The sequence below is a fragment of the Aristolochia californica genome, unplaced genomic scaffold, assembly GCF_029961685.1.
Source record: "Aristolochia californica isolate CCGP_79_NKW_82.1479 unplaced genomic scaffold, dmAriCali1.0.hap1 SCAF_15, whole genome shotgun sequence".
Taxonomy (NCBI): domain Eukaryota; kingdom Viridiplantae; phylum Streptophyta; class Magnoliopsida; order Piperales; family Aristolochiaceae; genus Aristolochia; species Aristolochia californica.
The window spans coordinates 3,090,814-3,162,608 of NW_027181826.1; the positions used below are offsets into that span (position 1 = coordinate 3,090,814).

Here is a 71,795-nt window from a genome sequence, read left to right on the forward strand (position 1 = left end):
GGAGAAGGGTTGAAATCTACTTGTGGCTTTTCTTTTATTTTTTTAAAAAAAGGGGAAATGGAGTAGAGAAGATTTTTTTAGGAAAAAAATTTATTTTTATTTGAGACAGTAGAATAGAGGAGGTATTCCATGTCTAGTCATAAAGTGAGAAGATGCAAGTGAAGCAAAAGTTCACATGCCTCTATTTGGAGAGAAGGAAGTGGGGGTTCGTCCATGGATTCTTTCTCTCCGTGACATCAACCCCAACTCGACAAAACTCAAGTTCAACTCATTTTAACCAAGGATCTTGGCTCAAAATTTGGTGAGAACTAAGACAAGGCCAACCTTACATTGAATTGAGTCCTAGCAACTGGCGAGTTGGTTTACCTTGGTGGTACCTCTTGAGGCCATCTACCTGAGAAGGAGAGAGAAAGAGCAGTAGTACTGACCAGCAAATAGAAAGCAAAAGCAAAAAAGAAAGAATGGAAAAACTTTCAGAACTCATCCATACGGCCCCCAATCAACAACTTGTTTATGACCAGTCTCTTGAAAGTTTCAAGTGAGCCATTGTTCCTGATTCCCGAGGTCCCCCAGTAGAACTTCCTCGCACAATGCTTGAAAATGTCATCCTAGTGAACGAATTTGATAAAAAAAACCACCACACTTGAAGGTGGTGAGATGATTTATTTATAGCCTTTACATAATCAATTATCACCGTATACAAAAGATTACAAATAAGAGGTAATTACAATGGAAACGGAAAGTTTACAAATGAGGAGCCTTAAGCAAGGCTGATTATCCTCAACAATATCTTTAAAAAAGAGAAGCCTTTGATCGAGGCGAAGGATCTTCAACCCCCCGCAAGCTAAGCGTCGAATTGGAACGAACGTGAAGCGTGGATTGGAAAAATTCAAAAAGAGGTTGAGGAACACTTTTGGTGAAGATATTGGCAACCTGTAGGTGGGATGGCACATACTGGGTGCAAAGTTTGCCAGTGACAACGAGTTCCCAAAGAAAATGGTAATCTAATTCAACATGCTTAGCCCGCTTGTGGGAAACAGGATTGGAGCTTAAGAAGATAGCATTTTTGTTGTCGCATAAGAGCAGGGGTTGCTGTGGAATGGGAACCTTGAAATCATGCAGAAGATGCATAAGCCAAAGAAGTTCAGCAACAGTCATTGCTAGTGTACAATACTCAGATTCACAGCTGAAGCGTGAGACAGTAGGTTGCTTCTTTGTACTCCAAGAAATGAGATTGTTACCAAGATAAATGGAGTAGCCTGATGTGGAACGACGAGGATCGGGGCAGCCAGCCCACTCAGCATCCAAATAAGCGACTAGAGCACTGGGAACAGTGGATGGACGAAAAATAAGGGCCAAAAGGGAGGGTGCCCTTAACATAGCGAAGAATACGCTTAACAGCAAGAAAACAGTCTTCAGTAGGGGCGTGCCAAAATTGGCTGACAGAATTGACAGCATGATCAATATTTGGGTGCAAAATGGTCAAATACTGAAGGGCACCAACTAAAGACCGATAGAGAGTAGGATCAGAGACAGGAGAACCATCAACAGACAAGTGTTGGGAAATAACCATGGGAGTGTGAACAGGTTTGCTGTCGAGCAACTGAGCGCGAGTGAGAATATCCCGAGCATATTTTAACTGACTGATAAATAGACCATCAAGAGTGGGCAAAGCTTCTAGACCAAGAAAGTAACTGAGGTGGGTTGTTGTCGGTAAAAATAATGTCATCAACATAAAAAAGCAAATATATAAGGCTAGACCGTTGATGAAAGACAAAGAGAGAGGTATCATCGTGGCTGCAAGAAAACCCAAGTGTGAGAAGAAAGGAGCTAAAACGCTGAAACCAGGCACAAGGAGCTTGCTTGAGGCCATAGAGAGCTTTCTTTAATAGACAAACATGAGTGGGAAAGTGAGGATCAATATATCCAGGAGCATGTTCCATATAAATATGTTCAGTAAGGTTGCCATTGAGGAAGACATTCTTGACATCAAGTTGCCGAAGAGGCCATTTATTGGTAACAGCAACAGAAAACACAACATGGACAATGGTAGCTTTGACAACCGAACTGAAAGTATCAGTGTGGTCGAGACCAGGGACTTGAGTATAACCTTTAGCAACAAGGCGAGATTTGAGACGCTCGATAGAACCATCCAGCAAATATTTAGTGCGAAACACCCATTTAGAGCCCACGATGTTGGTGTTGACAGGACGAGGAACCAAAGTCCAAGTGCCATTTTGTTGTAAAGCTTGAATTTCTTCATCCATGACAGCAAGCCAAGCAGGATTCTTAGCAACAAATTTGAATCCTTTTGGCTCAGTGGAAGTAAGAAGAGCCGAAATAAGTCCAGATGAGCCAAAGACACTAAGATGCGCTGGATGACGAGGCTTGAAAATACCAGCTTTAGCTCGGATGATCATAGGATGAGATCCCAAGGGAGAAGTAGGAGGAGCAACGATCTCAATAGAAGGCGGACTAGAGGCCGAGGGTGGCAAAGAAGCACCTGCAAGAGGATTATCAACCTGCACAGATTCATCCAAAGGGTTAGAACAAATATTACAAGGGGAGGAGCTGGATTGATGAATGTGCAGGGAATGGGGAGGAGAGGAAGGGGTGTGTGGCTCAATATGGTGAAGACACGGTTCAAAGAAATTGAAAATGTGAAGAGAAGAGAGAGGTTGGGGTTGTAGGAAAGTGAGTTTCATCAAATTGAGTATGACAGGTGATATACAACCTAGTGGTGAGAGGATCTAGACAACGAAACCCTTTGTGAGAGGGACTATAACCTCAGAAAATGCAAGGAATGTTGCGAGGAGAAAGTTTGTAAGGCATATGATCAAGTAAGCAAGGATAAACACGACAACCGAAAAAGATGAAAATTTTCATAATGCGGAGAGTAGTCGTATAAAAGTTCAAAGGGTGACTTACCTCCAAGAAGCGGAGTGGGCAACCGGTTGATGATATACGCTACAGTGCTGAAAGCGTCAACCCAAAAGTGAGAAGAAAGATGAAAGTGGAAGAGAAGTGCAAGGCTAGTCTCAGGCACATGACGATGTTTTCTTTCGGCATGACCATTTGGAGCAAGTGTATATGGGCAAGAGAGTTGATGATGAATGCCAGCAGAACATAGATGGGCTTTGAAGCAATTGCTAGTAAATTCGGCACCACCTTCACTTTGAAAAATCTTGATACGAGTGGAATATTGGGTTTCCACAAATTTTTGAAATTGAAGAAAAATATAAAAGAAATCATATTTAAATTTCAAAGGGTAAAGCCAGGTGAATCGGGAATAATCATCAATAAAAATGACATAATAGAGAAAACCCGAATTTGATTTGATAGGGGAAAGACTCCAAAAATCGCAATGAATGAGATCTAACACATGAGACGACTTGCGTTCATTTCGAGAATAAGGCAAACAATGATTTTTAACAAGTTGGCAGGTGCTACATAGTTTGGGAGATGGCAATAAAGATGTAAGAGAAAGATGTCCTATTTTATTTAAAAATGAAATAACAGAGTGATTCACATGACCAAGACAAACATGCCATAAATCATATGAAGCACGTAGAGATTTATTTCTAAGAATAGAAAGAAAATCAAAGTTGCCACGCTCCAGCACATAAAGCCCTCCATCTCTTTTATCGGTTGCCACCACCCTTCTTGTTTGACGATTCTGGATATTGAAAAGAGTATTAGTAAATGTAACGGAGAGAGGGAAATTAGAAGTTAATATACTAATTGAAAGGAGGATTTTAGTGAGATGAAGGACAACCATGACATCTAATAAGGGAAGATTGGGAACTGGAGAAAAAGTACCAGTGTGGGTAATGGGTAGAGATGCACCGTTTCCTACAATCACACAGTCCTTACCCGTGTAGATGGATCAGTGGTCATATGGGTCGAAGCCCCAATGTCCAAAAACTAGTCAACAGCCTTAGATCCAGAGAGAGAACAAGATGTGTTGAAGGCTTCATCAAGATGAGCTAATGGAATCAGTCCGAGTATACCGTTGATTGCAGTGGTCAGCATAATGGCCTTCCATGTGACAAATTTGGCAGCGGGGTGGACGACTACCTTGACTAGAGTGGGTGCGTCCTCGGTTGGAAGAGTTGTTGCCATGGGAATGAGAACGACCTCGTTGATTACCACGAGAAGTAGAGGAAGTTCCATGGGTATTGTTACGGCCGTGATGAGTGGCTGTGAACGCCGTAGTGGTGGTTGAAGGCTCAAGAGACCGCTGGAACAACTCAAAACTGTTTGCTTTAGAGACTAAATCTGCAAAACTGGGGAGAGAGGTGAGAGCCATCTGAGTTGTGGAAAAGCTGAAAAATTCAGCACCAAGACCACGAAAGAACCAATGCAATTTGTCAATATCCTCGACGGGTCTCCCAATGGCATGAAGTTGGTCACAAAGAGCTTTGAAGGTATGAGGGTACTCAATAATTGGTTTTGTGCCACGTTTTATCAACTGCAAATTATCATTGAGTCGCAATTCATGAGCTTTCGAATGATGGCTGAATGTATTCTCCAATGCGACCCAGACGTCGCGGGAAGTGGAGAGGCCAACAACGACAACCATGGCTTCCTCAGTGAGAGAAGAGAGTAGTAAATTGTGAAGCCGTTGATTAGCTGATTTCCATGCCAGAAATTTGGGGTTGAGTGTGGTAGAGGAAGCTGGTTCAAAATGGGATGACGAGACAAGAGTTCCATTGACATGGGCCAATAGTTCTTGACTCTCAAGGAGAGGTAGAAATTGGCATTTCCAGAGAAGATAATTGGAGGAGGACAACTTGATGGTGATCATGTGGATGAGAGTATTAAAAGGAAGAAGATGAGAAGAGAAATCGGAAGCCATGGGAAGAAAGGCTAACGATTTTTTTTTTACACTCTAGCGTTAGACCTACGCATGTGTGTCGACTTGTGCATGTGTGTCGCTCTCTGCTTTAGAGCGATTTGCGTCTTTCTGCTCGATGGAGCAGAGAATTCTCCAAGATGGTCTGCGGAAGACGACGGTGAATGACGACAACGAGATGAGACGGCGGCGTTGGCACCGGCAGGCTGGGGCTGATCGGCACTGTGACCGGAGGGCAAACGGCAAGCTCGAAGAGCCTGGCGTGAAATGGAAACGCAACGGCGTATCGGCTTCAGATTTCCGTCGGACGCAATCTCCGACAGGTAGCTGTCAATTAATTTTTTGATGAGGGTGACCTGATTCACCGTCGGCAAGCAGCTATAGTAGACGGCAAGTGATGTAGCGAATAACACCAGAGAAAAGAAAGGAAAAAAAAGAGCAGAGAAGATCGGTGAAACGACTAGAAAATTCTCTAAATTTTTTTTAGAGAAATCTAGAGTCATGCGACAAAAACAGGGTAGACCACCCGCTCTGATACCATGAAAGGATTTGATAAAAAACCACCACACTTTGAAGATAGTGAGATGATTTATTTATAGCCTTTACAGAATCAATTATCACCGTATACAGAAGATTACAAATCAGAGGTAATTACAGTGGAAACAGAAAGTTTGCAAACGAGGAGCCTTAATCAAGGCTGATTATCCTAAACAATATCTTTACAAAAGAGAAGCTTTTGATAAGGCGAAGGATCTTCAACGACACCTAGTTGGTCTGCTGTGATGATCAAAGTTGGTGACAGGATGATTCGATTTAATTGCAAGTGATTAGTTAGACTCTCACAAAGAAAAGAACCCAACTCAGCCCATTTTTTTTTAAAAATCGATCCATTCCCCGCCGCTGGAATTGAAGTGATAGTACCGACCACGTTTTCGTACACAAAAAAATCTCCTTGCTTTGAGCACGATGGACTAACCTTCGCTTGAAGCCCGGCCGAAAATGCTCAAAGAAGCCTCTTTTTCCATTAGTTTCTCTTTAATGTAGGAGTTAACATGACATTTATGTTTCCAGAAAATAAGTCCTCTGATGCAAACTCTGCAATTAAAACGGCATTGACCTTCCAAAGAAAATATGTCATCAGTCGATTAAAGCCGTTAATGTATTGTAGACCACTGTAGAAGTCAAAACAGGTTTGACTGATTTTTGAGCTTCTTATGGGGGCTGCATGGTGAGAATGTCTCGTGGGATCGGTTACTAGAGTCTACCGAGTATCTCGTCTCAGTCTGCCCTTCAATTTCATCTCCAAAAGCGAAAAACAGGGTGAGGACTGAGGAGAAGAAGACGGTTCGTGTCCGAAAACCAGGCAAGGCTGGAGGTGGGACCCGCGGAGACCCAACCGCAATCAGCTGCGATCGTTGTTTCTCCCTCCTTTCACTCCATACTCGCAGAGTCTTTGATTCAAAGTAACCCCTCGCCAACCCTTCACCAACCTCGACCCATCTCTGTTTTTCTTGATTAAAGCCTCCAAAATATAGGAAGCGGAAGGAACCCAGAAGCTCAGAGAGAGAGAGAGAGAGAGAGAGAGAGAGAGAAGAGGAAATAAGAGCTCTTGCTTTCTTGCTTTTATTCTCCTCCCTTTCGTGGAAGCGAGTAGAGGGAGGAGATGAAGCTGTCTTCGTTGCAGCAGAACTGCAACACTCGCCGGACGAACAGCTTTAGAGCGGGGGCGGGGTTGGAGCCCACTGTTGATGGCGTCTTTAAGTCACCGGCTGCCTTGTTCTGGCTGATCCTTCACGGGCTTTGCTGCTTAATCAGTCTTATCCTGGGTTTCAGATTCTCTCGCTTGATTTTGTTTCTCTTCGTCTCTACCTCTTCCACTACCACCAGTACTGTCAGCAATCTCTACTCCAATACATTCACGCACACCCTGACCTTCCAATCGCCTCCGCTGCCACCGATCTCCCACCTCGACCGGCCCAACCGGACCGCCAGCCGCGTCGTCGTGGGCCGCCATGGGATCCGGATCCGGCCGTTGCCTCACCCCAACCCGGTCGAGGTGATGAAGGCGCATCGACTGATTGAGAGAGTGCAGAGGGAGCAGCGAGCTCAGTTCGGCGTGAAGAACCCGAGGTCGTTGATTGTGGTCACACCTACCTATGTTCGGACGTTCCAGACCCTCCATCTCACTGGTCTGTCCCACACGCTCATGCTCGTGCCCTACGATCTCACCTGGATTGTCGTTGAAGCCGGCGGGCCGACAAATGAGACTGCTTCGCTCCTGTCGAAGTCTGATTTGCGTACAATCCATCTCCCCTTCGATGGGCTCATGCCTGTCTCGTGGCACGATCGCCATAAGATGGAGGCACGGATGCGGATCCGTGCTTTGAGGTAAGATTTCTTGCAGTCTCCTGCAACTGGTGTTAATCAAGTTGATTTGAAATATTTTTTGTTCATCATAAAACAGCAACTGTATCTGAAATTAGTAGTAAATTGATGTTGTAACGGCTTTTCATGGATAGAGTTGTGAGAGAAAAGAAAATGGACGGAGTAGTGATGTTTGCCGATGATAGTAACATGCACAGCATGGAATTGTTTGATGAGATTCAGTCTGTAAAATGGGTTGGAGCTGTTTCCGTTGGTATTCTTGCACATTCTAGTAATGCTGATTCCACTTTATCATCATTGCAAGAGAAAGAGATTTTTCCACTGCCGGTACAAGGCCCAGCTTGTAACTCTTCAGGGCAGTTGGCTGGTTGGCACACTTTCAATTCTCTGCCTTATGTTGAGAAAAGTGCTACCTACATTGGCGATGGGGCCTCCGTTCTACCCAGAAAATTAGAATGGGCAGGGTTTGTTTTCAACTCTAGATTGGTGTGGAAGGATGCAGCAGACAAGCCAGAATGGGCCTTGGATCTTGATAATTTGGCTGAGGATGGGGATGGGGTTGAGAGTCCTTTAGGTCTTTTGAAGGATGCTTCATTTGTCGAGCCACTGGGAAAGTGTGGACGCAAGATCTTGCTCTGGTGGTTTCGTGTGGAAGCTCGGGCAGACAGCAAGTTTCCTCCAAGGTAAGTTCTTTTATGGACTACGTTTATCTTGCTTATTTCCAGTGATTAGTTATGGTTGTTATTCTGTAAGTTGAATAGACTTTTTGGTGTGATTTTTGCTTTCTATATTTATATGTATATATTTAATCTCCAAACTATCTCATTTGGTGCAAGCAATCTGGACCTCTAGAAAATTTCTAGCATTAACTGTGGTTAGGCTTTACTCATAATAGAATTCTGGATGGGAGTTAGCTGGTATTATTTTTTTGAATAAGAGTTAGCTGCTATTATTGGAACCAAATTTCAACACTGACAGATAATGTAGTTCAACTTAAACTTTGCAACTAAGCATGAGACCAAAGTTTCAATCAATACCAATAGAAACAAGGGTTTTCTTACAAAACTGATCTGAAACTAGTACCCTGTGGTTAACAAGGGTTTTCTTACAAGCTTTGTTGGGAATCTAACTTCTTTTATCTCTTTATGATTGTCAGTGTGCACATAGTATAGAAAAATCCATATTTAGAAGATTATTGTTGCATGACTTAATTGCATTTCGCTTTAGAACAAGTTAAGGGTTTTGTTAGAACCAAAGATAAATTTTCAATTTTTAACTATGAAGCATTCTGGGCATCTGTGGACATGATTTCTGTATGCACCACAATGAAGGATGCAACATATGTACTCTGTAGGAAGCTGTGGTAGAATGTAATACATCAGTAATAGGGTTTGGGAACTCTAGCCTAGGTTTCTAGTATCAGGATCAATTGGGTGATAAACGTGATTTCACTTGATGACTACAACATGAATTCGTTGTAGAAAAGAGTTCCATTGCACGAGGATTTTAAGATTCTAAATTAAAGATTGATGTATTTGAAATGCTGAGCTACTAATCATTTTCATGCCTGTAAAAGTAAACAAGGGTCCTGATATGATACTTTTTCTGTTTGATTGGGAACTGATTATTTCTGATATGGTTATCGGGAACTTATTAGCATAGGTAGGATCTGGGTCCTTGTCTTTGTATTGCTTAAGCTCAAATCCTTATTTGAAGTTGGACTTTTTTGTGCATCTCAAGTTAAATTGTCAACTCCTGATTGTCTAAATTAAATGTGGCAGTTGATGGAATTGAGCTTCAGTTTTAGAGTTGGTAGGTGCAGCCTTTTTTCTAAGAGAAGAAAAGGTGGGTGCAGCCAATGCAGATAGTGAGTTTGGACAATTATTAGATTGAGTTTCAATGGGACTGCTATAAATGCATCAAAGTTGCAGTGTATGGCAAATGAGTTGTGAAGCACAATTAGAATTGGAAGCTAAGATGTTACTGGAGCAGCTTTTAGACAAAGTAAGCACATAACTCGTATGTCTTAGACAAGTTCACATCTGTGGGAGCCATTGTTGGTTAATACTAAACACAATATGGGACAGCATATGCAACATGGTTGTGTGGAGTAAATCAGATCTTGAAAGAAACTGTTAGGCAGCATTTAAAAAAAAAAATGTATGATTAGACATTTTGGTGTGTCACAAGCAATATTATAAAACTGATCTGGGGAGACGACCTGGTCCAGTCCAGCCCGGTGCAACTGAGTTTTGGCAGCCAGTTGAACCAGTGCTGACATCATAATGACATCAGCTGACTTTTGAAAAAATAAAATAAAATGCTGATGATACTTTTTTCCCTGAACTTCAATTTACAGAGGGAGATGGGGGAGCAGGTGTTACTCAAGGCTGAAAGCTTTTCTGTTTATTTTAGATTAGTGAGGCTGTTATATATAGACAGGTATGAACAGGTTTTGCCCATTCTAAGCTTCCGTTGTGGAGATGACTTGTGGCAACCTGCTGTTCTCGCATAGTGCAATGGTCTTTCCTCTTTTCATGTTCTCCTGGTATCCTAGGTCAACATAGTTTAAACCAGACTTCATCATCCAATTGAACAGGGTTCCATTGCAACAGGAACCTTAGTCGTTATTAAAAAGTTGAAACCAAGATTTTGCAGAAAAATGGTTAAACTGGCCAGTTTACTAGTCCCTCTGTTGAATGGACGTATTTGATCAGTAAATTTCACCACTGTTTAATATTTAAAGAGAAATATGAGACAGAGGATACTCTTTCATCCTTCTGTACATGGCAAGCCAATATCGAGATCTGTTATTTGGACTCTTATACATATGATCCTGTCCTTTGTTTATTGGTTGTTGGTTCCTTTCTGCCTCCAAATACAATTACTTCTTTTCTTCTACCTGGGCAGATATGAGGAGATCGTTAATTTTTATGAGATAGGGAAATTGATGAAGTTAGAAGAAGGCAAAGTGGAAGTGACTTTCTGCTTGTTAATCGAAAGTCTGCATAGAACACCCTGCACATCTGCAGCATTGATGAAACTGTACAATCTGCAATAGATTAAGAAACTGTTCAAAGAGTACACTGTTATTGTATGTCATGACATTCTTGGGGCCTCTCATAGTTAGAACCTTTGTTTTCCTTAGCATTGAAGGCTGGTTTTGAAAATAGTCTCACATTGAGGTATAGATTGATCCACCAACTACTACTGAAACAGGTAAGACTGCTACACTGAGCTTGAACTTTTAAGCTCGATGCCTTTCTTCATGATATCAAAGCTGGTATGATACTTCCAGTGATAGTTGAGCCTCCTCCTAAAATAATCCACATGTTTGAAGTTACAAAGAGGTCCAATACATCTGGGAGAATGCTGAGAATAAGCTCACAATGAATTTATAGTTTTCGACAACCTAGTATATGAACTTGGGTAGGGTCTTTCTACTCTAAGCTTGAGCTTGTGAGTTGGATCCCCTTTTTCAGCAGGATACTGGACATCTTTTAGATAATGTGACCGTTTCAGAATTTATTGTGTACTGTCTTACACCAAAGAGTCATATCAATGTGTGAATGGATTCTACCTTCTTGCCTATAATATTGTTCCCGTTTGATTCTCCATGGTCCATTTGTACTCAGCTGAACCAGAAAGCTGAACAGTCTATCTTACTAGGGCAATATGATTCAGTTTTTAGAAGATCACTGCATTAGCATTACAACAATGTTGTTTACTTTTGCATACTGTTTCACTTCTCTCATTTTCTGATTAAATTTGGTGTATTAGATTTAACTGGCTGGCACAGGTTTTAGTGTGATACATATTATAATTCCTAGTTTATGATTAGTGAGGACTAAATGTTTTTCCTCTTTGTTATAGAGTCTTCATGCTCAGGGTCCCTCCAAGTTATGTTGTTTAAACTTGCTTCTGCTGTCTAACAATAGGTCTATACTATTGTTTGGACAAGTTATCTCAACGACAAAGTTTAGCTATTAGGAACAAGGTGAACGTTGTCATGAGTTTCTCTCCCTGAACCCATGCCCCTAAGCTTGTGCCCATGGCTTTTTGCTTTTTTAATCTTATGAATATATTTGCTGAAAATGTCGTTTTGTCAAAAAATACAATTACTTGCTAAATATGCTAGCTTAGTAATATTTTATTCATTGAGCTGTTTTAACTTGATCCTACTTGAGTCATTTTGAAAACTTGGGTTGCTCAGGTTGGTTAGGTGAAACCCAAGTTATCAAACTTAAGTATACTCTAGAATGCGGGAACCCACCAAAAGAGCAAAAAAGCAAAAGAGTAGGGCATCATTGAACGTGACTGCTTATTGTTTGTGATTTTATTTTAGTGGAATTCTCAAAATAGTAAACAATCACGAACAGCTTCAAACATGCAAAGAAATGAACTTTCGTGAGAGTGGATAATAAGAAGTAGAGAACCTATCAGGAGGTTAAAATTTGGAGTTGCCTTGTCCGTATGAACCCTAAGAAGATGACTGCTTGTTGTTGGCTGTTGTCTTATATGTTCTTCTTGGCTCACTTCATGTTTGGGGTGTTTTCTGGTGGAACTTTCCCTTCATGTTATGCGATCTTAATTTCTGTGCCCTTAGGCTTTGAATTTGAAGTTTGATTGAGAATTTAGAAGAATAAACTCTTTAGAATTTTCTCTTTTTTGTGGGTTAAATAGCAAATGGCATCATATTTAGATCTGCCAATGGTGAATCTGATGCTCTTTCCAAGCTTGGGGTCTTTCGACGTACTGTTGTAGTTGGTAATTCTTTCCCCCCTTGTTGTCTAGCTCGCTTGCCCTGTTCTTTGGGCTTCTTTGTATCCATTATTCTTTAACAGAATCATTACTATTTGAAAAAGAAATAGCTTCATTTTTCATGGTGGTTGGTTTGCATATTGTTCGGATCATGCATTGTATGTTCATTTTCTTCTTTACAGCTTTGTCATACAGTTATAGAGTGTTGGGTTTCCTTTTCTTCAAGAACATGTGGTGGTGGTTTCTTATCTTTGCATTATATGATATCTTAGATATGTAACATGTCTTCAAGCTCTAATACTTAAAATTATGCTACATTAACCCAAGGATTGTGACGTTACACCGCCTTCTATTGTTGCTTCTTACTGTCATACTTACTAATCTATAAATGGCAAAAACATCAGTGTGAAATGTTACAATCTCCTTTAATATTTGTTTTCTTGAGTTGCCATAAACTTTGGCACCAAGCCAAATCACTGCTGTTAGAGTGGGATGTCTACATCATGTCTGTACTGTCAATTGCAATTGAACAGCTAGCATGATGACTTTATGTAATTTGCTTTCCACAACCAGGACATCCATTTAACAACACGATTTGTAACATGTCTTTTCTGCTGAGGTGTTTTATTGGAAGTCTAGAATATGCATGTTTTTGTAGTATAAATGTATCTTATATTGCATGCAGATGGACACAAGATATGATTCTAAGGGTGTATTTGTGTGCCAATAGAAAAATGTAGGTAAAAATGTCATTGGAAAATTTTCCTGTTGATCAAAATTTTCAGCATTTGTGCTATTTTTGGGGATGGAAAATTTTCCTCTCGATTCTTCTTGATTCTTCTTACCTTAAAGAAATGTTAAAAAGGATAGAGATTTTTTTTTTTTTTTTGAGAAAGAAAAGGATAGGAAAATGAGTTTCCTATTGCTGTAATAGGAAACTATATGAAAGATAAATCAATCACTTACTTCTTACTTTAAACCTCAATTTCTTTTTTATAAAAATTAAATTTGTTAAGGAAGAGTCCCACATAGATTAGCGAGTACAAAAATCTTGAGTTTATTAGCTGGGAAAGAGGTTTCCTAAGTTGGCTAGTCATTTTGGGATGGGCCTTGGATCCAACTTCACATGGTATCAGAACAGGTACTCATATGTGGGCCTCCACCTAAATTATCCACATGTAGAACTACAAAAGAGGGCCTACACGTGAGGGGGAGTGTTAAGGAATAGTTTCACATAGATTAGTGAGTACAAAGATCTTGAGTTTATTAGTTGGGAAAAAACCTTCCTAAGTAGGCTAGTCATTTTGGGAAAGGCCTTGGACCTAATTTCACAAAATTATTTTTAGTATAAATACAAACACTATAAGTAATTTTCTTGTTGTTTCCTATGGTGGCACAAATGCAAGAGAACCAGTCAAAAAGGAATTTTTTCCAAAAGGAAAAAATTTCAATGAGAAAATTAGTCAAAGGGAAAATGATTTTCTCTTCATTTTGTTTTTCTATGGCAATAGAAACGGTCCCTTAGGGTTGGTGTGCTATATTTGGTCAATTTTCAAGTCAACCAAACTGCTTTTTATTTTTATTTTTTCATTGGGAGTACCAGAAAATGGTTGCTATATGCTTGCTTCTCTTTCATATGTATTTCCAACACATTGCAATCAATTGGTGGATGCATGAGATAACTAATTTTTTATGGTCTTTATGAGTTCATAAAAAATCATGTCATCTGTAGTCCATGCCTCTTCCACGGTTAATGTGAGAGGTTCTAATCTAACAGAATCTCGTTCAGGGGCCTGGGTTTGGTGCTTAAAGTCACTCACAAATCTCTCTTCAATGGATAGCTGTTCTGCTATCTAAAAATGTTAATGTTGTCTGGACTTCTCTCCCGCTTCCCTGATAATGGGTCTCATGACATGCAGATGGATAATAGATCCTCCATTGGAGATCACTGTCCCAGCAAAACGGACTCCATGGCCTGATGCACCTCCTGAACTTCAGTCTAGTGAAAAGATAATTCGAGTACTGGAAGATCCTCAGCAGAAGCCTCACCCTAGAAAGAGGAGTTCAAGATCAAGACAAAGCTCCCGTAAGAAGAAGCAGGAATCTCATGTGATGGACCCACTTGTAACTGGGAAGCATGCAGAAGAACAGTGAAACCATTCAAAAATGGGTTTTTCGGAATACCTTGGGTACTGGATGTGCCTATTTTCTCAACTAGAGCCATTGAAGATTATGTGAGGCACTAATGTTGTTGTTTCTGTACCAGAGAATGGGCGTATGCAGAAACTGGGGTTTGTCCCTTTTTTTGTTCTGGCCTCAGGCAGGTCCAACAAGAAACCAAAAACAGTATGCACGTTGTTGAATATTAACTTGGTCTTTGCTCAAGTGGGATAAACTCATATTTGGCCCTGCGGAATTGCTTCTAACCTAGTTCAAGGGTTTGGCTTGTAAAGACTAGAGGTGTTAGAAACGACAAGGGAGGTGTTTCTGGGTCAAACGTGAGTTATATGCAAATAAGAACAGAATTTAGGTGAAATGTTTAAGTTCTGTAATTGTTTCCTCGCATATACCAAAGGATGCGTTATGAAGTTTGATTCTTTGTACTCTTTACCTTATTTTGCCAAACAACTCACTCCGAAGTGGTATTTGTAAAAAAGAAATTTAGCTTCAAGCTGTGTCAATCTGGTATCCCGGCTGGGTATTTGGATTCGAATGTTCTTGGTACAGGTTACAGCTGATGCCATTTAGTAATTTGGTTCTGCCAACCCATCTATTGGACTTAAAGAGTGGTTGAGAATCTTCAGTTTTTGGTTTCTTTTCCGTAATCCGGCTTCAAGGATATGCGTAATGCCTAAGCGAACTCTGATGAAACTGATTTTTTCAGCGCATAGAAGCCATGGACAAGCAATCGCGTAAAAGATTGTACAACCCTTTTGATTTGTCAGTGGTGACTGGTAAACTTTAACAATACACTGAAAACGAAATTACAAGGCCATAATTTAAGTGCAGGAGGGACTCTTTAGATCAGAGCTCTGATATATAACCATTTCAGTGCAATACTGAAGTAAAAAACTGAAGTTCTGAGAACCAGCGAATCCAGCTTTCTCAGTTTGTCGCTCCCTCCCTGAGATATCAGCTTCTCCAGTGAGGACATGGAGAAGTGGGCATCCTTATCCCGTGCGCAGTAAGAACCAGTCTAGATAAATCCCGTGGAACCCATAATGTCGCCCAGCTCAGAGTCCTTGATCTCTTGAATCATCTTCAGAATTTGCCAAGTAGTAGGCCTCTGCTCTTGTGAAGCTTGAATGCAAGCAATGGCTATATCGAGAAGCATCAGTAGTCTAGTATCCTCAGAATCGTCTTCTCTCACTGACCGGACCCAATTCGGCAAATCTGCCGCAGTCAAGAATGGTTGCTGAAAGGGAAGCCGGCCCGTCAGCAGCTCCAGCAGAAGCAGCCCAAAACTGAAAACATCTGACTTAGGGGTTGCCCGTTTGCTAGACTTCCGGGTCTCCGGTGCCCGGTAACCAGTCTCGTCGTCGACTTCGATGAGCACACTGACGCAATAGTCGGTGAGGCAAGCCTCGAATTCGGCCCCGAGGAGAACGTTGGAGGATTTGATGTTGCCATGGACGAGTCTTGATGCTTGGTGGATGTAGGCCAGGCCTTGTGCCACATCTTCTGCTATCTTCAGGCATGATGTCCAGTGCAGAGGCTTCGCTCTTGCGGACCTTGAACCTGACAGAAGCAGATGAACAAAAGCATCGCCATTAGAGGAAAGTGGGACTGAGCACCCGTATTGAATCATTCATAACTACAATCATTCATTTGGTGGCTCTGTATCTACAGTGAATGCGTCATGAAGATGAAATAATGGTGAAAACGATTCCTCCGGTCCCCCAATCGCCCCTTTACAACTGACCATGACAGGGAAATCTATCGCCTAAATTGATAGCAGAGAATAAAGATAGTTTGAATTGGGGAAGCATTTCTGGTTTGGACAAAGACTTGTGTTAGCTAATTTTGAACCGTAGCCTCCACCGTGTAGCACATGCAGGAAAACAAGAGCATTTAAGACCGAGTGAAGTAAACTCGGACGAGTTCGGAGAGCGTACCATGTATCAGCGAATACAGACTGCCATTGGGCTGGTAATCGTAGACGAGAATCCTCTCGTCCTTGGCCTGGAAATAAGCCCGGAGAGGCACTAAATTTGGATGCCGGAGATTGCCAACGATTCCCATATGCCGTTCGAATACCTCTTTGCTTAAACCCGACAACAACCCGGCGTCGAGGCGCTTCACGCTGACGATCAACTGGTTATCGAGAACCGCCTTGTATGTAGTCCCAGTCGTGCCCCTACCCAGTAGCTCCGCGGACGCTTTCATGAGCTGCTCCAGTGTGTACACCTGGGATTCTCCCGCACAGAAGATCAGATTTCCACTTTTGGCCATTTGCAGTTTTTCCAGACTTTTGTTGCTAGCTTTCGGGGCGGCTGGTAATGTGGGTTCTTCTTCTTCTTCTATGTGGCGTGGTGCCAAGGCGGACGCGGCGGTAGGGCTGGATATTCGGGTGATTTTCCTCTTGTACGTTTTCTTTATGAGTAGGGAGAAGCCCACCAGGAATGCGGCGACCAACAGAATCCCGGCAGTTAAGCCCACGATGGCGGCAGTCCGTATGTGCTTTTTCTTCGGAGGAGGAGACAACAAAATCCCCTGGTTTTGGGCGTCTAGGCCCTGCGCCGGTTGCGGGACCATGGAGGAAGAAAAGAAGGGGACATGGGTCTCGCAGTGCTTGTGGAGGACCTCACCACAGAGACCGATGTTACCGGCAAAAGCCGAGAGATCGAACCGCAAGAGAGCGGCTGTGGCCGGCACAGCCCCAGTTAGATTGTTACCGGAGACGTTGAATACCCGCAAGAACGACTGGTTGAATGCGGGAATAGTCCCGTTAAACCGGTTGAGCTCCAGCCGCAGGTAGTAAAGCCGGTCGAGTCCGGCGAGCTGGTCCGGAATCGGACCATCAAACGCATTGCGCGAGAGATCAAGCGTTCGGAGACGGTGAAGCGAGACTATCGACAGCGGGAAAGAACCCTCGAACGAGTTATGATCGAGGAAGAGGGATTTGAGATTAAGGAGTGCGGAGAGGTCGGGAACAGGACCAGAGAGGGAGTTATTCTTAAGGGACAAAACCCGCAACTGGTCGAGACGGGTGAGCGTGTTGCCCGCAAATCTCCCCTTGAGACCCGAACTCTCGAGGACGAGATGCACAACTTTCCCTTTAACACACTTCACTCCTTCCCACCAGCAGTAGTCCAAGCTCGCACTCACAGAAAAGTTAAGCCTACGGCCCTCGTCGGCGGATGATTTGAAGGCGATAAGCGCCACCGCGTCGTGGGGCAAAGATAGATCCTCAGAAGGCCGCGGTTTAGTGGCGGGAGTTTGAAGTGGGAGATGAACCAGGACGAGAAAGACTACAGCAGGGAATGAAGAACAAAAATGAGTTTTTACGCCCGGCATTGTTAGACAGATGAAGAGAAAGAAGAAGGGCAAAGAGGGAGGGAGGGGGGAGAGAGAAGCAGACTGTACTGCTCTCTGCCTCTCACTAACCCTTCCTCTGTGTTTCTCTGCGAGTGCGGAGAAGAAAAAAAAGTAAAGCAAGCAAAAGGGTCAAAGTCCGTGGTGCGGACTCGGAGAGGTACTGTCGGTGCACAAGCTCAGAGTCACGTGAAAAGAGGAAACCCAAAGCTTGGATTTCTGAAAAATGCAAAGCAAATTCAAATTCAAACGCAGAGTAAATGCCGCAGTTGGAGAGAAGTGTGTGGCCGAGCTCTCGGCTCAGTTCAGGCTTCAGTGCTCGTCTCTGCTCCCCCTCGCGGGATTTAAATGATATTTACCCTCTCCGTGGAATCGCTCCTTCACCACAATCTTAATTTGTATCTTTATTACACAGTCCTTCCTCCCCCGATGAATCGTGTTACTGGGGACTGCCGATGATATTTAAAGATGAAACAGGCTCTGTTTACAGCACAGACAAGTCTTTGAAAAGAAGGCTTCCTGTAACCTCACATGGAGGGCCTCCTGTGCCACCACGTGGTTGCCGGAGCCGAACAATGTGGGCATTGGACAGTTTAAGTTCGGATTTTGGAAATTTGCGTAACTCTCGGAAACGAATAAGAAAAAGAAAATGAACAGGTTTGATTAGATTAGAATATGGAGGTCTCTGGTTTTCGATATGAACAAAACAGTCTTAGTAGCAGCGGTCATGTCTAGATCGAGTCGATTCAACGTCATGTCGTAAAAATCGTTGGCAATCAAAGCGATACACTTTACATCTCTTCTTTCAGTCCGGCTCCTTCGTCTTCCTTCCTCCTTCCTTCTTTTTATCTCCTTCCTATCCTTGATTTTATTTTATCAATAAATTATTTGTAAATAATTTCTTTTTATCATTGATTTTATTTTTACTATTTTTATAATTTTTATTAGAATATTTTATGGATCAAAATTTAACTTATTTTTAATTATGTGTAATATTTTACTAAATACTTAAATAGTATAAATATTTTAAAAAATAGTAAATTTAATATTTTACAATTTCTTTAATGTATGAGTACATATTATTTTATTTTGAGCAACTATATTTATTATATTATATTAGTGATGATTATTATATAAAATAAAACATTATTTAATTAATTTTTTAGAAAGTTCATAATTATTTATCATTTCTAATTTAATTCATAATCATATAAAGATTGTATTATTATAAAATATTAATAGATTTATAATTAAATTAAATTATTTTATCTTAAATATAGTATATTATAATTATAAATTAATAAACCTGATAAATTTATATTTATGTCATCAAATTAAAAAAAATATAATTTGGAGTGATCAATTAGTACAAAAATACCTCTGTTCTTAGTTATTTCATTCTGAATCTATTTTATTAATGAATTCCTTTGACACTTTCCATGAGGTTACACTAACACAAAAAAAGTACATTTCATTGTACTATAAAAAACGCGATATTCTTTATGGAAAGTAGATGGAATTCATATTAACTTTGTCTTGTGTGTAACTTTGTGAGATAATAACTTAAGGTTATGGTATGAAATACTATTCCATTCGAGGTGGTGTATGCAATCTTTTAGATAATCACCTGTTCTCTTAGGGTTGAATGGAAACATTAGTTGAAGAACTAACTTGAATAAAAACATACAATTAAATCTTAGGATTCCATTAATGAAACTTTAAGAACCTTTTGAGTGAAAGAAAGGAGAAAAGGCAAGAAGAGGAAGAGAGCTCGAAGGAGAGGCGTAAGGAGAGGGTGCTTGAGTGGAGAAAGAGGTGTGAAAGATTAGTTTTTTAAAATAAATCCCTAATCCTCCCCCTTAACCTTTATATTATGATTCAAAGTTGAAATATTACATAAATGTTCTTTAACTTAAAGGGAGAAAATAAGGACTAAAACATAATCCTAATTACAAGTATGCCACTATTGTCTTCTAACACAAATGATGTTGCAGTCCCTCTTAGGATGAAGTTGAAGATAGGATACAACTAAAGCTCATGAATAGACTCCAAGCATATTTACATCATCTACATACATGAACAATTGCTTGTTTAACCGTCCACTAGAATGTAAAAATAAAAAAATCAATAAAAATTATCTAAACATAAACATGAACAATGTCCTCCAAGTTCTCTCCATTCTATACAAGGGCTTTGAACTTGTTGATGAGTGTAGTCATTGTTAGGTTTGAATCACTCCCAACAAGCCTTTGCAGTGATGTGTAGGCTCCAATATGCTCATAAAGTAAATAAATAAGTTATAGCATTTTGACCCTAACATTATCCACATCTTATGGTTTATAGTCTAAGACAGACCTACTGGCTCCAATTAGAGGTATAGTATGAAAATGACTGAATGGAGTTATATCTATTGCTTCCACCATTTAATTGGGTAAGGCAATGTTTAAGAACAACTTGGGGATCCTTGAAGATCCACATTTCGAAGTTACAATTAGCTTCCTCACTTTTGTACATTGCAAACAAACAATCAAATAAAATAATTAATGCAATACAAGTAAACTTGTTCATAGTAAGATCATAATATAAAATAATAGGGTTATCACTTCTCTTGGGGATGGGGAGGGGAGGACACCTCCCCTAATATGGCAGCATGAGTCACTACCTCATCCATAGGGGGATTAAGATTTGGTAAAGCCACATCATCAACGCTTGAAGATGACTTGAGAGGCCTTTGCATGTTCTTTTTTACCAATCCCTTCTTATATTCACTGCAAGAATTGATGAAAATGCAACTATAAAGACTTCAATATCTTGCTATAATATATTAAAAGTTGCTAATCAATACTGCTAATTGGTCAAAAACGTAGTCTAGATATGGAAGAGATTTTCATTGATCGCCTATAAAACAAACAAATACCGTTTTAGAGCAAAACCTAGTCTCATACTATGTTTTATGGTATTAAATTTCAGATGCTTCTGTGTGAGTCGTAAATAAGGTCCTATGAACACATTGTCATTAAGTACTATGTTATGGTTTAATTTTACACTACTACTATGTGACATTGTAATAAAGACAAAGGTGACCCTGGTCAAAATGCAAGTTTTTTCAAATCTTAACTTACAATTCTATCTCATTGGATTAAAGGTTGATGAAAGATTGCTTGTGCATAATAAAAAAGAATAACTTTTTTTTTAAAGAAGAAGGTAAAACATAGTTTTTCTTAACAAAAAAAAAAACAAAAATGTTCTTCACAAACAAATCTTGAACTCTATTATTTATAACAATGCACCAATGATTCTAGGATCAAGTTACAAATCAAATTAAGTGATGTGAAATTTAGTTATATCGGCTTTTATACCTCACAAGCGTACGAATCGTTCATGTAATCTAGCGGGAAGCTAGGGTCATATCCACTGGGAGGACTGAATTTTGTGTATTATTCAGTCAACTAGCCTAACCAAATATGATGAATTAATCTGAACTAAACACTAATTATATCCTAAATTATCAAGCAATAATCTGAATAACTACTTGCACAACAGAAAACATCAACTCTGGATTTTATCGTGATACGTGCCTCTCTCGAGCGCCACGTAACCACGAATCCGGATTCTCAATTCTTGCGTCTAGCCCCTCTCGGGTGCCTAGAGTTAATGACAGAGATCGGATTACAATAGAATGCAGAGAATCAATTTCCTATTATGATGATGCTAAAATTATCAACTCTGGATTTTATCGTGATTCATGCCTCTCTCGAGCGCCACGTAACCATGAATCCGATTTCTCAATCCTTACGTCTATCCCCTCTCGGGCGCATAGAGTGAAAGATAGAAATCAGATTAAAATACCAAAATCCAACCTAGATTACAATCCTACCCTAACTATCTAATTTAATCAAATATCCGGAAAAAAAATATTCGATAAACATTAATTCTCAAATCAAATTTAATAAACATTCAAAACCCAAGTTCAAACTATAGGAAAATTAAATTCCAAAATGACGGATTACTCCCCTTCTCCTTCCTCTCGCTCGGGCAACAGACTCGTTCTCACGGGTGTTGCAATTTCCCGAAATTGATGGCTTCGGGTAGCAAGAGAAAGTGGTCGAAGGTAGAGACAATGCAGACGAAGAAGGATAGAAACCGACGGACGGAGGTGACAACCGGCGAAGAACGGAACAGAGTTGAAGTCCTCTAACCGGCTCTCTCGAGTCTCGGTCGGAGTCGGAATAGCTCTGGAAATGGTCGAAAATGGGTAATCGACGTCGGAGGATGTTCAAAATGTGAAATCGGTGCCGGAGGAGCCCTCTTGGGTCACCTCTCGGCTTGGCGAGTAGAAACTGGCAGTGTTGAACTCGCTGCGACGGAGACTCTCTCGAGCTCTCCTCGGGTCTGTTCTAGGTTGCTGAACGGCGGTGGACGACGGTGGCACGGCGAACGACGGCAGGAAATCCTCTCGGCTCTTCGTTTTTTCGGTCGGCAGCCTCCCCTGTTTCGCTCAACGGTCTCCCTTGTTTCGGTGGACAGTCCTCCCCTTTTCAATACGACTTGCCCTAAAAAATCACTTCCCTTTCATTAATGGCATTTTGGTAAATATCTCCTTCTCCACCAAAATTCCCCTGAAATTCCATAATTGAATCCATAAAAAGCATTTCAGGAAGAAATAAACCCTAAAAGCAATGAAATATAATTCAAAAGAGAAAAATATGCAATATAGACAGTGATTAATGCCAAATTCAATAAATGCACGTTTAATTTGAAAACCGATAAATAACCACCTATAACAAAATTATAAGGGTTATTCTATTATAATTAACCTAGTTCTCATGTCAGAATATGACATCTTATCATTAAGCAGACTATAGACATTTAGAAAAAAAAGTAGAAAGAGAAGAAAAAACACGAAAATACATTCGAGACTTTAAGAACCTACATTGCAATATAATATAAGCACCAAAATTGGAAATGAACCTATCAAAATATTAAATATGAAAACTTGTTCTAGCTTCAAATACAATCCTCCTAATTTCATTTCTCTGACTTGCATTAAGTGGAAAGATATTGTAGAAAAACAAGAAGAATGAAAGAAAAAAAATGTGAATAGAAAGAATAAATGAGAAAATAGTAAAGAAAAAGAAAATTGTGTCTCCACATATGATTCTTCATTGAAATTTGACATAGGTCTTCTATAGATTTCAAATGAGAAGGACAATATTGAGGAAAACACAAGAGAGGAAGATAGAAGAAGATAGAGTTTAGGGCACACATTGTCCGATGTTTCAATAATTCAAACTTTTAGGAGCAATTGGATTGGGGCTTGGGTTTAAGGAAGAAAATACTTTGATATTCATGGCTTGGGTCAAGTTAGAAACCACAAACATTTTTGTCTCAATATCGATATATGATCATTTTATCATCTTTCGTTGAAGAATCGTAATTATTTCATCGTTAATCAGTAAAATTTCCTACATTATATCAACACTTTGTTATAGTGTATCAAATGATACATGAGATATATTACCGGTACACCTACCACTGAACTATTTTTGTGCATGAGGAGTCTGCCCCACGATAACCATGATATAAATTTTAGTCATATTAACTTTTTTATGTTTTTTGTCCATGACATTAAGCAAATCGTTTTTGTCCTAGCATCTCATCATCATCTATGGGTATGTCGTATGTGTGAGAAATGCTTCAACTATTTCATGAAAGTTGTCCCAAACTTGTTCTACTCTAAAAGATGAGTCATGACTGCTCAACCTCAACCCAATGCAACCTCTTAGGGACAGACGGCATAGGAGAATTCCAATGGGATGATATAGTTAGAAGAATAGAGGGACTTATACAAATATTGACTACTCAAAGTGAACTTATGTTTATACTATAACATTAAATAAAAAAAATATTCATAGTATTTTAAGTTATAGATAATTAATACATGATGTGTTAAGACTTTAGGAACAACTTATAAATTAAGCATTTAAAAGTAATTAAGTTTAACACATTATTTATGTAACATATATAGTAACATAATTACATAAGATAAAATAACATAAAATTATTCATTAAAATATTAAAATATATTTTTTAGGACTTTAATTTAAGGATTAAATGGATATAAATGTACAAAGTAATCTTTTAATTAGATAAGAGATAACTAAAAATTAAATTCACAACTAAAATTATTTTTATAAATAAGTTGATAATATTAAAATACTACACATTTTAAATAATATAATCAATTAATCATAATTAAATAAAAATAAAATCATTTTTATTCAAAATTTTTATTAATTATTTATATAAAAACTATGAAGAAAATAATATATTTTAAAAAATAGCTAAAAAAAGAGGCTAGCAAAGACCCTCTCACTATCAACAAAGGGAGGGTATTCCCCTCCTTGATTTTTATATTCATGAAAGGGCGTGTGTGTGTGTGTGTGTGTGTGTGTGTCTTCTTAGCATCAAAACGAGTCTGCCTTCCTCCCACTCGGCCTCCCTCTCCTCTCCCTCTCGACCTCCGTCGTAGAGTACGGAAGGCCGAGCCTCTCAGCCTCCCGACTTCTCTTCTCTCTCAGCCTCCCTCACTTCTTCCCCCCGTCAGCCTTCCTCCCTCTCGACCTACCTCTCCTCTCCTTGTCAACCTCCGTCGTAGAGCACGTGAGGCCGAGCCTCTGTTGTAGAGCTCCTCGGCCTCCCGATTTCTCTTCTCTCTCAACTTCCCTCTCTTCTCCCTCTTAGCATAGCGCAGCCTCCGTCGCCGTTACCCGCTGGTCCGCCACCTCTGTTGCCATTGCCCGCTGGCCTGCCACCTCCGTTGTCGTTGCCCGCTGGCCCGCTATAGTCTCCCGCTGCTGAGGAAGACGACGCTCGCCTTGAGGAAGATGAAGTTTAATTTTTCCTAAGTTAGGAAAAATTAAACCATCGTCATAAAAATAATAATTTATATAGTTTATTTATTAAATAATTTTTTTTAGTTTTAAATATATTTATTTTATAATTACTATATTAAATTAGTGATTTAATAATCATAATTAAAATATTGTTAAAATAAATATTTGATAAATTGTTTTGGTTTAATTATCCCATTGCTATAATTAATTAAACCAATGGTTTTAAATTTATTGAAAATATATTATTAATTAATAATACATAAAAATATATATTATGTTATTGATAAATATATATATATATATATTTATTATATATATATATATTTATTATATATATATATTTATTATATATATATATATATTTAATTATTGTATTAAATTAGGGCTTTTTAATGTTAAAACATATCTTATGTTATTAAAAAATAAATTATTTATTTATTATATTTGCTTATGTTATTTTCATTCATTTATTTATTTATAATAATTTATTCTAGTCACACTTAATTATTGTATTAATTTATCATAAACTATAATTATTAAGTAATATAATATAGTTTTTCATTAATTAGGATATTAATATATTCTAATACTACACGTTAACTCACTTATAAGTGAAGTAACCATGTTTATTTTGGTTAATTATCTCTGTAGATATATGTTCTATTTAAGTATATTATAAAAAACTACTCATTGATTTAAAGTGAAACATAGTGATAAGTGGAACATTCTACATCTTGTTATAACTATGGGAGTGAACATTAGTAAGAAGAAGATCCCTTGTGACAATTTTTTGGATTTAATTTTTCCTCGAGGTTCCACAAAGTGGTAGTGCTTCAAGGAGTGGTTCTTCAGTCTTCTAGCAATTCACTTCTCTCCAACTAGGCTCCCCCAAACCCAAAGGAACTTTATCTATTTAGAGGGGGTAAAGGTGGTTTAACCATCCCACAATTATCTCCCACAATCTTTTTTTTTTTTTTTTTATGAATCATGGTACATGGCAAGGCCAAGTCCCATTCTTACAAGATTCATACACATGGTTAGGCTAGGTCTTTTTTTATTATGCCATTTTTCAGATGACATTGACCTTCATGTGCCACATGACATTCTTGTTCACACATTGCGTCGCTAATTGGGTACGATTTTAGTATCACCTTACACTAAAATGATCTAAACGACAAATCATTGATTGAAGGCTTTAGTGGAGGATCTATTTGTTTGATTTAATTTTCATAGGGTCCCATCCTTAATTGGTCAATGTTGAATTCATGGAAAAGAGAAATACTTCATTGATTTATTATAATCAAAGTAAATGAATATCTATTTATAATAGAGGAAAGTTGTAGAGTCCAACTACAATTAAACTACTTTTGTCCCAATTACACCCAAACTCTAACACTTACAAGTCCTAGCATAATTAAAAACCCAATATAAATAGAAAACTAACATGACTAAAACACCTTTAAACTGAAACTCTTTTGTGAGACCTCCTTCCATAATAATTGTGACTCTGTAAGACTTCTTCTTGTGTAAGACTCATAATGTCACCTCACGTGATCATGGTGGATCCCACTAGTTTGTATGATCATAGTGGGTCCATATCTTATGGGCTTGGGCCCATCTTCCAACACAGTCAGATATGTGGGCCTTCCTTGGTCGTGTGGACATGGGCCCATCTTCCAACACTCCCCCTCAAGTTGGGGGTGAGAGAACATCATGAACTCCCAACTTGCTGCAAATGATGTATAGGATCTTTTCGTATAAAATGACAGTCCTCCATAAGTTCCAACACTCCCCCTCATGCTGGTGGTTTCTTCCATGAGGCCCAGCTGGCATAAGATAAGTGAGAATAAAATCACTCCAAGCCGTATGATATTGTCTATATGCAATGCTCAAGAGTCTAACAAAATTCCTCCATCATTGTGTCCCTCCACAGGACAACGACTCTCAAGTGGTAGGAGTAATAAATGTCAATTAAGGGGGGTAACATATATGTAGTAATAAACTCCTCCATCACGGTGTCCCAACCCGGACACCGACTCTCATAGGTATAAATGGATGACAAATGCTTGTCATTTACAAGACTGTGATAGAAGACGTGATAAGTAGGTAATGCCTGTCATTCACAAGATGGCGATAAAAAGACCCACGAGTACATAAAAAAATCTCAATGGACTTAAACTCCCAACCGAAGCAACACGCAAAAGGTTGGCCCACAGATGTATGTGAGAATCAAATAAAGGATGGTAGGAGTAAGGTTGTGAAATAACCAATAGGTAATAGGTAAAAAGGAAGATAAGATGTTGAGGCCACCACTTCTTCAATAATAATGTCTCATCCAAAGAGACACAATACTCGCAGCTGAAATATGCGTAAACCCATATAACACGAACCAAAATAATAAAAATCCTTGTAAAAAGATTCATGAAATAATCCGATGCGAGTTTGTACCAAATAATATGTTGATCAGAGAATATGTTGCGAATACTTCAAAATAATAATCCAACTAGAGAAATAGGATCGATTCTAGCAAAGTCAGGACTCTTGGTCTTCAATTTTCTTTGTTGTTTCTTGTACTTCTTCTTCTACTTCTCCCCCTCAAGCTGGGAGGTAATGGCAATGATCCCAACTTGAACCAAATAACATACATATAGCAAATTTGCAGTAATATAGCAGCAGATAACCGGTAAATGATGAAAGTCCTTAAGAGTAATAAGGACACATGAAATAATTCGGTTTAATTTCGAATTTTTCAATGCAATAGGATACCAACATGACCTTTGATTCTTCCAATGCGAATATATCCGTAAATATAGATCAGATTGACATGGGATTTTCTCCTTCTAAAACTAGACTTAAATACATGTCATCCAAGTATAACTTCTCTTCATAAAATATACTTATATTGAGATATATAATCTGGTAGATTTAGGTCTTTGTAATCTGGCAGAACTAAGTACTCTTTCTCCTTTTGCTAGCTAACCATTGACTCTTCCAAGATCAATATCTCCTTATAAAATACTCAGATCGAGAATTTGTTGAATAGGTAAGAAAATAAACTTACAAATCTTTCTTTTGATATATAATTCTTCATATAAAGTTTCGTTCTTGATAGCATTAAATAGCTCATAAGTTGAAACTTTTTTGCTGCTGTTCAAACCTCTTTTGCAATATGACCTTTGCTTCTTCAAATATCGATTTCTCTTTGTAGATAACTCCGATTGCAAAAAAACTTTTTCCTTGGAAAATAGACTCGAATATATTTCCGTCAACTTATAATATGCAAAATGAAAAACGCAGTATAGAGGTGAATACGCAAAGCAAACAATGGGTATAGGGACTGAAAAGAGAAAAAATAAAGATAAATATGAACCTAAACTACTAGGGATAATAGATCAGATAAGGATCACATTACCTCTGTGGATTGACCAAGTCAACTCACAAAACCTGCTCTGATACCATGTTGAACTTATGGAAAATAAAAATACTTCATTGACTTCTTATAATCAGAGTACATGAACCTCTATTTATAATAGAGGAAAGTAGTAGAATCCAACTATAATTAAACTAGTTTTTTTTTCCAATTAGACACAAACTCTAACACTTAAAGATAATTCCTAACATAATTAAATAACGCAATATAAATAGAATACTAACATGACTAAAACACCTTCAAACTGAAACTCTTATGTGAGACCTCTTTCCATAATAATTGTGGCTTTGTAAGACTTCTTCTTGTGTAAGACTTCTAATTGTGTAAGACTCATAATGCCACCTCATGTAATCATGGTGGGTCCCACTAGCTCGTGTGATCATGATGTGTCCATATCTTATGGGTTTGGGCCCATCTTCCAATACACTTGGATATATGAGCATTCCTTGTTCTTATGGGTTTAGGCCCATCTTCCAATAGTCAACACCTCTCACTTTGGGTTGACCTCTAGTTGATTAAGTAGACTAGGAATTGACCCAAGTTGACTCCTACAGTTACCGACTCAAGTTGACTCCTACAGTTGCTACTCTTGCACCATTCATCGACACTTTTGGTTCTTAGTTGACCTCGAGTTAGCAATGTTAAGTTGTGGAGCCTAATTAACACTTTACGCTCTGTCGCGGATTGACCTTCGCAGTAAGGTCGTCGTGGAGTTCCTGGGGATTTGGGGGTAGAGCCCTCAGACGGGTCCACGATATATTGATTATTGTTTCATTAAAGGTAGTTTGGGGATTTCACTCTTGTATTGCGGTTGCCCTAGTTTTCTCTTTATATTTGGGGCGCTGCTATTAGGGTTTTGATTCATCATCGAGGAGAATCATTAGTTGCGGTTGTCAAAGGTTAGAGAAGCGGTTTCTCTTGTAAACTATTTCATCTTCATAGCGGATTACTGCAATGGCAGAAGACAGGACGTAGTTGTTAGAGTGGTTTCATCCACTCTTGTAGGCGGTAGCTTTCCGCACCTAACAGATCGGTCTTTTGGGTGTATTGGCTAGCCGCTATCATGGTATCAGAGCTAGGCACGCCACGTCCCGCGTTCGAATCCCATGAGAAGCAGTCAAGAATGGGCGGGGTGGGTGTCAGAGTGGTTCCATCCACTCTTGTAGGCGGTAGCTTTCCGCACCTAACAAATCGGTCTTTTGGGTGTATTGGCTAGCCGCTATCAATAGTATCACCTTGAGGCAAATTTGTACAAAAATCTTGTTGTCTTTCTTCTTTTGTGTTTATTATTATTGCTCTCACCAATTGGGAATTAGGGCGTCTAATTCCTAACAAGCAATATGTTGACCACAAGTTGACCCCTCCTTTAGTCCTTGATTTCTAGGGCCAACACATAAACACAAGAGATCTTAAGGGAAAGAGACAAGAGATGAACTCTAGCTTTTGGGAGAGAGGGGAGAAGAAACCAAGGGAGAAAAAGAAGAGGAAGATAGAGAGGTGTAATGATGAATTTTAGCCAAGATGAAGAGGTTTGAATGCTCTACCCCATGCTTTGAGGTTGCATTTATAAAAACACCTTCCCATATTTATAAGTACACGGGTGATAAAGTAGGAGTTGAAACCAACATCAAAGGATTTCGAACAAAATAGTGATAATAATCACTAAAGAGGGTAATGTCTATCACTCAAAAGACGGTGATAAAAACCCAAAGGGTACCAATAAAAAAGTGTCAATAGACTTAAAAACACCCATAAATATATAAAATAACCAAATAAAGCAATTCACGGAGGGGTTGTCCTAAGAGAGTCAACAAGAGTAAATAAAGATGGTTGGAGAAAGGCAATTGAGTAAAAGGGTAATGGAGGATTAAATGAAGAGAAAATAATCACCATCGTAATAAGAAGGAAATTATAACAGTAGTATTGAAATAAATTAAAAAATTGACCAAGTATGACCCTTGAGGGAGATAAAAAAATTCCTCTATATATATGATGATTGAGGAAACTTAAAAAAAATCTCCAATAAGAAATTTTTGAGATGGAACATAATAATGGATACTTTCTAAACATGGACTTCTCATATAAGGCAATTACTTTTTAACACAATTTGACCGATTTGGGATGAAAATATTCAAGAGTTAAATTCTAGAATAAAGGAGAATTAGGGAACTAATATTTGGAATTTTGAATAAGGAAACAAGACTTTCTAATTCAAAAATTTTAGACTTTATCACAAAAAGAAACTAAACTCATATAGGAAAATATTTTTCCAAAGGAAACTAATATAATGTAAGATTCAAGAAAAAAAATTCTAAGTAAGAAAAGATACTCAAGTTGGTAAAATCTTGAGTAGATATTGAAAACAAATAGGAAAAATTCATCAACATTACCAATTGAAAAAAGTGAAGCAAAAAAATGTGGCTTAAAGTCGAGTTCTCGCATGCAACAGGCTACCAGCATGACCTTTGATTCTTCTAATATGGACATCTCTCTCGTGAAAGAGCAGATTGAGAAACTTTTTATTGGGATAGAAAGTAGACTCACGTCGGTTTCTTTTGAGATATATTTCTCTATATAAATTATCACTCATGTTTGTACAAACCGTTTAGAAAGTTGGGGTATTCTGGTACAACTTGAAAATTTTCTATTGCTTGACCTTTTATACTTCAAATGTAAGTTTCTCTCTCTAGAAAAATCTGATTGTAAAAATTCCTTTTAAATTGGAAACTAGACTCAAATATCTTTCCAAAGGTGTATAATTTACTATATAAAACATATGGGTAAGAGTGTGAGAAAACCAACGAAAAATAAGAATTTGAAAAGAAGACAAAAGGGAAAAATGAGAAACTCCCCTTTTTTTCCTTTTCTTACTTGTTCTTCTTCTTCCCTTTCTTCTATATCTTCTACTCTTTTAGTTCTTGGGAGAGAGGAGAGAAGAAACCAAAGGAAAAAAAGAATATGAAGAAAGAAAGGTGTAAGGACAAATTTGAGCAAAAAAGAAGAACCTTAATATTCTACGCCGTACCTTGAAATTGTATTATAATACCCTTAGTTACATGATTCAAATAGAAAAAACACATAAGAAGACATATTCCTACTTACATAATTATAATTTTATGTCATTTCTATGAATACTTTTTTATTTACTTGTAATACCACCCATGGGTATATTTTAAGAAGAGTTATTGTAATATTTGTTATTAAACAAGTTACATAATTGACTTTAACTATTAAATGGACTTCATGTTGTGAAAATCCCTGTACGATCATTGATTGCAGTTTAAATTTGATGATGACATTTTTATTTTGATTGCAGTTTAAATTTGATGATGACATTTTTATTTCCACATTATCATACTTTAGGGTCCGCTTTTGGAAGGGCTTAGCCGCCCTCACATTCTTCACTGCAGGTACCATCTCACTTTCAACAACAGCAACTTTAAAAATGGAAACAATGATATAGGACGTGCTCATTGCAGACGGGTCTCATTCATGCGAGAACCGTACAAATGAGTTCTGTTCAGAATCCGATGCATTATTTCCAAGTGCAGAGATTCTAGCAAATTCTCCCTGCGCTGCGTTTTGCTGGACGACAATCGTAAGTCAACAGTTTCATCTCTAGTGCTGTAAATATCAGCAGCCATTGAAGCGTCTCTCATGCTCCGTCATAGCTTCATCAGATGCCAGTGAAGCGAAAGCAAGATAAGACAACCACACCCCACCCCTGATTCCTACTTGTTTGTGGAAATGTCTACTTGAAAAGTCTTATATAAAGCACTTCCACTGGCCGCAGCGACCGACAACCTCATGTGCGTTCTCCCTTTACAAATTAATGAATAGGAACTACACCGACACGAAAAGAAGAAAACTCTGAAAAGAGCCAGAAGGAAGAAACGATTGGACATGTTTCTTCACATCGTCAATGGAAACTCCCTGTATGGAGTTTGTTCTTTGCTTAGCACTTAATAAATTTGCATTTTGGATAGAAAAGAGAAAGATCTGACTTGAATAGCTTGAAATCTCTTTTAAGAAAGAGAGATAGTATATTACAGGGAGGTAAACTAATGCGTGATGTGCTGCATTTATACAGTTATAATGGATTAAATAAAAAGAGCTTGCTTCAGCTTGCGAGTGGTTTTCATGGCCTGTGAAGGGCAGAGTACGAAGCTTTAAGAGGTACAGAAAGAGGTGGTGGTGAAGCCAGCACAGCCTGTTCTAAGGCAGGCAGGTTGCACGGGGCAGTGGGAGGACAAGGGCAATTTACTGGCTTGCAGAGAAATTTAGAGCATTCCTGCTGGGATCGCTGAGAAGGACACCCTGGAATGCAGTTCTTTCTGACGTCGAGTACGTTCTTCTCTATCAGTTTCTTACAGACGGGACCCACCGACGTAAAGTAATTGTCGGAGAGCGACAGGTTGAGGAGGCTAGGAAGGGCGCAGACCACCTCAGGTATCTCTCCGGTTAGCATGTTTCGCGCCAAGTTCAGCTGCTCCACCTTCTTCAAGCACCCAAAGGAGATCGGTATCGGTCCCACGAGGTAGTTGCCGCCGGCGTCGAACACAGTTGCCTTCTGGAGGAAACCGATCTCGTATGGCAGACAGCCGGAGAGTTGGTTGTTGAGGAAGAGCACCTCCCGGAGCGTGTTCTTGGCGTTGCCAATGCTCCGGGGAATGGCCCCCCCGAATCTGTTGTTGGCGAGGGTGAGATAAGTCACGGGCGAGGCTCCCAGATTGTCCGGGAGCTTCTGCAGGAACTGGTTGTTGTTAATGAACAGCACTGTAAGGGGTCGAACGAATAGCTCTCTGGGGACAAGCCCTGAGAGTTGATTGAACCGAAGGTCCAAGAAGTCGAGCATTTTGATCTTGAGAACAACCGACGGAAACTGGCTGGAGAATTTATTGTTGCTCAAGTCCAGCTCGTAAAGATAAGGAAGGTTGGCAATCTTGGGGGTGATTGTTCCGGTCAAATTGTTGGAGTTTGCGTGAAAAAGAGCAATATCGACGAAATTGTCCAGCAAGATGTCAGTGCTAGAGGAGCAGATGCCTAAGCCATTGAAGTCGATGGAGGCGATCGTTAGATCATTTCTGCCCGGTGGTTTTTCACAGAAGAAGCCCTTGTACTTTTTGCGGTCGCATACGTCCATCGGTGAATCACCGACCCAGGTACTTAACGTCGACTTGGGGTCACACGTGACCGTTTTTTGGAACCTGCGAATTACAGGTACTGCAATCCTGAGCGATGCACTAATCAGAGGCATTGGCGGTTGTTGTGGCGGCGGTGGACAGCTAGGCTCCGGTGGAGGGGGTGGAGGGGGCGGACAATCAGGTACAGGAGGATGACAGCCCTCGCATTCCTCCGGCGGCGGAGCAATTGCCGGCCCACCAAAACCGATCTCAATGCCTACCTCTAGTGCTTCTCTACCGCCGCTAGAATTGTCCCCTCCCACATCTTGGCTGCTGGCTGAGAGGACCAGGAAGCAGCCAAGAAGAAGAACAAGCTTGAAGAGGATTGCAGACATATCCCTCACCATGAAGCTCATCCTCCTAGCCAGTAACTAGGATTTAGCAGCAGGGTACACTTGTGGTTATATAGGAAACGGGGAGAATCAAGAGAGCTCAGACACGACGGAGGAGGGTCATCCTTTCAACTCCGAAGAGAGACGTTTTGACCTTTTCCTAATTTACCAGACGATTCCCTCTTTCTCACTCCATAGGGTCCCTCTGATCAGACATTTTCTAAACTGGTTCCTAGCTCTATCATGACCATGGTAGAGAAGCAAAAGAGTAGATACAGAATTACAAATTTTGCTACACCTGCTTGTCCACCCTGAAGATCTGCGGACGAGTTCATCCAGAGGGTGCACATACCCGTATCAGATCACATAGTCGATACATGATTAAGATTTTTGAATACCCATTAAAGTCGAGGTCATAAAACGAGCTCCAGTCCCCATCGTTATCTCCTTGTGGATCGTCTTCTGGCCGACAGAATAAAAATCCTACCATTCTCTACACAACCAAACAGTCAAGAGGACTGTAATAGAGCATTTTAGTAGTCTTTTAATTGCGTATGGGCATCAGTGCTAGACATCTACCCTTGGACTGTTAGCAATTTGATTGAGATTCCCTCACGGATACAAGTGACTGCAATAATGGGACCAAACAGCTCTACTTTTATCCCCAAAAGGAGGGGGGAATCATTTTGAAGCCTTCCCTTCCGTGGCTTGTTCTTTGATTTTTAAAGCTTAAGAGCACAGCATACCTCTATTAAAGATTGTAGTTCAGTGATTTTTGTTTTCTTTTCTTTTATAAGGTGGCCTCGCATAAATGAGTATATAAATGCTATAGGTCCCAAGAATTTAACTTTAAAGCCTCATCTCTTTGAAAATTCGACACGAGGTTAGAAATAAATTTTTTGACCCGATGAGGCAAAGCTTGAAATGAATAGGCAGAATTGTCGTTTTCGTGTGGGCGTCTAAAGAAGAAAAAGTGCTGAGAGGATGAAGTCATGAAATATTCCAGGAGGGATGTCAGCTGGAAAGGCAATTGTTCAATTTCACTTTGTAAGATCCTTTGTTGGGAATCGTTTTCCATTGTCCGGTAACGAGATGAAACGTCGTTTTAAACGTAATAATAGCTGCCAAAAAGCAACATTCAAAGGTTCAAGATCATAATACCTTTGGGGGGCTACTCAACATGAATCACAACATGAACTTTTAGCTGCATTATTTAGTTCATGTCACGAAGTTGTAACTAGAGTGCCCGAGTTCAAGTCATGAAATCGTTTCCAGTGTACATAAAATCGTCAATACTAACACCGAGTGTGCGAAGTTGAAGTTCATGTACATGACTGACATGATCTTCATGTTGGAGATAAACATGAACTTCAAAAATCCATTTTGTTGACTAACCCCCCTTTATTTTTTTACATTTTAGTAACCATCTAATCATACTGCAACCAAAATTTATTTATTAAAAGTAAGTTTTAATAAATAAATTCTATACTTTTCTAGGAAATATTTAAAATAGAGAAATGCATGGCCCATTAAAATAATGAACCTATACAAATCATAAAAATTTCTGAAAATTCCAAGTAATAAAAATTACCACCATAGATTAAAAATTTAACACAACATATTCATTGTACAAATACTTCCCTTATAAGATCCATAAAAAAAATTTGTAAACTTGTAAGAGTTATAAATATTTTTATAACTTGTGCAAATTATATTTATATACCTTAAAAATACAAATAACTGTAAATTAAATCTAACATTTCAAAATGAACTAATTAAACATCCATCACATTGTGCCATTCTACATCGATTAAAATATCAAGTGTAACATAGTTACATCAAGTCAACATCAAATAAAAGTCTCAATACTCCTAAAAATACCATAACAAGTCAATGATATCAAATTGTTTGCACAGTACACCACATAATATCTCCAAAGTTTTACGACCATATCCTCACAACTCATAAACTACTCATAATAAAATGTCACAACTTAGTCAATCTGTAAATAACTCAACTCACAAAGTAAGTTTATGCCATAAAAGGTCGACCAATGACCAACATTTAAAAAATATAATTAAAAATAAAAATATATATACAAATATAAACTTACAATCAAACTAAATCGATTTCTATCATCATCACCCTATAACTCAGCCTAGATAAAAGTAGGAATACAAGTTTTTATGAAAAGAAAATAATAGCAAAGTTAATTGGTATTCTACAAGAAGAAAATAACTATTAAGTAAAGTAATAAATACACAATTAAACTTACTCTTGAATCGACTCCAACCCAATCCTGCACACATATTAAAGCCTCTATAGTATTTGGATGTAGAGTACTACGATAAGCACTAATAACTTTACCACATGTGCTAAAAGCTGATTCAGATGAAACTGTAGAAATAGGAACAACCAATATATCTCTTGCAATCAATGATAAAGTTGGATATTTTCAACCACCGGTCTTCCACCACACCAAAATATCAAACTCTAAACTCCTAGGGTTTAAGGGTTCATCCAAGTAGAAATCTAATTTAGATCTTGATATTTGTTCTCTCTTGTTCTCCTTAATATGTAATTCAAATTTTGATAAATTGCTCTCTATCTAGATTCATGTTTCTAGAAGATGCATTCATCTTTACATTGCCCATTCCTTTTTTTTTCTTCTGATATTCCCTCAAAAGCATATATAGACATTTACAGACTTTTTGAACTTCTTCTCTTTCATCCATATACAACTCCCGATAGAAAAACCCAATTATGTCCAACTTATACCTCGGATCTAGCACAATTCCAATCACCAAAATTAAAGAATAATTCTTCCAATACTCGTAAAATTTAGTAAGCATTACTTGTGCCATCAAAGAAACAACATGATGCATGGACTCATTCCACCTACTTAATGCTATCTTAATTGTTGGAAGACAGGGCCCAAGCCCACGCGACCAAGGAAGACCCATGCATCCAAGAGAAATAGAAGACGGACTCAAGGCACACAAATCAAGGAGAAGGCCCATAGGCCCATATACATTGATGGAAGGATGGTAAATGAAGAGTCATCTCATAGAGATGGCATTGATTTAATTAAGCTAAAGTTCTATGGTTAAAACCCTAAACCCTAAACCCTAAGTTTAGGGTTATTATTGTAATCTAGTAGTTTTATAAATCTATAAATAGATCTTCTGGGGGAGGGTAAGGGATAATCAAGTCCGTAACCCTTCTTCTTCCAGTTTTTTCCCAATAGGTCTCTCACCCTTTTTCTCTATGAGTTAAATTCATGGAGTCCTGAAAATCAACATTAATATGACACATTTTTGTAAAGAAAGTGTTCAGTGTGGGTTATTATATCTTTGTATTCCAAAGTCACTTGATGCATGTTATAGGTGGAGTTCCATCGGGTTTTACAATCCAAAATCAACTTCTTTTTGTAAGAAATTCTCAATTGTTGAGTCATTTCTACAAATTTCTCAACTCTCTAAGGGCTTGCAATCCAATACACAATCAATCTCTCAAAACCTCTATTGTTTTATTTATTTATTTATCAAAGACCTTCTTGAACAACTATGTTTAAAATGTGGACAACATATTGAACATGCAAAAACTCTCCATCAAGCAAAACATAGAGAGAAACTTGTTCCCTAAGTAATGATATACAAACATCATTAGTTGAACAATTGTCTATTACAAGACAACTTTCTTTCTATATTCTATTCCCAAAAAAAATCCAATAAAGTTTCACACAACACATCTTTTGTATGAGGACAAGGAACATAAACAAACCTAATGAAAAAAAGTACAAAAGATCTTATCAATGCTAGTAAAAACATAACATACGATATTCAATTTGCAAATAACATAAATAAAAAGTACGGATATAAGTCTAAGACCTACTTCAAGATGTGCTTTTGTAACTTCCAAGAGTCATCAATGTAGTGAACAGTAATGGTCAAACACCCTTTCTTTTGTACTGAAGTCCCCATGTCACTCGTGATGGCCACTCTACTATATAACTTATCTAACTCGTTTGGAAGCTGTCTTCCCACTACTATACATTTTCAAGATGTCCCATGAGAAATGGGCTGATACAATGGGTTTGCCTTCTTTATCATGTTCCTAAAGTGTAGACTCTCAACAATAGATAATGGTTGTTTATCTAATACAACCCACTTAGTGATAATAGTTTTAAGTCTCTCTTGATCAAACATATGACTTGTAAGACTTAGAATTCCACTAGTTTGATGTTAGCGGATAATAACTATTGCCTAATGTCTAGATTTTTCTTTTTTGGACACCTCCTCAAATATGAAAACAACTAGATGTTCCATTTTTTCTATGTGCTTTCGGTTCAACTTTACAATGATTATATCTAGCCCTGTCCATCCCATTTTTTTGAATTTTTGAAAATCGCTCCACACTGCTAAAATAGTCCTTTTTGCCATTCTCCTTTGTGTTTGTGAAGGTTCTCGAGCTTGACTAGTATTATCAGTAGGTTAAGTAGAATTACAAGTGGGTTCAATAGCACTATCAATGGCCTGGTTACCTTCTCTTTCATTGCTAGTATTTTCTTCACATACAAATGGCTGATTTTCAATTGTAGCTTGGTTCGTCTTAGCTATAGAGCTATAATTGAAACCATAATCACCTCAACAATAAGATACAAATCATGAAAAGAAAAACATAATTTCACAAACCATAACAAAACTTACAAAGAAAATTTATCAAGATTATTTTATTCGTAGATTTATAATTAGATTTATCAAGATTTAGGGAAATTTTGGGTTTTAAAAGAGAAAGAGGGATTTGGTGAAAAAAATTGGGCTTGGTGGAAGGTCGATTTTTCCGCAGCACAGCATCGAGTGGGGATTCTTCAAGGAATGTAATAATACGAAGACATGAACAGGCAAGGTGCTTTCTTCAACATGAACGCCACCGGCCTTTGGAACGGACGGCCCGGAATGCAGTTCTTCCGGTTGTCCGATACCCCGCTCTTTGCCAAGCTCCGGCACCCAAGCTCGTTAAACAGTTATTGGACAGCGACAGGTTGAACAGGTTCCCGGGCTAGGTTGAGCTGTTCCACCTTGCTCAGGCAGCCGAACCAGTAAGGAATGGGCCCACCTCGAAAGCGGTAGCGCTGCCGAGGAAGCCTATCTCGTAGGGAGGCAGCCGCAGAGCTCGTTGTCGAGGAACAGGACCTCGATCAGGGTCCTTGATGCGTTGCAGATACTTCGTCGGATGGTTTCCTTGAACTTGTTGTTGGCTTCTGGGTAGAGTTGGAAAAGCTTTATCTCCTCGAAATCCTACGGGTCGCTCTTGCGATGGAGGTGGAGCTTCGGGTTGACGAGCAGGGTCTCCATCATTCCCCCCTCCATTGATACTGTGCGTTCTACATGACGTGCTGCTAATTTACGAATATTGAATTTGCCCAATATCCAGTTTTGGTCACGTCGTCCTTGTCTATTTAGTTTAAATAGTTATATTCATGATTCAACCGGTTCAAAGTGGTTCAACCCAGCTCACTTCAGGTTTAATCATTCTCCCTGCCGAATCTTGATATCATCGAGTCACTGAATATAAGTTTTTCTTTGCCAACTTCTTCCTTTTCATACTTAGGGGAGGGTTAGTCCAAAATGAACCAGAATGAATTACTCCCGTATTATTTTGTTCTTTAGATTAAGCTGTTAGTATAGAATGAATTCTACTTTTTTTTAATCATGTTAGGTAACTGGATCAGGCAAAAATTGAGGAAATCTGATTCAAACATTTTTTTTCCGAATCATTAACATGAAGCACGGGACATGCGTTTCTCCCTCCCCCCCCCGAAAAAATTTCCTCCCGCTCGGCCTTCCTCCCCCAAATTTTTTTTTCTCTTCTCCCTCTCGGCGTACCATTAGAGCACCGCCTCCATCGCCGTTGCCTGCTAGCCCACCGCCTCCGTCATCGTTGCCCACTAGCCCACCGTAGTCTCCCGCCATCATCGGCGCTGAGCAAGACGACGCGCGCCGTGAGGAAGATGAAGTTTAATTTTTCCTAAGTTAGAAAAAATTAAACCAGTGTCATAAAAATAATAATCTATATTTTTTATTTATTTATTAAATATATTTATTTTATCATTAATGTATTAAATTAGTGATTTAATAGTCATAATTAAAATATTTTTAAAATAAATATTTGATAAATTGTTTTGGTTTAATTATCCCATTGCTATAATTAATTAAACCAATGGTTTTAAATTTTGTGATAATATATTATTAATTAATAATACATAAAAATATATATTATATTATTGATAAAATAATATATATATATATATATTATTTGTATTACTGTATTAAATTAGTGGTTTTTAATGTTAAAATATATCTTATGTTATTAAAAAATGATTTATTTATTTATTATATTCGCTTATGTTATTTTTTTATTTTTATTTATTTATTTTTAATAATTTATTCTAGTCACACGTAATAATTGTATTAATTTATAATAAATTATAATCATTAAATAATATAATATAGTTTTGCATTAATTAGGATATTAATATATTTTAATACTACACGTTAAATCACTTATAAGTGTAGTAACCATGTTTATTTTGGTTAATTATCTGTTTAGGTATATGTTCTATTTAAGTATATTATAAAATGTTACTCATTCTCTTGTTTATATCATACTTTTCATTTGGGGGCACTAACACTGGAATCTATTTTCCAATGCACTTGAACTCGTCTACACTAACACCCAAGGATAAGTTGAAGTTGAATTAATTCATTTAAGATAAATTGAATTTTTCACTTCATTTCAAGTCCAAAAGTTTTCTTGCTTGATTCAATGGCTTCCATTTTGGTTCATCAAATTTATTGTTAGTGTTGATTTCTAGGGCCAACACATAAACCCAAGAAATCTTTTGGGAAGGAGAGAAGAGATGAAGTCTGCTCTAGGGAGAGAGGAAAGAAGAAACCAAGGGAGAAAAAAAGAGAGGAAAAGAGAGAGAGAGAGGTGTATGGATGAATTTTAGCCAAGAGGAAGAGGTTTGAATGCTCCACCCCATGTCATGAGGTTGTATTTATAATTGCGATAAGGTTTTTACAATGACTACAATGTCTTTAAGACTACATGCTTTAAAAGGAAAAAAAACATAATAAGACATACACCAACTTGCATAATTACAACTCTATGTCATCTCTATGGAAGTTCTCCTTATTTACTAACCATGCATCCCCTACACACATGGGTGTTTCTTAACAGTTGTTCAAACTATTGTCTTGCTTGCTTCATGGTTCCATTGCCTAATTTAGTTTTGTTTGTCTTGTTCAAGTATTATTATTCGGTTCAATTTAATTTTTACTTGTTCAAGGATATTTTGTCTAATTAAAGACAAAAGGTAAGACTTTTGGGACTCGACCATCAAAATACAAGAAACCAAGTCTAGCTCAAGGATTTGGATATTATGTGTTTTAGTTATATACTTTATGAAGTCCCTAATGGGTAATGTAAAAATCATATGGTTAAATTAGTTTGTAAATATGATTATTTTAATTATTACAAAATCCCCTGTAGGTAGTGCCGGTTTATATAATTAAATTAATACTATTATTAGCATTAACACATGAATCTTCAATAGATTAGTGTGAGTTAGTTTTTCATATTTGTCATATGTTTGTCTATTGTTTGTTTACTCTCTTGAATCTCCTATGGGTAAGTGCTATTTACTAGATGGATGAATTGATCGGTATATTTTATATGTTCTACCAATAATTTACAAAATATTTATGGGTTGTAGGAGTATCTTTGCCTATACTTAGTGGTGCATCTATCTTCGTGGATATATAAAATTCGGTGTCCTTGATGAGATTAATTATGTATTTTGGTCAAAATGGTTGAAGTGATATTACAATTTTATAGGAATTATGAATTTATCAAAGTGTCATCTCCTCGAAAACCTTCCATAGTGATTCACCCCAATGCTAAAAAGTAGTAAAAAAAGTCTACAAAAATACAAGCATAAGAAATTGGTCGATGATGTTTCTAGGTCGTATATTTGTTGTGCTTAACATGACTCTTCTATTGACATACTACAAAACTTTGACTAGAAAGGTTATTGTAGATAAATTTGATACCAAATTCGACAATACCTCACACTCTCAAATCAATAACTTATGAAAAAGGTTTATTCAAGGAAACTATAAGGAAAGTGTTAATGTAAAAAAACATGCAAATCACATGCTCACTAGATGAAAAACTAAAGTGATGCTATTATTAACTCTTTACTGAAATCTCATACATCTATTGAGGATTATTGCTTCTTCTTTTTTCTCAAGTCAAAGTGGATAATAGAACAACTAGTCAATATGATTGAGCACCGGTTAATAGGATAGCTAAAAACGGTGTTAAAGTCAAACCATCATTTCCTGATAGTGTTGTGCAAAGGCCTAAGAAAAATGAACTTTAAAGAGATAGAAAAAAAATAGTTTAAAAACTTTAAGCACTAAAAGGTCAATAAATAGAAACTTGAAGCTATTACACATGAAAGACCATGTTTATTTTGTAGTATACCGAATGAAATCATGTCCATGTATCATATAATGTGCAAGGTTTCAAGGATATAGAAAGACAAAGATGAGAAAAGTTTTATTTATTTGAGAAGAGATGATGAGGCTACGATGGAGGAAGGGAAGACTTATCACCTCAAAATAGAAGATGAAAAGTTTTTCAATTTGGAGGATTGTCTGTTGATTGCCTTGAAAAAATTAAAATTATGTTTTATTTTAGAAATGGGAGAGTCCTCATGTTTAAGAACAATGAAATAAACATGAAGGGATTTAGGAATTCTATTATGTATCTAGTCCGACTTTGTGAATGTGCGGTATTTAATGTTTCAAGTTCTTCCATTATCATGAAAAATGAAGTGTAACTATGAAATATATGTTAAAGGCATATAAATGGAGACACATCTGGTAAGCTTGTTAAACAAGGATTATTAAGAAGTCTATCTTATAATGATTTTTCTATATGCGAAGGTTTTCGTTTTTATGAAATTACCATATTGCCATTTTCATCAAAAGGCTCTAGGAGTAAAAATATTTAGATCTTATTCACTCTGAAATTTGTAGTCTTACGAGTGTGACCCTCGAAATGGTCATCCATACTTTATCACATCTATAGATGATTTTCCCAAATGTGGAAAACTATATTTACTACTCAGAGAAAATATACCTAAGAATCTTTCGAAATTTCAAATTAAAAGTTGAAAATCTCGTATGATGAAATATTACATTTTACACATTAATCGAGGTGGAGAGATTATTTTGAACTATTCTAAGAACTTTACAAGTCAAATGGCATTTGATCATATTTTCAATATGCGGCATACTCTTGAATAAAATGGAGTTTCTAAAAGATGAAATAGAACCTTGCTAGACATGGTAATGTCTACGATGGAACTTAAAAATTTACCAGTGTTATTTTGGGGAGAAGAACTTTTGGTGACAACCCATACTCCAAATCAAGTTCCTTCTAAATTAGTTGAAAAAATCCTATATGAATTATGGTGTTGGAAAAGGCGAGTCTAAACCATGTAAAAGTGTGGGGATGTGTTACCCATGTATTGATTGTTAGGTCCCATGAGGAACAGATTGATGATGGTGGTGGTGGTGAATAGGTTTGTTAACTCTATTTAAACATTTCTACCTCTTTCTATCAAGTGTTAGTAATTCTACTTTTATGAGATAAATATATTAAGTTATTAATTCTACTTTTATGAGATGATGTATTAAGTTTATGTAAATTTAGCAAATTCAAAATACACAACAAATAATTAATTAGCACACAAGGAGCATACCACAGACTAATTGTTATATTGGTTCACAACCTAAACTCAGGTTTCTATTTATTTCCAAGGTATTTGTACCTCAAATTAATTCTCTATGTATATAGACCAAATGACATCACAAAAAAATCCTCAAGGACCAAATTATAATATTGCCCTCGCATGGATTTATGTCACTCAATTTGATTATAACAACTAATACACAAAGTATAAAACACTCGAGAATCTAGCCTAGATCCACACTAGAGATTTTCACAGTGACAAACTAGGCACTCTTGCCTAACTCCACAAAGTGATTTTTATAGCAGCAAACTAGACATTTTAACCTAAATTCGCAAAGGGATTTTTCAACGGCCAACTAGACTTGAAATTCTAGATCCACACTTGGGATTTCATCATCTCAACTTTAGCATCAACAATTTATCAAGAGAGTGAGGTGTGAGAAGCCCTTGCTTATGCTTGACCAAAACAATGCAAGGGTTACTTCCTTATAATTTGGTTAAAATACAATACTTCTCAAGGAGGCTGATTTGACAAAACAATCACAAATAAATTTACACCCCTCTTTGGTGCCCTTTTGAAAAAAAATCAGTTAATTATTTAAAAATAAAGATTTAATTTGAAGGCAGCTTGCATCCACTTTGCTAAACTTTAACTAACAATATTAAAATTAAAAACTACAACTTGTCTATTCCAAATAAAACAATGAATATGGAGTTTGTAGTTCTAATGTATTTGGCAAATAAAAGGGTGCTCAAATGTATGTGATGTATGAAATTTGAGCAAGAGAATGGTTCAACAAGCAATGATATGAAAATCAATGTTCTTTGCTATTGAGCTCATGGAAAGTGGCTTACTCTTTTATAAAATTCAAAATTAGTGGTTCATAGAACTTGCTCGAATATATAAGAAGATATAACAATCAAGGAACAACAATTCTAGCTTAAATTTAAGCTAAGACAATGAGGAGTTTAAAAATAAAGCACAAAATGTTTAATTCTTTTGAAATTATAGACGAGCCTTTGAATCTGATTTTTTATATCCAAACTTTAATTGAAATAAAAAAATTCATTGGAGAGGTTTATCAACCACTAAGACATTTATTTTTGCATATATAATTGGAAATACAACACATAAAATCGAGTTGTTGGAGAGAAAACTTCGAAGTTAAGAGATGTGACCATTTAGTCAACAAAACATCTATTTTCCTCTTTTCAAAATTAGAATAAAAATTTGATGAAAAAAATCCATAGAATGAGAAAATCTAAGCCACCTTGAATGAGTGCAAGAATAAGAGAGTTTCAAGACATTCAAGACCAAAACCCAAGAGAAAGAGACCCAAGGAAAGGGACGAATTTTTATGTGTATTGAATGAATTGTAGAAGGATTACAAGGGTTTATATAGGTTTTGCAAAAACCTTAAAGGAGAAACAAATCACAAGGACTTCCTCTTACAAGTTGTAATTTAGGTGTCCTTACATAATTACATAAATTAATTCAAAATAGAGTTCAATCATTCCTTTCTTCTTCCTTTGATTATGGATCTTGATTTCCTTATTTGATTTTCCCTTGATCTTATTCCTTTGATAGAGTAATTTGAGGTCATTTGTCTGTTAGTGTGCCAATGCCCACCTCTCACAAGTTATTGTTAATGTAATGTATTCACTGGCCCCCAATTATGAGGAGCGCCAATGTCGATAGTGAGTAAATTAGTTAGCGGTTTCGGCTTAGAAGCCGATGAGGTCAAATTGTGACCGCAATGGTTATTTGTGAAGAAACTGTAAAATGAATAAGGAAGATGGGGGTTCGGGGCGTCAGCCCCGACGGGGATCCAAGGGGGCTGGCCCCCTTTAATGGACGCAGCGAAAAACAGAGGCACACTCTGTACTGACCGTCATAGCGGACAGAGGCCTCCATCGACGTCAGAAGAGAAAGGAAGCTTCCTACCATCATTTCCGTAGTTGTCTTCCTTGATTGAGTGCTGCAAAACACTTATAAATAGAGGTGTTCTTCAACAACAATCGGAATCTGGAATCATACATCTTCCTTGTTCGTTTTATTTTTAGTTTCTTCTACTATAAGTCCAGAAGCTATTGAAGCTCTTCTAAGAGCGTGTGGTGGGACGAAATCAGTTTGTATTTCAATAAAGATCAGTGTTGACTTTCTTCTTGATTGCAGTTTAGACGTTCCTGGGTTGAGCTTACTCTGTTTTACATTGTCTCCTTGATTGATTTGACCATGATTTATAGAAGATCCTTGAGTCAGATGTAGTGGGACTCGCGAGTGATTGAAAGGATTGAATTCTCTAGAACCATGCATGGGGACGTAGACCTCACCCTTGCATGGTTTTGCATGGGTGATTTGCCTCTCTTTGCCTCTTATGCCATTTATAAATGAACATGATCTTCCTTTGTAGTGAATAGCTTTAGTATAGCTTGGAATAATGCATCTTCTTGTACTTGTCTTTGAATGTTCATATTTCTTTGTTACTTTTTCATACCTCCTCAAGCTGAACTGAGAGGTTGACCGAACATTTAGCTTGGTGATTAGTTACCGAGGCCAATTGGGAGAGAGTGGTTTGGTGAAAATGTTTGCAAGCTGGTTGATGGAAGGAATATGATGAACTTGAAAACATCCCATTGTAACTCTCTCACGAACAAAATGATAGTCTATGCCAATATGTTTACCACGAGAGTGAAAAATTGGGTTGTGAGCCAAGTAGCACTTAAATTGTCACATAGAAGAGATGGAGGTTGAGTTGAGTATATGTGCAAATCTTTTTGAAGATACTACAGCCAAGTGATTTCAGCACATGTAGAAGCCATGACTATGTATTCGGCTTCAGTAGTGGAATGAGATACTATGGATTGTTTCTTTGTTGACCAAGTGACAATGTTGGGTTGGGTCCTAAGAAGACTGCATAACCAGTGGTAGGTCACCTTGTTAGTGGGAAACCACCCCAGTCTGCATTGAGAAAAAGGCAAGGATATATAGTGATGGGTGTTTTGAAAATACTAAGTCATAGTCTATGGTACCTTTAAAATATCGAAGAATTCTTTTAACTAGTGTAAAGTGAAAAAGGAGTGGGGGAGTGCATATATTGGGCTACAAGATTGACGAAGTGAGATATATCAGGTCGTGTTAATGTTAAATATTGAAGGGTTCCTATAAGACTTGTTTAGTGAGTAGGGTTAAAATAAAGGGAACTTTGAAAATAATGTTGTGTTGGTGGCAAGAGAAGTTGTCATAGGTATACAGGATTCCATCCCTCTTTGAGTTAATATTTCTTTTAGGTATAGATGGTTAGATGAAGAATGATAAAAAAATAGTGAGGGGTCTTCCTGATTGATTTGAAAACCAAAGTGAAGTAGACAATTGCTAAATTTAGCATTGTAGGCACGAGGGGCTTATTTGAGGCCCTAAATAGTCTTTTTGAGCCTACATACATGGTTTGGAAAGGTGAAACTTTCAAAACTTGGAGGTTGCCTCATAAACACTTCCTCATTGAGAGAGTCATGAAGAAATGTATTATTAACATCGAGTTGAAGCAATGTCCAATTACAATGAATGGCTAGGTTGAGTACTACTTGAATTGTTTGAGGTTAGACAACAAAACTGAACGTTTTATCATAGTTGATCCCATGAAGTTGACGATATCCTTGAGCAACAAGACAAACTTTGTATTTTTTTACAGATTCACCAGTATTGAACTTGGTTCTAAAAATCTATTGAGACCCTACAAAATGCATATTAGAATTCTTAGGGACAAGTTCCCAAGTATAGTATCATTGAAGAGCCTTGTACTCATCGTGCACAACATCATACCCTTGAGGAAGTGTAAGCCAAAGCGTATAGGATGTAGGCTCAAATATGTGTGACCATATGAGCTTGAAGTGTTAAGGCATCTACCTTACTCTTTGCTCTAGTCATCATGAGATGGGTATTAATGCGAGAAGGATGGGTAATAGATGAAATAATTCCAATTTGACCATTATCTAAGGAAGATTGTGAGGAAGTAGAAGATGAGGTTGGAGGTATTGTGGCAGAATTGAGGGATACGTTTGGAGGATTTTGAACATAAATATCATCAGAGGTTGAAAGAGGAAGTGAAGCAGTAGGTGGTTTCTATAATTTCTTGAAAATATTTTGTACACTAAGAGTAAGTGGAGGCATAATTTTAAAGTTTTTTGGTGATGAATAAGGGAAACATGACTCATAAAAAACAACATGCCTAGTGATAAAGACTTTGTTTAAAGATGGACAAAAACATTGATAACCTTTATAAGAATCATAAAATCCAAGAAAAACACAGGGTATAGACCGTGGTTCAGATTTAGTTTTGTCATAAGGTCTTAAACCAAAAAAAACATAGACATGCAAAAACACCAATATGATAGGTAGGAGAGGCATTTAGAAGTAAAAAGTGAGTAGCTTTACCATTTGAGGGAGCAATAGGAAGTCGATTAATCAAATATACTACAGTTTGAAAAACTTTAACCCAAAAACTAATTAGAATATTACTTTCATATAACAATGCTACTTTTATTTCAACTATGTGTTTATGTTTTCTTTCAGCTATTCTATTTTTTTCTGGAGTATAAGGGCAAAGGAGATGATGAAGAACTTCATATTGAATCAAATAATGTTTAAAAAAAGAGTTTATGTACTAACCTCCTCCATCAAAATGAGATGAAAATACCATAACACAAAATGAGGTGAAAATAGAAAATACTTCAACCATGTCCTTCATCAAATATAACCATGTAACTCTCGTGTAATCATCCACAAATATAAAAATGTACTTGGATTGTGACATATTTTGGACACTAATAAGTCCCCAAACATCAGAATGAACTAAAGCAAAAGGGTTAGAAGCAATATTATTTTGTCTGGGTTGAAAGACATATCTATGGTGTTTCCCAAGCTCATAAAACTCACATGACAAATGTGAAACAAAATGAAGGGAATGAACTAAACTTTTTAAATTTGGTGAGGGATGACCCCACCACTTATGCTGTTGAGAAGCCTCTTTTGATGTGGTTGTTGCTACTACTATCAGGACGGATGGATCCATATAGTAAAGACCCCGATTCCCATGACCGCCACCGATCACATATCTCGTCTTGATGTCCTAAAATACACTGTGAGAAGGAAAAAAAAGGTAACATAACAATTTAGTTTTTTGATTAATTTACTCACTAACATAAGACTCAAAGGAAACTGAGGGACAAATAAAAAATTAGAAAGTGAAAAAGATGGTGAAACGGTGGATGTATTAATACCCTGAATCCTTGTTTGGGACCCATCTATAATAGATACAAGACAATTTGAAGTGCAAGGTGACACAAAAGACACATTTTTTTTTATTTTACTCGTAAAGTATTCAGAGGTTCCATAGTCAATGATCCAAGGTGAATTGCTAAAACATGAGAGAAAGGGATACGTACCAAAGTAGCAACTATGGTTGTAGTGTTTCTTTGAGGAGTTGCCATCATACTCTTAAAATTTTGAAACAATTCATTATCCTCTTATGATAGGGTCAATCTTCCTTTTGAGGGAAGTATGGTGGTTTCCTATGTAGGTTCCAACAATTCTCAGCTAGATGATTGATTAACTTTGAAGTATGGTGGCTTACCACTAGTGTTATTTGAACTAGAGCTAGGAACATTCCCACCTCTACCTTTTCCTTTTTCAAATATCTTCACACCTCTTCCTTTACCTCTACCATAACCATTGTTTCCCCTCCCTTGGGAGAACATCGCTGAATTTTCCATTTGACTTGGCTAATTGTTGGACTCCTTAACCAAAATCCATAGCATGATAGCGCATACATCATTGAAAGGGGTTTTGTTGCAAAGCTAAGTACATGTGACTTGACAACATCCAAGTAAGATGGTAGATTTGTAAGATGTATAACTAAAACAAGGTCCTCTCTCTGCTTTTCATGTATAAAAATATCAAAAGTAGATGGTTCTGCAACTTTCCATTCCTATAGTAACCCTCTGATCTAGCAAAGTATTGATGAAGGTTGTCTTTACTCTTTGTGTTTCACATCTCTGAAGACTATCAAGAGTAGAATATAACTCAAAACATGTGTCCCATATAGCTTTGGCTGTCTCTAGGCGCACCACTTTGTTTGCTACATATTTTTCCATGCTATTTATCAGCCAATTGGTAACTAGAGTGTCTTCCTCAACTACTTGTGATAAGAGGGTTCATCTATATGCAATGGTGGTTGAGTTATATGTATAACAAGGTCTCTAGTAATTAAGAACCATTTCACACATTGGGACCAAGACAAATAATTACTCAACCCTTTTAGTGGAAATGTAGTAGTTCGCAAGGGATCTCTTTTGCAGAAATCATCATATTCAGAGGAGGAAGAAGAAAAATTCGATATTTTAGACATGATGACTCAAAAAAAAATCTAGAAGAACAACACTCTTTAATGAGCTTTAGAAGGAAGATGACATGATTGAATCAAAGGAACAAATACTTGATGCAATGGAATTCAAAATAAATACTAACAACACATTGAATTCAACAATCAAGCAAGAGAATAAACTCAGCCTATAGGCATAAGAGTATGGTTTCCCTTTTTTGATTTCTTTCTTCTCCTTTTATAATTTAGACCAGAAATATAATTGGCCAAAAATAATTGTTAATTATCCAAGGAAAAAAAAAATAAAAACTGGTATAAAGGTGGTCCTAAACACAATTGAACTATGGACTACTTTCCAAAACAACTCCTCAAACCCTAACTGAGAGTTTCAATAGGTTAATTGGTCAATTACTTTTCAAAAAGATTGAAATCAAGAAGAACTTTCAGAGGAATTTTTGAAATTTTATTGAAGAATTTTTTGCATAAAAAATGAAGCAAGCCACGAACTACACAATCAACATGTGCACATGCAAGTTTCAGCCATTGAACTTGAAGGAAATCAATTTTTTTATTTTTATAATTGACTAGGATTGACCATGAACGAATTTATAACTTTAAAAAACATGAATTTGATCCCTCATAATGTAAAACATAAATTGAAACTTAGTTGATTAAAGAGAGACCATGCTAAATTAACTTGAGCATCTTACTTTCTTCAAGTTGGTTGAACCTTGTCTTGCTTAAAGGATGATTTTGAGGCTCCTTTTCTCTACACTTGCATGACTTTGTTAACTTATATTTAAACCCTAAAATTTCAGCTCTAATACCATGTTAAATTCTAGGGTTTAATCTATAGGAACTAGATTTAAGAAGAATAAGAGGAAGAAGGAAGAAAGAAGAAAAGAGAGCCCGCAAGAGGCACGAGTTGGTGTGAAGATTAGGGTTTAGAGAAGAGCTCAATGACCCTCCTCCCCCTCACTATATTGCGTATATAGGTGCGCCTGAATACCCTAGTAGATAAGGAAGCAAAAAAATAACTCTCAACTTATAACTAATTACAACCTATACCACTCACTCTCTTTATTACATTATATACCGCTTGAATGTCTTCAACAACCACAAAAAAGGGTGGGAAGTGATGTCAACTCCCTCCCCCTCCTCTCTATAAATAAGATTCTCATAAAGGACGGGGAGGGGAAAAGAGGTGGCAGCTCCCTCTTCCTCTATATGAATTTAATTTATGAAACGGAGGGGTAGGGGAAGCAACCCTCTCCTCTCTATGAATCCGATTTGTAGAGGAGAAGACAGAGAGGAGACCAAACCACCGTTGCCTTTTTCATCAGCTGATGGGGAAAGGTTCCCTAACTTCCCCAGTGGTGGGGAAGGTGGGGGATTACTCTCACGTCGCAAATAACTAAATAGGGGAAGCACAACACTTTGGCTGGTGTTAGGAAGAGCCCCTACCCTCCCCTCCATTGTGTGAGAGTCCCACATGAAAAAGGGGAGGACATGACCCTTCCCCTGCTAGCAAAACGAAGAGGGGAGGAGTGGGACTCGAGTCTCCTCCTATGTCTTCTTGAAGATTGCGGGAAACTTCTCAAGCAATCTTCTTCTTTTTTCAATTGATGTCAGGATGCGACAGGTCCAGACAACACTCAGCAAGTTCATCTAACGATAAGATCAGTTTCTGGATTTCTGCTAAGCAGGTTTTTCCCCTACTAATCTCTCTCTCTCTTGTGATCTTTAACAGCCGCGACTCTCACTAACTGTTTTTAAATACAATCAGAAGACTGCCTTTTTTTATAATTTTGAAAAGTTCACGCCTGAAGTAATACTCAAGTTGCTGTTGACTGCTTTTAAAATCTGCCCCATGCACACACGTTAAAGAATCTATAAAGGAAATCAAAATTAGTAAAAAGCAGTTCCCGACTTCGAGTTCTTCGTCTTCTAATCGCCTTTTTAATGGAGGAATCCGTTGCCTTGTGTCTGCTTAATGTGTTTAGGTAAGGCATCAGTTTCCCACCAATAAAGATGCCAACGAGTAGGTGGTCCGTTCCCTTAAAAAATGTCTTTACATGCTTGTTTCCTCGCTTCTTTGTACTGAGCAGAATAAGCGAATCACTACAGAAGACTGGACGGGTCTGGGTGGATTCCTATTCCTAATTGTTACGAGTTTTTGAAGCTTATCCGAGGACAAGTTTTGGAAATATGATAATATGTTTAAATTATTAGTAGTTCAAAGTACTTAACATACCCATCAAAGAAGCAAAGGTCTTCCTTGGATCTAACTTATCTCTGGACTAGTGATGACTGATACTTAAATCGTTTACTTTCACTACAAGAATATCATCTACTAGTGATATTATATTGCCAGATGCAAGCAAATCTTCTTTTAACGCTTCTGGCAGAGTTAAACAGGACTTGTCTAGTTCACTAGCTGGTTCAAACAGTTTGATCTAAGAAGGTTGACTGGGGAGAGAAGACACAGGTGATGCCCTCTCCAGCTTTTAGGTACTTTAGTAGTTTTATCTCGTCGGTTTGATTAATGGATCATTTAACTGCTTTAATTACCCAATCAATCCTTTCTGGGGTACTGATACACCCGGATAACCAAAATAAAAGTTTCAAACCACAAATAAATGAATCACGAATCTTCGCTGCTGAAATCGAAATAAATCACCACCTCACACAGACGACACCTTCCGATACCGCTGAAATACCTCCGCGTACAGAAAACCAATACGTGCAAATGCAATAGAAATGGCAAAACGGAAACTCTGAAATCAAACTCACGATCAAACTCCAACCAAATCAACAAGTAACCACTTGTATTCGAGAGACCAGTACTCTCCCCTAAGCTACGCTCTGAATACAAATCGACGCCCTTCCTCTCCCTTCCTTTGCCCCCTAAATTCCTCCCGAAATCACTTAATATTATTCAATTCCCAAAATGCCCCTGATAATTAATTAAATTCCAAAAATGCCCCTGACCCATTAATCTCCCTATAATTATTCTTTTGTTTACTCCTTCTAGAGCAGGTAATACTAATTTTGGGTCTATCATTACCCCCCGCCCAATTTTTCACCTTGTCCTCAAGGTGAAAAGTAGGAAATTGGAGCCGCAATGCCTCAAAATCCTTCCAAGTAGCTTCAAACTCGGGAAGATCTTTCCATTGCACCAAAACCTCCATCCGTGGCGGCCCATTTTTGTCCACACGGCATATATTAAAAATTCCAGCAGGTTCAACGAACATTTCCAATTCAGCATTCAATTGGGGAGGAAGAATCGAAGATGAATGCGATATACCTCTTACTCGACACAGTTGGGAGACATGAAATACCGGATGCACGGTGGACTTTGGTGGAAGCTGTAGTTTATAAGCAACTCTCCCAACTCGTGACACGACCTCTAAAGGTCCGTAAAAACGTGCAGTCAACTTCTCACTGCGTCGGGTGGCCAAGGAACGTTGCCGATATGGCCGGAGTTTTATGAACACGCGATCCCCCACCTGAAACTCTTCATCCCACCGAGTACGATCAGTCGTGGCCTTCATTTTCTGCTGAGCCCGTAGTAACTGCATCTTCAAATCATCAAGATATGCATCCTGTTCCTCTAAAATCTGTTCGACTTCCGAACGTGTAGCTGTCCCGAATTTATAGTGCAATAAGGATGGAGGGTTACGTCTGTATAAGACTCGGAAAGGAGGGGTAACAGTAGAAGAGCGAAAGCTGGTGTTATACCAATATTCTGCCCATGACAACCATTTCGCCCAAGTTTTTGGTCTATCCGAAGTGAAACACCGCAGATAGGTCTCCAAACATCTGTTAACCATTTCAGATTGACCATCGGTTTGAGGGTGGTAGGCGCTGTTGTGTCGCAAGTTAGTCCCTTAAAGATTAAAGAGTTCCTGCCATAAATGACACATAAACACCTTGTCCCGATCCGAAATAATGGACTTGGGTACCCCATGCAATTTAACCACCTGTCGCACAAATAAATCAACCACTATTTTGGCAGTAAACAGGTGCCGCAATACCAAAAAATGAGCATACTTGCTCAACCTATCCACCACCACCATAATGGTATTCACGCCCTCTGACTTGGGCAACCCTTCAATAAAGTCCATGGTCAAATCGTCCCAAACCATCTCCGGTAAATCAATAGGCTGAAGAAGACCAACTGGAGACCTTGCCAAGTGCTTGTTGTTTTGGCAGATCTCACAATTTTGAACGATTTCGGTCACTTTTTTCTTCATACCATTTTCTTTTTTAACTCTTCTCTACCTATCGCTGAAGTCGAAATTCACCGTCGACTCACCTTCGACTCCCAGTAGAAGACAATCTGATTCCCTACTGTCGAAATCGTACAGAAACCCCCTTCTAGCAAACGACGCACCGAAACCTCTGATATCCTTCCGATTTAGTCAAACAATGGCTTGAATGTAACCGAAATAGAAAAACGGAAATTCCCTTTCACCACTGAACTCCAGATGCGAACCCAACCTCGCTCTGATACCAAATGATACACCCCGATAACCAAAATAAAAGTTTCAAACCACAAAGAAATAAATCATGAACCTTCGCTACTGAAATCGAAATAAATCACCACCTCGCACAGACGACACCTTCCGATACCGCTGAAATACCTCCGCATACAAAAAACCAATATGTGCGAATGCAATAGAAATGGCAAAACGGAAACTCCGAAAGCAAACTCATGATCAAACTCCAACCAAATCAACAAGTAACCACCGGTATTCAAGAGACCAGTACTCTCCCCTGAACTACGCTCCGAATACAAATCGACGCCCTTCCTCTCCCTTCCTTTCCCCCCTAAATTCCTCCCGAAATCACTTAATATTATTCAATTCCCAAAATGCCCAATATAATTAATTAAATTTCCAAAATACCCCTGACCCATTAATCTCCCTCTAATTATTCTTTTGTTTACTCCTTCTAGAGTAGGTAATACTAACTTGGGGTATATCGGGGGAACGTCCTCCATGGGTTGGTCTCTGAAGCCTTAATTGGCAGTCCATCCACCCACCACCGCCATCTTTAAAAATTTTGTTAACTTACAGAGGAGGGATGCTGTCATCTTTTCCATTTTGATTTTCACCAGAAAGATAAAGAGAAACAGCCAGGAATTCTTCACCAGTTCGATACTTCCTTACATCCTGCTCAGACTGTTTCCGGCTAAATATTGGAATTGTGGAAGGAAGATTTTTACAAGAGAAGAAACGAAAGAAAGGCGGTTGCTGAAACTAGAGAAAATCGACTCAAAATATAGCAATTTGAGCCTGTTGATGTAATTTTTTGCAGAAGATATCCAGATTGAGGGAGTAAAATGTTCGCAGATCCATTAATGTCAGAAAAGAATGTGAAACATATACGCGCCCAGAAAGCAGAGCCTCACTCTCTGTGACTGAATTTTGTTTACTTTGACTCCGCAATATCACGTGATTCCGGCAGATAAAATAAGAAAAAAGGAAGAAGGAAACAGATTTCTCAGTGGGATGCGTGAGAGGATATCAGGATCTATCCTCCTCCACCGACATCGATCATCTTTCCCTTTAATCTCCGTTCCCCTTTCTTTATATACCAATTTCTTCGTTTGAAAAGATTCTAATTAGTTTTAACCAGTAAAAGTCTCGTCGGGACACTCAATCTCATCCGCCAACAGTGGTTCTGTTCGATCATTCGACTCCTGCACAATCTCTGCCAACATTAAAACCCATTTTCCCGTTTCAATTTCAAGCTTGAAAAGATCTGGCATTTTGAGAATTTAGGTTGAAATTCGTTTGCTTCAACTCTTTCTTCTTTTAAGAACATGACTGTACTATCAGAAAAACAAAAAAAAAAAAGTAAAACGAAAGGATAAAAAAATTACAGCTATTGTACGTACATGTGAAGCCGCGAGGCTCACGATGAAGAAGACGATAGTGGAGACGTACTGTTGCCGCAGAAGGCGAAGGAAGAAGCCTCCATGGTCTGCACAATGAAATGGGCCATCCCCTGATTCGACCATACCAAATTCTCCTTGCAGAGAAACTCTTCGCTGAAAATTCTCTCCACATCCCTCTCGAAATCATGGACGAAAACATGGGTCACCTTTTTCCCCTTCTTGCTCCTGGCCAGCACGCTGGCGGTGAATATCGCCGACATCCGGCCGGGAGTCAACGCGTAGTATCCTCGAGGTCCATCCACGAGGATGACATCCCAGTCCATCTCGTACAACTGATTAGGGAGGTCGTTGATCCCGAGCCGACAGTCGGAGAAGAGGAGATTCTGAACCGGCCGGCAATCGTTTCGGATCTGCTCCTTAGCCGACTCTAGGAGCTCCCACATCTGGTTCACCTTCGTCGTGTACTGCACGTCGTACGCTTCGATTTTCTTGTACTTCTCTTCGAACTTGGCGATGTAATACTCACTCTCGTCGAGAAACACAGTCCGGCCGTTGTGATTCAGCGCCTGCCATAAGAGACTCTCATAACCCAGTCCGAAAACAAGGAAATTGCAGGGGGCGAGCTTTTTTATCACATCGGAGACCGATTTCAGATCCTCCGCCGACATCTTGTTTGTGACATTAGAGGCGGCGTAATGAACCAGGGTGTCGAACACATGGTCAGGAAACTGAGACGAGTACCTCAGCCCCGACGAAGAAGCCGCTCCCGGAGCTTCTCTCATGGTCAATAGAGTGAGAAGGAAGACAAAAGTAAAGAAAGAAACAAATACCAGTACCCATAGCCTGTGCGAACCCCCCTGCTTGTGGATGGACGGGTGGAAAACTATCAGCTTCGGCGGGCTCCCAAGCTTCATCGAACCAGAGGAAGCAAATCCCAAACCCAGAAGGGCCAAAAAAAAAAAAGAAAAAAAATCAAAACAGGGGGAAGATCTGCGCGTAGGGTTTTGGAATCTCAGAGCACTGGGGAAACCTTAAAAGGTAAGATTAGTTGTGAAAACGAGACCGAATTCATGGGAGAAGAGGGACCCAGAAACGGAAGCAAGACCAAGACGGTCCAACTCGTGGCAAATGGGACGTCAGTGTCTTTCATCCTCTCCCGCCCTTAATTAAGAGACCATTTAAGAGCAAATTTGGAGCTCTCATTGGCCGGAAGGTTCTGCTTTGTTGAAAAATCTGAAACGAGGAAAACGAAGAGTAAACTGGGAGGCTCATGACTTCTAATTGAAGATAATCTGCCACCTAATGCTTAAATAGGTTATGGTTTATATTAGGTAGAGTTTGAATAATGCTGAGTAGTGACTTGTCACTTATAATTTTTCTATTTGTATTTGTTTTTCTATGATTATAATATTCAATAGGATGGTCACATAAGAAAGTTTGGTTATTTGTCATTTTAGTGACTTCATGAGAAGAAAATTCTACAAAAGGGGATGGAAAATTAAAAGGTTCGATACTTTGAGCGTACTTGGTTTTGACAAAAAACCCCACCTTCACCTATTATTCCCTCCTATACGGCGTCTCCACCGCCGTCACCATTCATCGGACTCTTAGTCACCTCTCATTTTGTCCCATTTTTGTCTTTGTGAGCCTTCTTTCGTCCCCGTCTAGAGGCATGACCTCCACATCGGCCTCTACAGTAATCCACTATAAAGATGAAATAGTTTATAAGAGAAATCGCATACACTTACAAGTGTTTTCTCTAACCTCTCTCGGGCTACAACTTTATCTCCTTCTCGGTGATGATAAAACCCTAATAGCAGCACCTCTCAATTATAAAGGGCAACCACAATACAAGAGTAAAATTTCCAAACTATCCTTAATGAAATAACATTTAATATATCGTGGACCGTGCAAGAGGGGGAATTCCTGCCCCCTTCCAACCCCCACGACGACCTTACCGTAAAGGTCGATCCACATACCAACTCAGTGTAGGGCGTTGATTAGGCTCCACAACTTAACATTTACAACATGAGTGAAAGTTTGATAAGTTCACTTGCAGGTTATTTATTATTTTCTACTATTCTTGACATTTTATCATTTCTTTTCTTATGTAAAGTGTTAGGCGAGAGCCAAACACTCATGTGCAGCCTCGTTTGGACCATTGTCATTTGGCAAGGTTGAACCTATTGGTTCTATCCAAGAGGATTACCATCCTGCTAAATGTGATGAACACATCTTCTTTAACTTGTAGAATGGAGAAGTCATTTTCCTGCATGCACTGGTAAGGCACCCAAGAGCTTGTGAAGGAATGAGGATGAGACTAATTTGGCCACTGATCCAAATTCTCACCAAATTGTAAAAAACAAAAATCAACAAGATATATAAATTCATTTTTCCAGCTAAATTAGTCTTACATGTCATTTGTGTCAAAACCCTTGCAAATAATTGCTTTTTGGAGTTTGAACATAAAAAATACAAGAAACAATATGTGCAGAAAAAAAATCTATGGATGAAAGTTCAAACCAATATCACTGGATAGGGTAAGAAAATTAAATGAGTTTAATACACAATAAGAGGAATATGACTCTGCTAACAATAGGCCACAAAGTCTTCTCAATAAAATGAAAACAATACAACTCAACGCGGCTAGTTATATATACACCTAACACCTCATGACACTTGCAAAGAAAATAGTCATCTCTAGGCCCTATAATAGCATTAGACTTGTGAAAAAATAAGTACTACAAATTATAGCATTGATCTAAAAATCCATCAATCTTGTTTATTTTTCTAACAAAAACGTACACCTAGCAAGAATATCAACATAAGCAAAAAATCATAAAGAAATTTTAGAATTCTTCATAAATATATGATGAAAAAACTTGTTTTCTCAAGCTTACGCAATATGCTCTCATATCTCAGGGGCTTTCCATTGGCCTCAAACTTGCACATAAAATTGAACTCTACTAAATGAAAGCACTAGAGACCATTCAGAGGGAAAATCTCAACAATTATCATTAGTCATTTACATTGGATTAGGGTAGTCATATGCCCTGAAGTCAAGTGCAAAGAAAGATTTCAAACTCAATCTCAATATAAAATCTTGGATAAAATTTTAAAAATGAGGTAAAAAGAGCTTTCAAAACAAGGCACTATTGATATGCTGCCTAGAATCAACAATTTGGTAAATAGCAACATTATTATGATCAAGTCATGTTTTTATTAGTTATTTTACTTAGTTGTCAATAGAAATAAACCAACTCTATCAAAAGTAACATTTACTATTAATCAAAATGTATCAACTAATAACAATTTACAATACATAATAATTGGCAATGAACAATGAAAAAATTGAGAAAATCTGACCCAACTCCACTAATCCAACCTATTGCGTCTCAAATAGAATTGTAAACATTTCATATCTACAAGACTCACATGAGGACAGTAGCTTAAAAGCCTATATTTAGGCTTCGTAAATACAATTGGCCAAGGATACCCATTACTTTGTATTTTTCAATGCTCATGCCTATTTTGGGATCTTCCTATAAAGCAACAAGTATTCTAATCACACAAAGGAAAAAAAAAATTCTGAATAAGTAGATAAAAGCAAAATCTAATAATCTTCATGTTCTATAATAGGGCGTCGCAAAATAAAATAAAATAAAATAAAATAAAATAAAATAAAATAAAATAAAATGATAAGGTTCAAGTTTTATTAAGCCTCGTTCGTACTTTGCAATGGAATGGCAACAAGACGCGACAACATCACCAGAGATGGCGATGGAGATGGAAGCTTTAGGAGAAGCTTTGGTGGAAGAGGAAAAACAAAATGAAAAAAGGAAGAAAGGATCATGCACCACTGGAAATGAATGGTGACGGTGAGGAAGAGGAAGAGAATGATCTCGAGGCGAGGTGGAAGAGAACGACAACTGTGACGACAAGGCAACCATGACGGCGTAAGAATGGGAGTGGGGCGAGCAGGGAGCGTGACCTTTCGCCTCCGCCATTGATCAAGATAAACATCAAAATAGTCGTTTCATATTTTTTGCAAGAAATCGGGTTTTGTACCCGATCACACCTATATATATATATATATATATATATATATATATATAGGGCTTATCCAATTCAAAAAGTTATTTGGTGCGAAACACTATCTCAGCCATCCGATCAATGGCCGAGATAGCCATTTCGCATATTTCGTACCAAATGACTTTTTGTATTAGATCAGCCGTGTGTGTGTGTGTGTATATATATATATATAATCATAATTGGATGGTTGAGATAGCCGTTTATCGAATGGTTGAGATAGTCGTTTATCAAACTTTTATATACTGACTTTTAAAATTTGATTTTATCCAATAAGACCATATTAGGATAATAAACTCCAAATGATTTAATTTTCTTTTGTTCTTCTCAAGAAATTGGTATGAGCCACTTTGAAATTTTTTGTGGTTAAGGCCAATTAACTTATCGTCGCATCCTCCTAATCAAGTTTTAAAATAGATTTGAGTTTCTAACAAATCAAGAAATTGGTATGAGCCACTTTGAAGTCTAGTTTCTCATTCAAATGCCGGAAGTTGCGGAATCTTATGTTAATGGAGTTTTGTCTTTCGAATCCTATAGATTTTGAGGTTGTCTCAAATTGTAACTCTGTTGTAGATCATGACACATGTTATAATCCTATAAATACCTATAAATATGTATCGGAAGGACATGATTTCAAAACTAAAAGGTCAACAAATGGACTTCGATTTCAAGTCCAAATGGGAGAAACATCCAGGTTTTAAAAATGAAAATCATGTATAAAGATTGGTACTGTTCAGAAATGGGCATTTGGTCTAGCGGTATGATTCTCGCTTAGGGTGCGAGAGGTCCCGAGTTCAATTCTCGGAATGCCCCTCTTTTTCCATTTGTGTTTGTTGCAGACGAGAGAGTTTAAAATTGCGAGAAGAAATCGGAATTTGTCGTTAAGAGAGTCGGAAAGGAACCTGGATCGAGTGTTGAAAAAATCATACAAATCAGGCTGAAAACCTGTTAATTCTCCACTTCCCTCACCCTCAACCTCAGTCGCCTTTTCTTCTTCTCAACCCAGTTTTTGTCTCGACCACGTCTCTCACCCTAATTCTCCCTTCCCCTCTGATTATCCTCTCACGGCCTCACTCTCAAAAGCCGAATTTCAGAACTCCATTAACCAAAGTAATTTTTTTATGGTTTCTATTAATTGAATGTAATTTTTGTATTTAAGTATTTAATCTTCGTGTGATTTACAGTTTAATTTCTGAATTTCTGTTAATGAAATGTCTGTGAGATAAATTGAACTGTGATTTATTAAAACATGATACAGATTCTGCCTGAGAATTACATATTCATGGGGATGCGCAAATCTAAAGGCCTCCCTGCAATCCTAAGTGTTCTTTTTGTGAAAACATGATACAAACTCTGCCTTTTGGGATCGGCACAAATCTAGGCCTCTCTGCAACCCTAAATGTTCAAAGGCACGTCTATCAATAGATCTCTGGGTGCATCTATAAATCGCACCTGATCATTATTAAAGACAACGTATTTGTACAGTAGTCCTCTTATCCCCAGTTGCATATTCTTTTAGTGGGAAAATAGAGGACAAACATCAGGAACAACAAAGCTCCCAGCAGCACAAGGAATCCGGAATATGAAAAGCTTCACTCAAGCATGATCTTCATGAGAATGATTTGGGACATCTCCTTGGCTATCCAATGGCATGTACTGTGCCATAATAGCTCTAATCTCTGAATCCATGTATGACTGCAAAAACAAGTAAAAAAAATGAACACAGGCAAAGTCTACTTTTGTGATATTGATGTGTACAAATCTCACTCTTTAACAGGTGGATCTAAGAGAGAACTTTAAACTGATAGTAATGGTTATTTTACATCTCTCTAAAAAATTCCAAAATATTTAGGATACCCAAATTTTATTTTAGCCATTAAATTTGAATCAAGTGACTTAAAAATTAATTTTTTTCTCATTCAAATTAATTTCTTATTCCATGCATTCATGGTCGATGTTAATTTGTACTTTTTTTTCATATTTCTATCAATTTTAACAGTGAAATGAAAACAATTATATTATTGTCAATATAATTAGGTAATAGCATTCTGTAAATAATATGACATTTTTAAAGAAGAAAAGGATAGGTGCAGCCAAAGTCCAGCCACCTTCCCCTAAATTTTTTAATAAGCATAGGATCTCTCTAATCTAGAAGTCCAGCCTGCTTCCCCTAAAATTTGTTAATAAGCATAGGATCTCTCTAATCTAGATCAATGTGAGCTGTTCTAACACTCCCCCTACATGCATGCATGACAGGAGATTGGAATATGAAGAGGAAGATAAGGCAATATAGTGTGTTCTACTTGACCCCACTGTTATCTATTCATAATTTTAGATCACTGAGCTAAGCTAGATAGAGTAAAACTCTAATCATAAAGTCAATTTCAGTAACAAATTTGATACTGGCGGAGACTCCTTTTCTTGCAACAACCAACTAAAAAATTCAATGGAAGGGCTACTATCCCATGTAAACATATTGTTTTGAAACTAACAAGATTGATATAGGTGATATCGGTTAGAAACATAAGGTTAGGCTCGATAGAAGACAAATCAATTTAAATAGCTTATTTCAATACTTATTCTCAAGTGGGTGCCATAAATTTACTTAGGAAAGAAATTAAGAAAGTGTATTGAAGTGGAGTATCTAAACCTACTAAATAATAAAAATTCCAAACAGTTTAAATACTTATCCTTAAGGTCTTATCAGGCCACATGGTATCTCTGGAAGAAACTATATGAATTAGAGAAAAATCAACAAAATAAAATCTAAGAACATTTGAAAGTAAGGGATGATTATTATATTTATGTATAATAGATGAGTTTGCTTTCCTTATTTGCTTATCATACTCCCATGCTACCTCCCTCCCTCCACCCCTCTTTCTCTGTGTGTGTGTGTGTGTGTGTGTGTGTGTCTATGCATTTATTTAGATATGCATTGAAGAAACTTTCTGAAAAGTAAATAACATACTCTTAATCTATATTTGTAGATAACATATGCTCCACCACCAGCAACAGCCAACCCAATCAGAATCACCCAGAAAGCAGCCCATGCAGTCTTTGCTTCACTAGCTGTTTTGCCTGCTCCAATCATTGACCAAAGATTCATGAAACATAAAACACATAAACCTGAATGTTGTCCCATATGAATACAGAAAAGGACTGAAAAACTCACTTATGCAGGTGTCATGGTCCTTGATGTACAAAAGGCCCCCACTGCAGGTGCATTCATAGCTACCCCATGTATTACGACAGTTACATTCCGGGCATTGACAGGCTCTCTTGTCTTTGCATTCATTAATATCTATAGGGGACAAAATAACAACAAGAAATTACACATAGAAGTCAAACATTAGCACTTGAGGATACATGCTAACTCTATGCAAGTTAACTAGGAGAAAAACCAGTGAAAAACTACTGACATTCAACAAATAGGGTAAAACAGCAATTTCTTGTATAAACTTATTGCTGCAAACTCACCTTCACAATGGTTGATCCCATCACCCCTGAATCCAGCTGGACACTGGCATTTACTGCCCTCAGCCTCCTGTACACAGCAAGCAGATATGAGAATTTCCACCTTGTTGACTGTTTATAAAATAATCCAATAAAAGATAACCAACCTGACAAGCCGAGAAGGTATGTCCATCTCGAGTGGCATGCCAACAGCCTCCATTGTTCAGCTTGCATCGCCCAGGCCCACTAGCTGCATCATACAATTTATGAGTTGCTAAAGATGTACTAGCTGGTGGAAGAATAGTATAATTACAAAAATATAGCCAGAAACAGCATAATCCATCTAAGCTCTGCTAATGAGTTGTTAGCAGATTGTTCCTAGGCATCAAGATCCATTAATGAAAGATGGAGAATTGTGTTGGATGTAAAATTTACTGTAAAAGGTTCAGAACTCCTCTCTTGTTCTTAGACTAAGTCAGTCTCAGGTATTATATGCTCAGACATCTAGAGTCTAAATAGAGCACAAGGACTAATGAACAATGACATGGTAACCATCTGGATGAGAAAACAAAACAGTGAAAATAAGCACTTCAGCTTCATTTAATGAAAATCAATGAAAGGGTAGGGGTGTCACTGCATAGGGCTTATGACTACTTGGCTTATGAGCAGCACTCATAGGGAAAAAGATGGTTTCCAATCCAGCAAGAGCACAGTCAAGTTGGCTCCTCTTGGTAATCCTGGGATTTCTGGTTTTGGAGGGGTTATTTCGGATTATTCCGGTAATCAGCTTTTCTCATATGCCGGCCCTTTAGGCATATCCAACTCTACGTCAGCAGAGCTTCATGGCCTCCTCTCCGGACTCCGTGTTTTCAGAGACAAGCGCAACGGTCCTCTTCATATCGAAGGGGACTCAAAGGTGGTCATTGGATGGTGTGAGTGTGCATCCCCTCCCCCGTGGCAACATTGGGATACCTTTCGAGAGATTCTAGAAATTACCTCAATTGTATTTTGTATTTGGTCTCACATTCCGAGATCCGCAAATTTGGCAGCAAATGTGCTTGCCAAGCAAGGAGCTACCCTACAATCGCTGGTTGTAAGGGATCTGCTCCCTCCTCTTTTGTAATTTTTCTTGTTTTCATTTATACATCTTTATCAAAAAAAAAAAAAGAGCACAGTCAAGTTTTCTGTCAAATTATATGCAAAAATGGTATTTTGATCGTTTTACATCCATCAAATTACCCCTCTGGAGAAGGAAAGTGTTCTCCTGCATTTAGTAGTTATTTCAATCAATTTTCAGTTTTTCTATGCCTTGTAATTAGGAAGTTGTAGAGAGTTTAGTGTAGAAGGGTATTCTCTCATTGTACTCATTGTACTTTATATATCACTTATGAACTACTTAAGAGAGTTGGAGGTCAATTTCTGACCTCCAACAAGTGTAGTTCTTCAGCCGCACTTTCCTCTCTCGTGGCTTCTCCCTCTCTTCTCTCTCTCCTCTTAATCCCTCACATATTCCTGGAATCAGAGCAATAAAGTCCTTTTACAGAGAAAATTTTTGCCACTCTTGAGTCCTACTGCCTTGAAATTTCCAGAGAAAGGAACCTTTTCAATTATCTCTGCTGATCAGAGTTAAAGGTTAAGCCTAAGGTTGATGGCTTGTGCTGTCAATTAAGCAGTTTAATATAGTTTCTTTGCCCTTAGAGGATTGTTATGGGCATTTTTCTCAAACTTGTATCCGTGCAGGTCACCGAGACCTACATTTTTTTTTGCATCATAATACCTAGGGCTGGCATCAGCGCTTGTTTGCATCCTCCTAAGTTAGATTTATGTGATTAATGGGTAATTTAATAATAATGTTTCTCGATTGAAATTCTGGTGTCCTAATTCAAAATTGAGTGGGGCCCACCTTGTCTGTGCAAACAAGTTAAGGTGTTTTTTTAGCAGTTGGTTGTAAGATATTGATTTCAGATTGTTGTTTTCTGTTGTTTGAGTGCATCTTCAGATACAATGTCAGATTTTGGTAAGTTATCACTCAGGTTAGAAATTTGGTTAAAGATTCTAGAGGTTTGGATGGAAAAGATACCATTCAGATTACTTCTAAGAAGCTGAATGGGCATATTATTTGAATCTGTCTAGATGTACATAAAAGCAAAAAAAGAAAGATAAATATATATACGAGATAATCCTCCTACTCCAATAACAGAGAATTAGGAGGCAAAGGACAACCAGGTCATGGTCTTGTTGGTCAATAGTATGGAGCCTAGGCAGTGGAGTCAAGTTATGAATTGTGACATAACCAAGGAGAATTGCAATTCCATAGTCTACTTTTGATCAAGAAAGCAATATGCCATGAGTAAATGAACTAACGCATAGTTTTATTTTGGGGGCAGAAATTACTAACCCATGTTTTCGAATCACATGTTTGAAAACATTTAAATGCTTAAAATGAGCATCAATAGCTTCTGAATAGACTAGTATGTTATCAATATAAACAATTGTAAATTCAGAATAATTGGAAAAAATATCATTCATGATATTCTGAAATTCTGAAGGAGCATTCTTCAGACCGCATGGCATGACATTCCATTCAAAATATCCAAAAGGAACAGTCAATGCAGTTTTATACTTATCTTTTTCTGCAATTTGGATTTGTCAATAACCAGATTTGAGGTCGAATTTAGAAAAGATTTTTGCAGAAAATAATCTGTCCAACAAATCTTTTTTATTAGGAATTGGATATCTTATCCCTTTTAAACTATCATTGACTGGTTTATAATTAACCACCAAGCGAGGAACTCCTCGTTCTTTCTCTGCATTTTTATTGACATAAGAAGCAGTACAACTCCATGGGGAGTATGATTTCCTAATTAATTTTTTATCCAGTAAATTCTGGATTTCCTTTTTGCATAAATCTATAAATGCTTGTTTCATTTGACTAGGTCTAGCCTTAGTCAGAATGTTTCTTTCATTAAACTCATCAACATATGGTAAAGAAACAATATATTTATGTCGGTCCCAAAAGGCTATGGAAATATCACTACAAATTTCACGAATGAAAGTTGTGTAAAGAGAATTAATTTTCTCTTTAATATCTTGGGACTTTAATTGTTGTTCTAAATATAAGAACAAGATTTCCTTGTAAAGGAGATTCATTTGACTTTCCTTTACATTTCTCAATTCAGCAATCTCATTAATAAAGCCAACTTTTGGTTGAGATTGAAAGAGAAATAAACTGGTTGATGATTGATTTCACCAAGAATTCCTTGGTTATCGATGCCTTTGATGGGAATGATATTTTCCAAGAATGGGGTGCCTAATATGACCTGTTGAGTCATATTTTTAACCAATAGGAATTTGGTTGTGATGCACTGATCTTTAGTGCAGATAGAGGCATTATTTAATTTGTATTTAATTTTCATTTTTTGACCATTAGCATTAGCTAATGTTTGAGTTGTTTTCTCAAAATATTGGGTTGCAATTAATCCTTCTTGGATGCAGTTTAAATCTGCTCCACTGTCAATTAGGGTTGTCAAATTTGGTATGACATAATCTTGATCAATCACTAGGTTGATTTTAGTATGCCACTTTTGATGTGTGACCTTAGTGATTTGATTAAGAAAATTTTCCTCAAGTTTTTTACCTAATTGTTTTTCAAGCTTTTTATACAAAGATTTTAACTGTTTTAGTTCTTGCTTAATTTCTTTGATCTTTCGATGGAGTTCATTGAGAGAACTGGTTTGTTTAGAAGAAATAGAATCTTCCAAACATGTTAGAACTTTTTTCAAGGAATAAGGTTGAACTCCTTGAAAAGTTTTTGAAGATTTTTCAAGATATTCTTCAATTAAATATTTTTTCATAAGAGGATCATCCTCTTGATCTATGTCCTCCAAAGATTCTTTTGGATCTTTGGTGAGAACATTTATCTGATGCATTTTGGCAACAGATTTAAGATGATTTAGATTTGAGCAATTGCATTCATGCTCTTCTTCTAATTTGCTGCTGGAGGAATAATATGAATTATTATCCTCGGAATCAGAGTTTAGGAGAATTTTAACCAGCTGGATTTTTAATCCTTCATCAATGTTGAGCTGGTTAAGTTTCTCTTTGGTTTTACACCGATTGTGTTCCATCGAAGAACCAAAGATGTTGAGGTTAATTGTTATTTCATTCATGATGATGTGATAAGTGGTGTTGCGGTTCTTTTTCAAAAAAATAAGTGGTGTTGCGGTCACTTCATATGTTAAATCTATTGATTCAACTTGGTGACTTTTTTACCAAGGCTTTGAAAACGGGAATTTGGGATTTTTTTAACCAGTTGGGGCTACTTGATATATTGCTCTAGCTTGAGAGTGTTAAATTAAATGCAAAGGGTATTATGATCAGATTACCTCTCTCTCTCTCTCTCTCTCTCTGCTGTGCAAATCTCAAAAAACTTTGCACTTTGCACAACTGTCAAACTATATTATTATCCTTTGACCGTTCATTAAAAATTCAGCATAAGAACACGAGATCTGCACAATCGCATATTCTTGAGCACCAGAGTATTTGATCATCATCAGTAAATTTAGCAACTGACCAATAGACTTTTTCACATTCTAGCAAAAAACTTATTTTTAGCATAGTTTCTTATAATAAGCCCTAATTACAAGGAAATTTGGGCTAATAAGGTCACAACTAGGAATTTGTTGTTCAAACAGTTCTTTGTTAAATTAATACTTCGATTCTCAAAAATACTAATTTCCCATAGAAAAAATTTCAACAGTGTTATTGATCAACTTGTCAAACTTCTAGTTCAAAAAGAAATAACTTAGCAAAGTCTCAAAAGCTGAGTTATTAACAGAGTCCAAACTTAACAAGTAGAAATTCAATTAGATGAAAAGGCAAAGATAAGCAATGGTCAAATACTTAGATCTATAATATCTTATCAGAGTTGAAATGCAACATAATTTTATTTTATTATTCTCTTCTTTTTTCTGATACCAAATATCATCTAAAATCCACCAATATAAGGAAAAGAAAATTTAACAGTGGAAAAACAAAAACATCCAGTATGTGAAAGAAGTAGTCTTGTAGAGTCTAAGCTAAGTCTCTTAGAGGAGGATGTCTCACAAGTGAAAGTTGTTTAAAGAAGGAAAGTCAAGGAAGTATAGGATAAGCGGACATTCACAAGATTCTTTCTAGTTGTTAGTTTCTTTTTATGACTCTTAATGTCTTATTTAAGTAAGTTCGAACTGGGTTTAGTTGGGAGTTAGTTTAGTTTAGGTATGATTATAAGTATAAGAAACTTCATAAATAGAGAACGTGAGAGAGCAAACCCAACAACTTTCTATTTCCCTGTTTTCTCTCTCTCATTCTCCTCGTGCTTCTCTTTCTCCTTAACTCTTGTTCTCAGAAATTTCACACAATATAACACACTAGATATGGTAGATCTCACAAAGGGTAATCTAATGAATGGTAGTTCCGATCTTAAAAATACAAGGTAAGCAGATAATTATAACCATTGAAAGTGAAGAAAGAAGAGGCCAAGATAAACGCAAAGTAACCAGAGAACAAACTGAAAAAATAAAGTGCTGCCAGAACTTACGACCAATCATAAAGAATCTACAAGAAAAATGTTTTAATAGAGGGTTTTGGGAATTTTTTTGCAGTTTACAACCATCCTATGCACTAAATATGTCCAATAACAAGATGGAAGTAGGAAGGGAAGTTATCATAAAAAGGCAGACTCAGCTAATCAAACCAAGAGAACATCTGAAACAGTATGTTCTTATCCTTTTAGTTGGAACAAAACGACAACTCAACAGGTAGAAACTACGCTATTCAAGTGAACCTAATTGTTGGTCTCAAGATCCACACTGAGATAATTTAGATGATAACAAACACGAAAGTTACTAATGATATGCATTAAGTATGTCTTGCAGCTCAAAAAGCCCTAAGAAATTTTCTGGCAGCATATCTATTTGTACAAACATGAGAACAACCAGCACAGAGGAGGCAAGAAGACTAAAACTGGCAAAAGGAGTCAACTTTATGTAAAGGAGCCCACCACTTTATTACAAGAATGAAGAGCTGAAGCCAAAGGAATCGACCACATTTTAATGCAAAATGGAAAGAAATTGCTTGCACACAGAAACAGATGAGTTTCAACGTTAAAAAGGAGTTGACAACATCTACTGTAATTTTTTTTGATAAAGATGTATTTACACCACATCATAGCGCAAATGAAGAAAAGAGTCGACCACATGCACAGAAGTCAACCACATCATAGAGCAAAGAAGAAAAAAGTGTCAACCACATACACTAATAGAACTTGACAGAAAGTGGAAAAGGAGTCGATCACTATCAATGTACACTAAGCTGCTACTACATAGGTAGACACATAAGATTGGTTGTGTTTATCATTTGTACTTGAATTATGAAATTTGCCTATTAGAAGAGGCTTGTGTAATTGTGTTGAATGGTAAGCAAGTAGCTCTTGCACTGTTGGGTCAAGCCTTGGCAAGGCAAAACCATCCTCAACTCAATTTAATTGAGAAAAACCTATGTGGTTAAGAAGTAAAGGCTAAGAAGCTGTTTTTGTTACTGTGTGAGCCATAACACTTTGTGTAGGCAGGTAGTGCTAAAAACCCCTATTTGGGTCTAGGTTATTGTGTTTGTGAGCTATTGCAAATTCCCGTGTGGGTCTAGACTTACGTAGCCAGTTAGCTCCTGGAAAATTCTTTGTGAGTCTAAGTTGGATTACCTAGTTGTTATTGTAAATGTATGTGATGATGAGTTTGTAAATTGGTTGTTTTGATCAATTGAGTGGCGTAAGTCCCGTGTTGGTAACGATGTAATTGGGCTTAGAGGCAATTTGTTGTAAGTGTCATTAGACAACCCAAGATATAGTGAATTATCTTCGAGATGCAAAACACCTTAAGAGTGGATTATCAATCTGTGAAGAGGATTGTGAACCACTATAAATCTGTGTGTTCTTTGAGCAATTGTATCAATGTTTGTACTTGGACTTTGATTTTAATATTGCACGATTCAAATGCCCAAAATTATGAACATGCATAAGAGCTCAATAAAAGAAATAAAAAGGAGTTAAAATTGGAAGCAAATTGAACAAACCTATTCAACCCTCCTCTAGATTTGATCCTCACTTGAAACATAATCATTCTAGGACAAGACTAATTCCCACCCCTACCCATCTTCCAAAATCCACCATCAAACAACCACCACCACCACCACCACCACCACCTAGAGAAAAAAGCCTACATTTTGACAATATGTGTATGGAGGAACCAAACATGTATAAGAGAATCTATTCGTTCACACGGCTCTAATCATAGAGAAGCCAATTCTGAGCAAGAATACCATGAATGTTATTGATTACAGTGGCTTGGTGGTGTAACCTCACCTATTTGCATCCCTAGTTGTCGATGGGGGGCATGTCTTTCCTTTTTTATTAAATAAATCTCATAATGTCCCTACAACACACACACATATTTAAAGAGGAATAGAGAGGGATTTACCTTCACAATGGTTATAACCGTCCCCCTTGAACTGCACTCCTTCTACCGAGGGACACTCACAAACTCTTCCACGGAATGTATCCTGAAAAAAAGTATACTAAGCTGTATGACATTATTCTCATATTAACAAGCACAATCATCATTACTAAAGCCTACATATACCATCCTCCTTACCTGTTCTTCTCCATATGCTAGCCAAATGTGCTAGCATTCTTAATTTGCCCATTCTATTATAAACATTTAAGCCAGGGCAATAAAACTAGTCTTTTTTTGGGTGGCAATAATGATAACATACTTATACACCATTAACTCAATAGAAGATATGTCAATGTGATTACATCCATCGAGTACCTTGCATGCTGTTATATTGGTACTTTTATCTTGCCAACATCCACCATTGTTGTTCAAGCATTCATTAGTCTCAATATCTGCATTTTCGAGAAAAAAATCAAGGAAAACCAATATTAAAAGCTCATGTTGAGACAAAATATGAGGCCGATGAATTAAAACTTCAACATCCTAGTCATATTATTTCTGAAGCTCACCATCACTCAGACAAACAGCAGGTTCAGTAGTTTCCTCAAAACCAGAACAAATAGCCTTCAAAACAGCACCTTTCTCTAACTTCCCTGAGATTAAAATCTCTCCAGTATGAGTGAGAGTAAAGGTGTTAAAGTAGAAAACAAAAAGGGCAACCACACGGCAAACTAATGATCCACCTCGATACTGTCGATTATTAACAACAAGTGTGGGCAATATGGTAACATCTCCCCTGGATCCCTTACCAACCTATATAAGAAAACTTTTTGTCACAAAGCTTGATAAAAAGTGAAACTAGCCGAAAGTAGAATGTGCTAAAAAATGAGACACCAACTTGGGCATCTTGCTCTTCTTTCAGCACAGGATTGTCAGCATCAGCATTTGGGTCACCCGTGCATTTCTCTATTTTCTTATTGTCAAGTCCTGTTGGACATAGAAAAGCAAATCATCATAAAAAATTTGCACATGGTCCAATCTTTACCAATTTGGAACAGAACAACATAAGCATTGAACAAAAGAATGGGATCTGCCAATTTCTCAGGCCTCGCATGGTGCACTAACAAGTAAAAGTTGGTACAAATTACCATCTGGAACAGAGACCATAGTGTCATTTTGTCAATGAAGCATACTTTTGGAAAACCAAATATGTTTTAGTTGAGAAACAACATATGATTACATAACTGGACAAGTAAGAAAAGCTCACCCACCA

The 71,795-nt window shown here is 37.6% G+C and overlaps 5 protein-coding genes and 1 non-coding gene across 7 annotated transcripts in view; 2 read left to right on the forward strand and 4 right to left on the reverse strand.

Moving 5' to 3' along the window:
• The first annotated feature begins 6,188 nt into the window (after window positions 1-6,188).
• On the forward strand, window positions 6,189-14,417 carry LOC137951728 (beta-1,4-xylosyltransferase IRX14-like). 2 transcript variants are annotated; one of them, XM_068798600.1, is made up of 3 exons: window positions 6,189-7,243; window positions 7,375-7,923; window positions 9,022-9,570. In XM_068798600.1, exons 1-3 carry the CDS (start codon window positions 6,519-6,521, stop codon window positions 9,023-9,025), a joined length of 1,278 nt encoding a protein of 425 aa, XP_068654701.1. In that variant the 5' UTR covers window positions 6,189-6,518; the 3' UTR covers window positions 9,026-9,570. The 2 variants fall into 2 exon arrangements, with proteins under 2 accessions (XP_068654701.1, XP_068654700.1); XM_068798599.1 differs by lacking the exon at window positions 9,022-9,570 and adding an exon at window positions 13,921-14,417 and having other exon boundaries at window positions 6,191-7,243.
• Window positions 14,418-14,914: 497 nt separating this feature from the next.
• LOC137951452 (probable inactive receptor kinase At5g67200) lies at window positions 14,915-17,956 on the reverse strand. Its single transcript, XM_068798114.1, has 2 exons — window positions 16,117-17,956; window positions 14,915-15,739 (listed from the first exon to the last, which is right to left on the reverse strand). Exons 1-2 carry the CDS (start codon window positions 17,516-17,518, stop codon window positions 15,198-15,200), a joined length of 1,944 nt encoding a protein of 647 aa, XP_068654215.1. The 5' UTR covers window positions 17,519-17,956; the 3' UTR covers window positions 14,915-15,197.
• Window positions 17,957-31,847: 13,891 nt separating this feature from the next.
• Window positions 31,848-33,548, reverse strand: LOC137951824 (uncharacterized protein At4g06744-like). Its single transcript, XM_068798759.1, has one exon. The coding sequence runs from the start codon at window positions 33,399-33,401 to the stop codon at window positions 32,001-32,003; it is 1,401 nt and encodes a 466-aa protein (XP_068654860.1). The 5' UTR covers window positions 33,402-33,548; the 3' UTR covers window positions 31,848-32,000.
• A 21,837-nt stretch (window positions 33,549-55,385) lies between these two features.
• LOC137952197 (protein IRX15-LIKE-like) lies at window positions 55,386-56,680 on the reverse strand. Its single transcript, XM_068799271.1, has one exon. The coding sequence runs from the start codon at window positions 56,402-56,404 to the stop codon at window positions 55,508-55,510; it is 897 nt and encodes a 298-aa protein (XP_068655372.1). The 5' UTR covers window positions 56,405-56,680; the 3' UTR covers window positions 55,386-55,507.
• A 3,640-nt stretch (window positions 56,681-60,320) lies between these two features.
• Window positions 60,321-60,392, forward strand: TRNAP-AGG (transfer RNA proline (anticodon AGG)). The gene has a single exon. It is a non-coding gene; the product is annotated as a tRNA-Pro (tRNA).
• A 416-nt stretch (window positions 60,393-60,808) lies between these two features.
• The window catches only part of LOC137951534 (vacuolar-sorting receptor 3-like), a 13,765-nt gene continuing 2,778 nt past the window's right edge, over window positions 60,809-71,795 (reverse strand). The window contains exons 2-12 of the mRNA XM_068798253.1: window positions 71,794-71,795; window positions 71,421-71,509; window positions 71,266-71,335; window positions 71,092-71,175; window positions 70,898-70,974; window positions 70,547-70,628; window positions 63,200-63,282; window positions 63,057-63,123; window positions 62,752-62,880; window positions 62,548-62,657; window positions 60,809-61,274 (exon numbers count right to left, since the gene is read on the reverse strand). The exon at window positions 71,794-71,795 is cut by the window's right edge and continues 691 nt beyond it. Coding sequence (XP_068654354.1) covers window positions 61,176-61,274; window positions 62,548-62,657; window positions 62,752-62,880; window positions 63,057-63,123; window positions 63,200-63,282; window positions 70,547-70,628; window positions 70,898-70,974; window positions 71,092-71,175; window positions 71,266-71,335; window positions 71,421-71,509; window positions 71,794-71,795 — 892 coding nt within the window. The 3' untranslated portion in view covers window positions 60,809-61,175. The remainder of the gene's footprint in view (window positions 61,275-62,547; window positions 62,658-62,751; window positions 62,881-63,056; window positions 63,124-63,199; window positions 63,283-70,546; window positions 70,629-70,897; window positions 70,975-71,091; window positions 71,176-71,265; window positions 71,336-71,420; window positions 71,510-71,793) is intronic.

Coding starts and splice junctions, on each gene's coding strand:
- LOC137951728 (XM_068798599.1), top strand. CDS start 6,519: ATGAAGCTGTCTTCGTTGCAGCAGAACTGCAACACTCGCCGGACGAAC. Junction 7,244..7,374: donor ATGCGGATCCGTGCTTTGAG/GTAAGATTTCTT, acceptor TTTCATGGATAG/AGTTGTGAGAGAAAAGAAAA. Junction 7,924..13,920: donor GACAGCAAGTTTCCTCCAAG/GTAAGTTCTTTT, acceptor CATGACATGCAG/ATGGATAATAGATCCTCCAT.
- LOC137951452 (XM_068798114.1), bottom strand. CDS start 17,518: ATGCCGGGCGTAAAAACTCATTTTTGTTCTTCATTCCCTGCTGTAGTC. Junction 15,740..16,116: donor TCTGTATTCGCTGATACATG/GTACGCTCTCCG, acceptor TGCTTCTGTCAG/GTTCAAGGTCCGCAAGAGCG.
- LOC137951824 (XM_068798759.1), bottom strand. CDS start 33,401: ATGAGCTTCATGGTGAGGGATATGTCTGCAATCCTCTTCAAGCTTGTT.
- LOC137952197 (XM_068799271.1), bottom strand. CDS start 56,404: ATGAAGCTTGGGAGCCCGCCGAAGCTGATAGTTTTCCACCCGTCCATC.